Here is a 72,089-nt window from a genome sequence, read left to right as displayed (position 1 = left end):
TAGGGTCATGCTGGGGGTAGTGTTTTAGGGTTTAGGGTAGTGTTGTAGTGTTTGCGTAGTGTAGGGTCATGCTGGGGTGTAGTGTTTTAGGGTTTTGGGTAGTGTTGTAGTGTTTGCGTAGTGTAGGGTCATGCTGGGGGTAGTGTTTTAGGGTTTAGGGTAGTGTTGTAGTGTTTGCGTAGTGTAGGGTCATGCTGGGGTGTAGTGTTTTAGGGTTTTGGGTAGTGTTGTAGTGTTTGCGTAGTGTAGGGTCATGCTGGGGGTAGTGTTTTAGGGTTTAGGGTAGTGTTGTAGTGTTTGCGTAGTGTAGGGTCATGCTGGGGGTAGTGTTTTAGGGTTTAGGGTTGTGTTGTAGTGTTTGCGTAGTGTAGGGTCATGCTGGGGGTAGTGTTTTAGAGTTTAGGGTTGTGTTGTAGTGTTTGCGTAGTGTAGGGTCATGCTGGGGGTAGTGTTTTAGGGTTTAGGGTAGTGTTGTAGTGTTTGCGTAGTGTAGGGTCATGCTGGGGTGTAGTGTTTTAGGGTTTTGGGTAGTGTTGTAGTGTTTGCGTAGTGTAGGGTCATGCTGGGGGTAGTGTTTTAGGGTTTAGGGTAGTGTTGTAGTGTTTGTGTAGGGTAGGGTCATGCTGGGGGTAGTGTTTTAGGGATTAGGGTAGTGTTGTACTGTTTGTGTAGTGTAGGGTCATGCTGGGGGTAGTGTTTTAGGGTTTAGGGTAGTTTAGTTGTTTAGTGTATGCTAAAGGCATATTCGTTCTAAAAGTTTTCGTTATTTTAATTTGCGGCCTAATAGTACATGCGGGATTTTTTTTGCGGACTGATGGTATGCGGGATTTCGTCATATATTCGCTAATCATACTTTCTATGGCAAAATGAACCCCCTCATTTTGTTCCTTTTTAAATTAAATGTTTTAAGAGTTACCACTTTATTCCAATCAAGATGGCTTCAGGTGTGCCATACCTTTGTAATAAGTAGGACTGTTAGCACTCTAGTTGTTCTTTAGAACACTGTGGGACATTCTGTCATTGGGCTATAGTTGGGCTACATCTGGCTGATATTTGGGCTACATTTGTTTTTTTTTGTCTCTGGTGGCCATCTTTGGGCTACATTGGGCTACATTGGGCTACATTGGGCTACATTGGGCTACATTTGGGCTCCAACATATATATAGCCCAATGTAGCCCAATATATATTTTTCAAAGTTAATTTTCGTAAAAACCACTGGAGCCTATATCTTGAGACATAGCAAAGGCACATCGGGCTACCAGTCCCTACAATTTTGCCAAGTTTGGTGTAAATCCATTCAGCCGTTCAGGCTAAAAGTGAGGCCAACCGCCCTATGGAAAATTGCATGGGAAAAACACGTTTTGGGACCCCCCTTTTTTCTCGGCCCCCCCTTGACGAAACCCCCCCAAATTTTCAGGGGCTGCTCAGAAACAAAATGTTCCATTTTCCTGAAAATTTCAGCCAATTCTGTCCTCAAACGCCAAAGTTATTCGACATAGAATTTTCAAAAATCCCATAGGAAAAAAATCCTAACTATATATACCTACTGGCTATCGCCAGTAGGTAATATATATATATATATATATATATATATATATATATATATATATATATATATATATATATATATATATATATATATATATATATATATATATATATATTCACTGAAAAAACCATAGGTTTCACACCAGTTATAGTTAGCTGAACATTTTACTCATACAAAACCATTGAAATACCCACGTTATAGTTAGTTGGACTCACTATAACTCGCGCGCCCGCAATCCACTACTGATTAATGTCACATATTACATCATTCATGACATGGTCAGTGACATCACTGATGACATCTCAAATGACATCACTGATGACATCACTGATGACATCTCAAATGACATCACTGATGTCAAATGAGATGTCATCAGTGATGTCATCAGTGATGTCATTTGAGATGTCATCAGTGATGTCATCAGTGGTGTCACCGACCATGTCATGAATGATGTAATATGTGACATCATCAGCAGTGGATTGCGGGTGCGCGAAACATATTTAGTACAACTAAATATATAGGAGCAATTTCAATGGTTTTTTAAATGCTAATTCCTAACTATATAAGGCCTGAAACCTATGGTTTTTTTAAGTGAATATATATATATATATATAGATATATATACTGAAAAAACCATAGGTTATAGACCATATATAGTTAGGAATTAGCATTTACAAAACCTTGAAAATTCACTGAAAAAACCATAGGTTATAGACCATATATCGTTAGGAATTAGCATTTAAAAAACCTTATTTTACCCACACAAAACCATTGAAATTCCATATATAGTTAGTTGCACTAACTATATATCGCGCACCCGCAATCCACTGCTGATGATGTCACATATTACATCATTCATGACATGGTCAGTGACATCACTGATGACATCACTGATGACATCTCAAATGACATCACTGATGACATCATCCAGTGACTGTGTGTTTCTGTAAAGTTTAAATATGTTTTACATATTGAAGAATGAGTAGATGTAGAAGTGTCTGGATGAAGGATTTAGTAGGTGCGTGACTGACTGTATGAGTGAGTGATTAAATGTGTCTCACTGAGTGCATGGGTTAGTGACTAAACTGTCTTAATTTGTGCATCATTATGTCTGTTGTTCTGTAAACTGCTGCATGTGTTGATCAGTAGCTATATGAGTAACTATATGGGTTATTGATTGATTGCCCAAGTATTTGTATGGGAGACTGAGTGTGTGTGTGGCTGGCTGGGAGGTGTGTGACTCTGTGCAGATCAATGTGTACTTGTATCAATGATTGTATAAGAGAGTAATTATGTGTTAGTATATGTTTCAAAATGTAAGGTGCTCTATGTTTAACTGTATAGATTAGAAAATGGAAGTGTGATTGATTCTTTACAGGACTGACTAGGTGTGTGAGTAACTCCATGGATGAGTGACAGAGTGTGAGAGTCTGTATAGGTGTATGAGTGCATATGATAGTGTTTTAAAGATGAGTGATTGTATGTATGAATGATTGTATGGGTAAATGAGTGAATGTTGTGTGTAAACATAGGAATCACTGAGTGCGTATGTAGTAACTAGTATTGGTGTGTCAATGGTTTCAAAAATTATACTCTGTATTTAACACTGGGTGTAACAGAGGTTATATTAAAGTGTGAGGAGATGCATTGTATTGTCACATGAGTGGAGTGGCATAGAGTGGAGTAGGGTACAGTGGATTAACGTAGAGTGGGATGGCGTATATTGAAGTGGTGTAGCATAGCCTTGAAAACTGTTATAAATTGGTGTAGCATCTCATACAGTAGAGTGGAGTGCTGTGTCGTACAGTGTTGGAAACTGTTGGAAAGTGGAGACAAGTGTTGTATAATAGAGTGTACAGACATAGAGTTGAGTACATATTTGGACAGTGGAGTGTACAGGGATAGAGTGGAATAGAGTCAAGTAAAGTGGCATAGAGTGTAGTAGAGTTACGTTGAATGGAGTTATATAAAGTGGAGGAGAGGACACTGGAGTGGCGTAGAGTGAAGTAGCGTTCAGTGGAGTGGCATAAAGTGGAATAGCGCAGGGTGTAGAGTGGAATAGCAAATAGTGGAGTGGCATACAGTGGAGTGGGTATAATGGAGTAGCCTGAGTGTCACACAGTAAAATGGCATAGAGTGGAATAGCGCATAGAGTAGTAGCGTACAGTGGAGTGACATACAGTGAAGTGGTGTAGACTGGAGTGGTGTATTGTGGGGTGGGATAGAGTGCAATATCATGCAGTGGCGTGTCATACAAAGGCATTGGGTAAAGTGTAATACCATAGATTAGAGTTGCAAAGACTGAAGTTGCATAAAGTATAATAGCATAGAGGGGAGTACCGTGGAGTGAAGTGGAATAGCATAGAGTGGAATAGTGTAGATTGGATTGGTGTATAGCGGAGTGTTGTAGATTGGAGTGGCGGAGAGTGGAGTAGCGTATAGTGGGGTGCATTCAGTGGAATGGCATCGAGTAGAGTTGTGCACAGTGGAGTAGCATAGAGTGGAATACATATAGTTGAGTAGCATACAGTGCAGTGTCATACAGTCAAGTGGCGTAAACTGGAGTGGCATTCACTGGAGTGGGGTAGAGTGCAGAAGCATACAGTGGAGTGGCATACAGTTTGAGTACTACTGCTCTAAGAAATAGCAAAACTTGCAATCTCGCAAGAAAGTCGAAGTAGTGCATAAAGGATATGCTAAAAAGCAAAAATAAATGAAATCAAGGTAAAAATGTTTAGTCATAGCTAATTTCAGTTTTTGTCTGCACAACTTGGTGCTGACCTTCTGTGCCTAGATGTGATAACTGCAAGGTACAGCACAGCAGGGACATGCATTATAATGCACCATGTATGGTTACTGAAGTAGAATATTTTGGTTATTCCTTGCAAATTGGTTTTCTAGGCAGCAATGTGCTTTTACTGCACGTACTGTAGATCATTCAATGTATGAGAAATGGGCCTATATACCATGATCCCAGAGTGCTTTCCTAAACTGCAAAACAAGTAAAATGTCTAGGTGTTTAGAGAGCAGGCCTCACTAAAGTTATTGCTTGAGTAGCTATGGTTTACCTTTCGGCAGCCAGTGCTAATCAAGTGGTAGGTCATCTTCCTGCAGCCTTAACTGCACTCATAACAAAGCAAATAGGTCTGCTTTTAATGCACTAAACCCAGGAAACAACATTTATGCATGCTTGTATTTGAATGTGTTAGTTCAATACATTCAGTTCTATTGGCCTTAGCAGCGCTTATTGCACATGAAAATAGAGCAGGAACAATAAATGAAAACTACATGGAAATTCATGCACACACAAAAAACTATTGAAAGGACACATAAATCAAGTTTGCAGGAAAGACAAAGAGGATAGAGAAAAGAACAATCTGGAATACACATAGGGAAAACACACACAAGCTTTGAGTAAAGCATTACAAAAATCTTACTTTCTATATACAATGCAATAGAGGTGGGCGAGCCAACTAATTTACAGTTCATTAAGAGGTAATAAAGAAATAGGGGAATTGGTGAAACAAAGTATCACACAGTTTGGTTAAAGGGAAAGCCGGGATTGTTTTCAGGGTTTCTGGTTTCACTTTGTACTAATCAGCCACTAAATGGGTATCTATTTGCCTCTCCTTTATACCTCAGATGTTCATGTTTTGATTTTAACTGTGTGCATGATGGTAGAGCGGGTGTGTCAAACAGAGTCCATGTAAAAGCTTGTCTCATTATGGCCTCAAGGTTCCAAAAGGAACTTTAACTTACCCAGAGCCTGGAATCTCGCTCACCCTTCTATACAATGCTGGTATGATATAAAGTATAATGAATTACTGTTCTTTGAGATGTAAGATAGTACCTCATGCATTGCAATGCAATCATTCAATAGGTGTATGAGTGCTGACACCAAAATCTACAGCATAAGGTCAGAGGAAAGTTTTCTTCTGGGCAGAGTGCAAACCCCCTCTGTACATTTCGAGGACCTGTTAACAATAGGTTTTGCAGACAACTACCTATGAACTAAGGGCATAATTTATCAGTATTTTGCTGTAGGGCAGCAAAGCAGGCCTTGTTGCTGCACTGCCCTACGTCAAAAGAAAAGGGCAGGAATGCACAGTATCCGTTGGATATGGCACATTCATGTCCTATTCCTCTGCGCCGGCACACAATGGGCTGCCGTGCGCAATGCAGGAACCTTTGCACCATGCTGCAAGGGTGCATGCGTTGCAGGGGTGATTATTTTTGTGCAGGATTGGAAATCTTCATGCACAAAAACAATCACAAGAGACCTTTCCTCTTTCTATGTGTGCTGCAGAATGCAGCACACATAGAAAGAGGAAAAAAGAGGAGAAATAAAGATATTTCTCCTCGTTGTACCTCCCTTACGCCTCCCCTAGGGAGGCGTACGTTTTTGGAGCTGCCTCAGACTTACGATTTCTCGTAAATCTGAGGCAGTGTTAAAAAGCAATGGATGTTGCACTTTTCTGCGTGAAAGAGGCATATATTTATAATGCCATGAACAGCCACTTAACGTGGCTTTACATGGCCTTATAAATATGCCAGTGGCAGATTGCGCCACTAGACTGTGGAAAAAGTGACGGCTCCGGTGGCTCAATATTGTCGGAAGGGGCTCATAAATGAGGCCCTAACTTATTTGCTCTGTACAGAGATTAGGGGTGTGCAAACTTTCCTTATTTAATTCACTTCAAATAATTCATTGAATTTACTAATTTTGCATCGCTATGCCCAATCTCACCTTTTCTCTTGTAAGTGACTAGCTTTTGAATCTGAATGTTACTTCCTCTTGTGATAACTGTGAAATCACGTTGCTACTGTAACTTGTAAACATTTGTTACACAAGTGCATGCATTCTATAACATTTTCCGAGGTAACTCGACAGTTGATAGTATTGACCATGCAGTGAGATATGAGGCAGTTTTTCATGTGTTTCCTTCTTTCAAGACTACATATTCACAATTGCTTCATACACCGTCTTGCCTCCTCACTAAGGGGCAGATTTGCAAGCCGCTTGTGCCACTTTTGCGGCACTTTTCCTATGTGACGGAAAAGTGGCACAAGAGGCTTGTAAATCTGTCCCTAAATCCCTTATTCAAATTTTCTTTAAAATGCACCATTTTCCACTCGTTTTTTTTTCAACGTTTTCTCATGGGGAGAATTTCCCTGAACCCTCTTGATGTCAGTCTGGCTCGCTTGCTTCACTAGCTTCGTGAAACTCAGCTCCAACTTTTACACCTCACCACTTTGAAATGTCACCAACCGCCACTGTTTTTACAAGGTGAAAACTATTTGCCAAGCAGAAAAAAAGAAAAGAACGTGACTTTTACACTGATCTCCATTCCACTGTTGCCGAACTAAGGGGCTTATTAGGATGGCGGACGGACCTGCATCCGTCCGCCAACCTAGAGGTGGAGGGACCATCCGCAGAGGCAGCGGCGATCCCTCCGTGCGAATTAGGATGTGACCGCCACCCTGGCGGTCACATCCTGTATTTTTAACATTGCGGCAGGTGCTGCTTGAAGCAGCACCCGCCGCAATGTTAAAACTGCAAGCAGTGCATTTGCATGCACAAAGCGGCAGGCACCGCGCGGTGCCTGCCATCTCGTGCATGCAAATGCAGGGGGGTACCATAGGTACCCCCCATGTACACCCCCACCCCCCCTTCACCCTGGGGGCCCGCAACGGGCCCCCCAAAAAAAGACCGTATGCCTTTTCGTGGCGGCATTGCCGCCGCGGAAAGGCAAGTCCCTGGGCAAATCCTAATATGGCTGGCGGTGTCTGATAGACACCGCCACCATATTGGAGCTTTTCCGCCGCGGTCTCGCCGTCCACCGATGACCCCCCAGCCATCCTAATCTGGCGGGGGGTCTTCACACACACCGCAGCGGTGAATCCGCATCCTCCGGGCCGGCGGTGGCTTCCGCCGGCCCGGAGTGTGCAGATTCACCGCAATCATAATCGGGCCCTAAATGTAGGTTTTTGCACAGGAGGAATAAGAACCTTCAAATGTCACATGACATTCCCATTATTATGCCTTGGAAACCTATGCCTGGAGCATCTCTCTGGCTGTATTTCCTGGAACGTTTGAGAATTGAATGCAAAAAACCCATAAAAGAGTTTTCAGGCGACCACAGAGCTATAAATCTTTGACCATAATTGTAAACTTTATTTTTGTTGAAGAATCGGGCCCACACGTGGACCTCAGGTAACTTAGTTTTTCCCGTTTCCTATTTCAGAGGAAGCAAACAAGGTGTAAACATATATGTGTCATGTTTAGTACCAATACAATCTTAACAAAGCAAGGCCCCAGAAAGCCATTCTGCTTCAAGCGTGCAGTTAATGATCTTGGATTTGAAAAGAAGAGGAGTTGAGGAGGCCAGTAATAGGGATATGGGAGAAACACATTTCATAAGCTGCTTTTACCAGACTAGTTTTTTTTATATACATTTCACAAGCTGTTTGGCTCGGTCACCATCTTCCGCATCGTCACAACCCAGATTACATGTGTTACTCAGACAAAAGACGGGAAACGCGGTGAAACCTGGGCCAAATGCTCAGTGGCTCAAACGTGTGAGCGCTGTAATGGTCTCAGCGCAGCGCGCGTGCCAAGGTTACTGAGGCCTGGCAGGCAGGGAGGCCCTCTCCACATCAAGGACTACTGAGCTGGAGGAAGTGACTTTTGTAATGATCTGTATCCGAAGTCCTTCTAAATTGTACCTTCTCGGTTGGGGTCTGGAAGGGAGAGTTGAGGCAGTAAAGAGCTTCTATGAAAAACAAGCGCAATGCGAGCACCAACTGAACATTGTTTCAGCTTGGGAGAAAGATGCCGCTGGTGGATAAAAATAAAACTTAATGATTGTTGCAACTGCACTAACTTGAAACAAAGTATTTGAGTAGAGCGTTAGACCCTCTGTGCAACCTGTAGCTGCGGTGTTAACAAAAAGAGTTATGGACTCTCTAGCAGAAGACTGGCAGAGGAGAGGGTTATTTTATGAGAGAGCAGCAAAGAATACGTTATCTTGTATACAGTTCAGCTGCCCACGTCGAAATGTCAAAAGAGGGCGCCTGATCATTTGGAACGGTAGCTTGTTATGCAGGCAAGGGAAGAAATGAGGGAGATAGCAGGATTTCCTAATGCCCATTTGGTTATGAAAAGCAGCCAGAATAGATTATGAGTCAGTGACTAATTTGTAAAAAATAAAAAAAAATATAACCTAAATAAATGAAATTTTTTTGGCTAGTACATGTAATCAGAATAGTGACTAAATTACAACAAAAAACGAAATAAATAAACGCACACATATATGAATGGTCGCAAGGTTGTTCTTAGGAGCAGGCTGCGCTGATGAATCCCCGACTTGCTGAGCATCAGCGCTGCCTGGTCTTGATTCCACCTTATGCCTCTTTCTTCCATCTCCCAACACGTCCTGTCTCTTAATCTCAGTTTTACGAGTTCTTTTTCATAATTGCTTTCCCGCTTTGTCACTGTTTTCTTTATCTTTATCTTCTTTTGACCTTTTCTGCTCACTTGTTTTGAATCGGAGTCTCATGATGAAAAATAGGCCCTGTGCCCCAAACATGTGTGTCGGTGCCAGTGCTTAATGTGTAAAAGAAGAAGGGCCAAAATTATTGGTTTGAAGTCCGCAGCCGGTGATATGGGAATCGGAGGTGCAAAACACCAAGGCTGTCTAGTCTAAATTTCACCTCATGCCCACCATAGGCACCTTACACTCACCCATTTATCTTTTCTTTTCTTCTTGTATGATTACACAGTGAGACCTGGAATGTGTAGATATATACTTCAACCCTATCTATTTATTTATGATAACCACAATGCATTATTCACCACCTTTACCTGTGGGGGAAAAGATATTACTCCTTAACCCTACATCGAGCGCTGTCAAGTAGTTCAGGTAGCCATTGTCGTTTTCCCTTAGTTAGCATGAGATCGAGCCGGACTCTCCGCTGCTTTGCACATGCTACTATGCAAACATATTTTGCTTTGTGCCACACTGTGTAACTTTCATACAGAAACGTGCTGTTGTTTTTGCGTTGCTCTCTCCTGGGATTTAGACTGAAAACTGCAGACAAGGTCGAACAACAATGGCCCTTGTTTTTCTGTTCTGGTCAGGCCCTAGCACCTAGACAAAACACGCAGATGTATCTGTGTTTTTGGAACATGTACTTTGGTCATATAGGTCATATAGGTATACACGGGTGGGTAACACACAGTTGGAGAGGGATCTTTCCAAAGAAAGGAGCGTGACAGCACCTGAGATATAGATCTTCCATCTATAGTCTAAGGTACAGGGTCTGCTGCTAAACACCCAGAGATCATCTAATATATAATAATCAGGGGAGGGGAGTTAGGTTTCACTGTCTTATATAATGACAGCACCTTTCATGAATTACGGGCTTCTTGCTTAGCTAACCAATTTTGTGTTAGGCGTTTTCTTACTAGTTGTGGCACGTATACTGCATACTAGAGCACATTAGCTAAAATAAACATTTTAAAGTTTTCTTGTGTCACTGTTTAATCTTATTGTGGACTGGTATGAGAGTGAGGGCGAAAGGGTGTGTTCGGTAACTGCGATTCTTGAGAGTGTCGGGAGTGTTGTGTTCTGGGGTGTCTAATCACTTGTTGCACTGTGAGTGAGTAGGAGGGCAAATGAGACACTATAGCTAGTCAGTTCCCATGCTCATGAGTACTCAGGTGGTGGGATGACTCAGTCCCTGCCCACTAAGGTTCCACGATCCCAAGCAGAGTTCTATGACTCCTCAGGATCCCTGCAACAGCGTCTCATCTCCCCACTCCCATCTCCACTGTCTGACTGGTTATACACTCTTCAATAGTCAGAATAGCTACAATAGTTCAAATAACTCACTAGGAATAAATTGAAATAGTTTCCATCTAGTTTTTCCTGTTACTGATACTATCACTGATGCATGTTAAAAGGTTCAATCTAGGGACTGTGTATTAACTCTAACATAGTGTGTATTAGAAATTGGGTCTCTGGTTGGCAGTAGTGTGCACACTGTCCAAGCAGGGACCCTCACTCTAGTCAGGGTAAGTAATTTGCTTCCTCAGGATAACCCGTGCTCACCTCATTGGTAACTTGGCAAGAGCAGCCAGGTTTATCCTCAGAGGAAATGTGTAAAGTATTTCTACACACACAGATACACAGTAATACAGTGAAAAGACAGCAAAAGGGCTCCACACCAGTTTCGGAGAATAGCCAATATTTATCTGATTCAAACAAGATGAAATCCCACATACACAAATCAAAATATGAATTCTCAAAGATTAAATGCAGTTATAGCACTTAGAAACACAATAGGTCCAACTGGGACTATATCGAAGTGCTTGAAAGAGCCGAATCTCAAAGTTCTTGGCTGGCCATGATAGAGTGCAGTTGGTGTATGAGGTCCTACTGACCCCGGTTAACGTACTTTGGAAACAATGACAAAACAATGCTTCAGGGCACCAGAGAGTTGAGGTGGCGCTGGTACCTGTGAGTCGTCTGTTCCTTATTGTTGGAGCAGGTCATTGGCACGTCATTGCTAGGGACACTGCAAGGCACAGGGGAGCTTATGCAGCATTGGTGGCAGTCACGGCCAGCAGTGGGAGCACCTGCAGGGCAGTGACGTGGGGAGGGGGAGAGGTAGGGTGGGGGTTAGTAATGTATGGATTACGGAGCTTCCCAGGTAAGTAAACATTTAAATATATAAAATGAATTTTGTTGAGTGCACTGCATCCCCAAATGCGATGCAGTGCGCGCAACGGAATTCGTTTTATTTATTTAAATGTTTACTTACCGGTAAAACTCCCTAATCCATATATTACTACCCCCCACACTGCTCCTCCCCCTCCCCACGTCACCGCCCTGCAGGTACTCCCACTGCCGGCCGAGGCTGATTGGCGGTGAAGCAGCGGTTCCTTCGGAGGTTTGGGGTCAATGAAGTATCATGTGGCGTCGATTTCACTTGTCTATGTCACCCCACAGGGCCACCGGTGTGGCTGTGGAGTTGGAGTCTAGCGCCATGGACTTTGATGACGTGGTCCTCAGGACTCCCACCGTGGCGGTTCTTCGGAGGTGCTGTGGCAGCGCCAGGGCCTGAGTTGAAAGTCGCGGTCTTTGAGTGGGAACCAATGTTCCAATGCAGGCAGCAGCGAGGTGTCTAAGAGCAGTGCTGGCTCTACAGTCACAATCAAAGTTGATATGCTAGTTTCTTCTTGTTGAACACAGCAAACTCACTTCCAAGGGCCCAGGAACTGGATTTGGCACCACTTGGTACAGTAAGAAGCTCAGAGTAGGAAAACCCAGGAGGCAGCTCTTTTCAAGCCCTTGGAGAACCAAAGAAAACAGGATGCAGAGAGCAAAGTCCAGTCCTCGCACTCCCAAGACAGAAGCAGCAGGCAGAAGGTCAACAAAGCAAAGCAAGCAGTAAAGTGGCTTTCCCACCTGGCAGTACAACAGTTCCTCTTCTTGGCAGAATGTCCTCTGTCCAGAAGCGTTCTGAGTATATGGTGTCAGAGGTCCTTTACTTATACCCATTTATTTATTTAAATTTGTATATCAGCGCACAGCTACCCACAAGGGTTTCCCGGCGCCGTGAAGGAACAGCAGAGGGTGGAGAAACCTATTGGCTGAAAACCCATGTTTTGAGGGATCTACGGAATAAGAGAAGGTTTGGTTGCATGCGGAGGGGCAGTGGCAGAGCGTTCCATAAGGCAGGGCCCAGGTACGCAAATGAGCACCCTCCCATGCGAGAAAGTCTGACTTTAGAGACTTGGAATTTCTCTTGGGTGGAAGACTGGAGAGTGCGAGAGGGAACATAGGGACATGCTAGATGTTGCAAATAGCGGGGAGACTTTGCATGCTTGATATGGAACATGTAGGTTAGGGCCTTGAACTTGACCCATTTCTCCACTGGAAGCCAGTGGAGATCTACCGGCAGCCTGGACATCGATGCAGTTTTGGATGCTCGGCATAGCAATCTAGCAGCAGAGTTTTGTACTCGCTGCACTTTACGTGTTACCTCTTTTTTAACTCCAAAGTAAAGAAAATTCCCGTAATCCAGCCTAGATGTAACAAGGACTTGGATTACGGTGCGCTGGGCGTGAAGTGGGAGCATCACAATCTTCCTCAACCATTTCAGAATGGTGAAGCAGGTAGCAGCAACCTTGGTGGCTTGTTGCCGCATAGAGAGAGAGTCGTCGATAATGAAACCAAGGTTGCGTACTTGGGTAGAGGGTTGTGGGAGCTGAGCAAAGTCAGATTTGTTTCACAGTGGTCGTCTGTACCTGATCTCACAGGTCAGTGTGGGAGGTTTACAGAACATGTCCATTCACTGTGCAGCTTTATGTTTAAGGCACAGGCATTAGGCATGTGTCTGCCCATTGCAATGGATGGCATGCTCTTTCCCTTTTCGCACAACGCCATTGGCTGCACTGTGTGCAAGGGTAAAGGAAGAGAGCAGGCTCTTGCCTTCCTCACCTCCAGCCTGCAGAGTACATTCTTGTAGTCTTACTCTCTGCCCAAGAGAAACAGTCAAGGCCTGCCACCATTTTGTGGATGCTTCAGTGGGTGACTTTTTTTGTTTAATGAGCAAGTGAAAAAACCTCAAAAGTGTTGTCTGTGATCGGTCCCACTAATTAATTCAATGAAAAAGGTAATAGGTGGGTGGTAGAAGTCAGTCACCAGTGTAGCGCTTAATGTGCACAGCACATGTTTTTTTAATTTATGAAAAGTTACGACCCATTTCTGGCAGCCAATGTTGAGGGCCCCAGAGACCTCGATCTTTGCCCAGGATCAGGACCTCCGTTTTATCGCCATTGAGTTTTAAATAGTTGGCGTTCATCCAGGCCATGACTTTACTGAGGCCAGATCTAAGTACAGAAGACTCAGAGGTTTTTCCAGCTGAGAGAGAGAAGAGAATCTGGGTGTCATCAGCGTATGAAAAAAGCGACAACCCAGATTCCTCAACCGTAACTGCCAGCGGTCTAACGTAAATGTTGAACAACAGGGGGCTGAGAATCTAACCCTGGGGGACCCATAGGGTGAGGAGTGAGGCTTGGATTTGGAGGTTGATGAAAAGACCTGAAAGGTGCGGTCAGCGAGAAAAGGCCTAAGCCAGTTCAGGGCCGCCCCAGTAACACCAGAGGATTAGAGGGCCTTTATGAGTATGGTATGAGAGAGCATATCGAAGGCCGCACTCAGGTCAAACAATACCAAGGCCATGGTTTCGCCCGCGTCAATGTTATGTTGAAGCATTTCTGTAACCCCTAGGAGGGTGGACTCAGTGGAGAAACCAGTCCTGAAGCTGGATTGGGAAGGATGCTAGAGCCCATTGGTTTCAATAAACTTAGATAAGTGCCCATTAATATCTCTCTCAAGAATCTTTGAGAGGACTGGAAGGAGTGAAATTGGACGAAAGTTAGAAGGGAGTGCAGGGTCAGTGTTAGTTTTTTCAAATAATGGGACAACCATTGCATGTTTCCAATCTGGGGGAACAGTGGCGTTCGTTAGGGATGTGTTGAGCAGTTGAAGAATGTGATTAAGTGAGGGTGGTTCAATTTGTTGTAAAACCGCAATGGGCAGTAAGTCACAGGGGGATCCCGATTTAATTTGACTGAGATGTTATGTGAGTGTTACCATGTCCAAGGGTGGCTAGGTGTCAGAAGTAATCACTTGCATCTGGGCAGTGTAGTTTTCGGGCACTGAGGCAGGATGATCAACAGTCGCAGTAGGTGAGGGGGAAAAAGAGGGGGAAATGCTAGCCAGAATAAATAGTTTCCACTTTATTTAGGAAAAATTGGGCAAGATCCTCGTATTGTGTTATATTTAGGCTAGGAGGTGGTTGCGTGGCAGCTAAGCCAGATAGATCTTTGACCATGTTGAATAAAATTTTAGGGTAGGTTTTGGCCTGACTGATGGATGTGGAAACATAGTTAGCACCTGCAGCCCTACAATGGGAATGATAAGCCTGTTTAAAAGTGAGATAAGTGGTTTTGGCTTAAGGTGCATAAGTCTTCCGCCACCGACGCTCCGAGTTTTTACATTTGGTTTTCTCCTTCTTTAATTCGTCGGAGAACCAGGGGGTGGGGGGGCGGTGACTATTGAACTTCCTAACTGAGATTGGGAGGCAAGTATCAAGGGCCGACTGAATCCAAGCTTGAAACGCTACCAGGTCCAAGGAGATATTATTATGGAAAGTAGGAGCATTAGTGTACAGCAATAATTAAACTTAGTGATGTCAAGATTTTTCCAGTTCCTGGAAGGTTTAGCAGCGATGTTACTACTATTCGCATGTGCGAGACGGGGGGCTACGAGACTGAAGCCCACTAAGAAGTGATCAGTCCAGCATAGCGGAATGGCTGCTGGGCAGTGTAGGGAAGGAAAATTGGAAACAATGGGGTCAAGGAGGTGGCCTGCTATATGTGTGGGCCCACTATTATAAAGTGAAATATTCATGGCCTCTAGATCAGAGACAAAAGTGCTACCAATGTTACAGTTAGAGTCCTCTAGATGGAGATTAAGGTCACCTATAATTGTAAAATTGGCTGAGTGAAGCTAAAGAGGGGTAACAGATCAGGGAAGTTTATTGCCCATGAGCCAGCAGGGCCTGGGGGGCGGTACACCAACATCCCAGAAAGAGTGAAGTGGGGAGTCAGATTTAGTTTAAAAACTGCAACTTCACAGTCAGGAATCAGTAATTCGTCAAACTTGCACCAAAAGGTGTTTTTAAAGATAATGGCGATCCTTCCTCCCACGCTATCTTCTCTATCCTTCCTAACAGTAGCGTAGTTAGGTGGCAAAGCTTTGGCTACGTCAGGCCCCGAGCAGCCGTTAAGCCATGTCTAGGGAGGGAGTGGCAGATAATATTGCAAAAAGAGAAGTTATTAGGGAGAGCTGGCTTGGGTTTCATAACATATTGCGCGTGCTGGTGGGCTGTAGTACCAGGTTTAATAACATTACCTGGTTCATCTAGTTAAGTTTTAAATGTGAAATTGCAGCCCGGGCTGGCGGAGGAGTTACCATCTGCATCAAGGCAAGCGCATGTAGGTCGGGAATTCATGCGGTGGTTTAATAGCTGGGTGGAAGAAAACGTTATACTAGCGCTATTGCGAAGGGCAGGGGTTTGGGCCCCAGGTCCCGGTCTGGCGCGGACGGGTGCAGACGGGCTTTCCTTTGGCGTGCCTTTGGCGTGCCCGACGAGTGCGTCCGCTGCGCGTTAGGTCCATAGGCTGCTTTTAAAGGCCCCACCTTGGGAAAGGAACGCAAACCCTAGAGCGTCCCTTGCCTGAAGATGGCGGCAGCGTGTGGCACAACCCGGAAGTGGGTTGGATATTAGCGTCCTGAGTTTTCCTGTGACCTCCCTCTACTTAAACAGTCCGCTCTTGACTGCGGTTGACCGGGGGGGCCACAGGTAACAATGCACGTCCCCACACAAGCAAGCGAGGTAAGACAAAAAATTCTTGTAGATGCACTCGAGTTTTTAAAAAAAATTAAAGGAGCCCCTTAGCAACAGATTTAAAACAATGCATAATCACTTCCTAGCCAAAATATTAAAATGTAGATAGAATACAGAATACTAGCAGCAACAACAGGCAGCTCGCAACGCTTTGCTGTTCTGAAATAGTTTCCACCCTGGAAGTAGGCAAACTTCAAAGAAAGTTATTTGTAGTGCAAACGACCCTGCCCTTCCTGGCCCTGGCCTGAGACTTACGACGGTGTGGTAGAGACTGCTATGTGCGGGGACAGACACACCCCTATTCAGGTGCAATTCTCAACTCCTCACGCCACTCCAGCTCAGGAAGACCCATCAGCCCGGTGATGGGCCATCAGGATATGCAGGCCTCACCTCCGCTCTCTTTGCATGTTAATCTCTAGAGGGAATTCAAAAAGCCAAACTGTCATCCAATCCAGACCTGTATTTTAGGGACAGGCAGAAGCACAGTAAGGTTAAGCAAGAAAATAGCAACTTTCTTAAAGTGGCATTTTCAGACCTGCAAGTTAAAAACAAACTTCAATTAAAAAATGTGTTATTACATTTTGAGTCCAGAGACGCCAAACTCCAATTTCTGCCTGCTCCCAATTGGTAAATGCACTTGTAAAATGTTACAAGGTAGCCGCAATGATAACCTATGGGAGAGAGAGGCCTTGCTCTAGTGAAAATGATTTTAGCCATTTTTCACTACCAGTACATGTAAAATTTAAAGCCACAAGTCTCACCTAAATACACTGCATACTTCCCATGGGGCTACCTATGGCCTATCATAGGGGGGCCTTACATGTAATAAAAGGAAAGGTTTGGGCCTGCCAAGTAAGTATACTTGCCAGGTCGACATGGCAGTTAAAAACTGCTCACACAGACATTGCAGTGGCAGGCCTGAGACATGTTTGCAGGGCTACTCCTGTGGGTGGCAACATCCGTGCTGCAATCCCACCAGTAGCTTTTGACTTACAAAGGTGCTTACTAGTAAAGAAATAGGCCAATCATGGAGAACCAAATACCATTATATTTTAAATAGGGACCACTTGCACTTTAGCACTGGTCTGCAGAGGTGAAGTGGCCAGAGTCCTAAAGACACCAAAAGGGAAATCGACCATACAGTCAAAAAACAGGAGGACAGAGGCATAAAGACAAGGGGAACCAGGCCAAAAGATCTCAGGTCTGACAATGTGTCATTGTGTTTATTATTGTTCTTTATACAACTGCGAGAAATATAGACTCTTGTGAAAAGAGATTAATCTACTTTCCCAGGAATACCAGCTATTCTTGTCCGAGACGGTATTCCACTTAGAAAAGTATTTGTGGTAAACAGTCCTGATAATATTTGACTTTATTTTGATTATGTGATGCACATTTCAGTGCTAAACATACCTCAAATATTTAGATTTCTTTTTTGATGTGTTTTTCAATCAGCATAGGAGTTCGGGCTACGAGAAAAAACAACTCCTTCCAGCTTAATACAATATTTGTCTACCTCAGAGGCAGGGATAAAACACATTTTTATGTTATGTCTAAAGATCAGAAATTATGTTCACTCCCTTTAAATCTGAAGAAATATTGCAACATGACTGGGTCTCTCCACAGGCTTACCGTTGGCATGCTTAAGTGAGGACTAAAGACGTTTCTCAGCCATCTGCATACAAATTGAAAGAAAGATTGATTCTGGACAAAGATGATCAGAGAAAAGATAAGGTGATAACCCCGAGATCCCCAGTGAACTTCAAATTGGATATTCTTGAACCCCAATATCAGAGGCTGCAGTTTTATTTGAAGACGTGACAGCCCATTCAAAGAAAGAATCTCACTATATAAAATATACAGGGAATTTGCAAGAAGGTCCTAGAGTCTCATATGCCCCAATGCTGCAGAACCCCAACTCTTTATTTTATCACAGAAAGCTGGCTCCACTCGGCAGCCAACCCTGATCTTTCTATTGACATCCCTCCAGAAAATAAAACTTCAGCATTGGGATGTGAGAAGAGGGGTGGTGATCATATAAAAAAATGTGACGTGTACAATAATTGATACCTACCTCTCTTAGCAATTCAAGATGCTTATTAATAAGTTGGAAATTCTTCCTTCTAAGCGGTGGAAAGGTACTGTAGTGTATAGACCTCCTAGCTCATAGAAGGACTTTAGTTTAAAGTTGATGGACTGCTTAACTCCACATAGCATGGATCTGACCAGTTTTTAATGTGTGGAGATTTCAATTTACATTTCAATGATCTAGAAGATCCATATCTTTGAGACTGTTATAATTTGATTTCCCATTGAATTTCCTTGTAGAGATCAGCTGCAAAAGACACTTGTTCTGGTTTCGAAGTCGCCTGGCTTCCTAAACGATGGGCGCCATATTGGAAAGGGTTTGTTCCCTTTTTTTATTCTTTTCATTTATTTATTCTCTCACTTTGTAATTTGGTTTACTCTGTTCCCAGTATCTTTGCCTCACAGGGAAGCCTATGCAGGGCTAGAGGGGTGGCTGGACCCTGGATTTGCCCCCTTTTACTTTGACAAATTTTGGTTTTTACGATCATTCACCCACCAGCGCTGGCATGTAGAAACTCCACCCTCATATGGAGAGCTATTACAATCTCAGCTCAATGGGTCCACGCAGCTCAGCTGAGCATCTTTGAGACTATTACAGTGTGATTTCCCATTTTAATTTTCTTGCAGCGATCGGGTGTAATAGACAGTCAGTGCTGGTTTCAGAGTTACCTGGCTCAATCGACATTGGCCGTCATATTGAAAAGGGTTTGTTCCCATTTTATTATTTTCATTTATTTAATCTGTTACTTTTTTTCGGTTTACTCTGTTCCTAGTATCTTTCCCTCGCAGGGAAGCCTATGCAGGGTTAGCAGGGTAGCCAGGCCCTTTGACCAATTTGGTTTGTAGGATCATTCATGCTCCAGTGCCACATGCCCACCCTCAAAAGGAGGGCTATTTAATTCTCATCTCAGCGCTGGTGCACTGAAGCCACACCAAAGGCAAGCACGCCTGTGCCTGTCCATGCCCAGATCACACTGAGTGCCAGAATCCCTGCCGGTTTCAACTTAGACCGCGGCAAAAGGATCACATATTCAGTTAACAAACTGCAAACGTTTAATCTAGTTAATCAGAATTGCTTTTGCTTTAAAATACTTAGGGGCACATTAGTATGGCGGGTGGACTTTGTCCGCCCGCCATACCAGTGGGAACTGGGACCGCCCGCTAAGAGAGCGGTGGTCGCATACATCCAATCAGGATGCGCCCCCCACACTGGCAAGCGCATCCCGCATTTTTAACATAGTGGCGGGCGGTGGTGAATGCACCACCCGCCGCAATGCTAAAATGCATGTTGTGCATTTCAATGCAGAACGTGACAGGCACCGCGCGGTGCCTGCCACGTTGTCCATTGAAAGGCAGGGGGGTACCATAAGTACCCCCCATGTGCACCTCCCACCCCCAGAGTCCATGGGGGCCCGCGACAGGCCCCTCAAGCAGACTCTGCATGCCTTTCCGTGGTGAAAGGCATGTTTCTGCCCACATTGTAATATGGCTGGCAGTGTCTTTCAGACACCGCCACCATATTAAACACTTTTCCTCCCGGTCGACTTCTCGACCGGGTGGAAAAGCGGCGGACGGTCTTTCCGTCCGCCGTGGACCGATGCCATGGTAATATGTTGGGGGGGTCTTTAATGGGAGGATGGCAGGCGGATCGCTCCAGCCGGGCCGGCAGTGACTACCGCCGGGCCAGCGGGAGCGATCCACCCGCCATCCTAATGGGGCCCTAAATCTCTTCTTAGGGTTAGATGCCTTGGGCAATCAGTGTAGATTTGCTATCGCAGCACCGTCCCACCCATAAGGTTCCCAAACACCCCACCATAAAAGCGCTCCAAAACATCCACAAACTAGATCTCAATGCGCTCTCATAAACATACTCTCCCTGTGAAACCTGCGTTTGAAGTGGCAGAATTTATTGATGGCCACAAGCTGGACATCATTTTTGTTACTGAAACCTGGGCCAATCATTCCTCCAGTCCTCACCTAATTAGTTCAGTCCCTTCAGGATTCTCCATTTTCAGACTTGATCAACCCTCTAAAATAAGTGGAGGGCTCAGAATCATTTACAGAGGTTGGCTCAGTTCTAAATTTGTGCCCATATGCAACACGGAGTGTGAAGTACTATCCTTCTGCTTTGAATTAACTAAGAAACAATCCTTTAGAGGATTTCTTATATATTGTCCACCTGGCTCCAGGTATTGCTGTTCAAACTCTATCAGCACCCTCCTAGAAAACAAAGTCTGTAACAATGATTATACTGTTCTAGGTGATCTAAATTTCCACCTGGATATTCCTGATGATTAAGATACTATGGCTATTTTAGAAACCATGAGCGCATTTGGTCTTCTTCAGCTGATACATCAAGCCACTCACTCAGCTGGCTATACGTTAGATGCAATTTTTTCAAATAAGACTTTTATATTAATCAAAAAATACTTACCGTTATCCTGGTCTAACTATTCTGCTAATATTTTCTAATTGAATAGCTTTGGTCCTATCCCAGATACAAAGAATTATGGCGGTTCCACCACCTACTGTACATGGAACATACTCAAGAAACAGCTTACTCACTCCCAGCCTACTGTCGCCCAAGACCCTGAGTTAGCTACTCACGAATATTCAAATTGGCTAAACACTGCCTATTCAAAATCAGCCCCCACCAAAACTCCCAAATCAGGAAGAAAAAAAACCTTTGGCTCCCTGGTTTACAGAAGCCCTCCAACTCGAAAAACAATACTACAGAAGGCAGGAGAGGAAATGGAGGTCTAACTATGACTCTCATGAGAAAGAAATATATAACATTTCTCTGTCAAAATATAAAAGACTTCTTACTAAAGAAGAAACTGTGTTTCTTACTCTATAGAATGAATACTCCAAGAACTCCATAAGGGTGATAAACAAAGTGTCCAAACACTAAGTATGGGTGAATTTTGCGGATCTGCGGTACGCGAATTCGCAAAAAATTCCGCCAATTCGCAGATCTTCCCGCAAACTCGTGGATTTTTTTGCGATTTGCACTGGAGTACTTTCTAGTGGCTAATCCAGTAAGCGCTACCTTTTTGGGTAAATGTATAGTACTTTTCCTACACTGTCACTGCGTAAAGGGCCAGATGATTTGTCTCCACTGACCATGTGTGCCTGTAACTTTGCCACCGCGCCAAAAGGCGCCGAGGTCCCTTGAGTGAGCTGTCCATCATAGTTGGTAAAGGGCAGGAAAACATTTGATACCGCTAGTGTGTGGTGCGGGGCCAAACGGGCGGGGCTTCTATGCGTGTCATCATGCCTCTCGTGTATAAAGGGTCAGAGAGCGAGCAGGGCAGCAGGTGAGGAGAAAGCAGCCTCCTGGTCACAGGAACTACACAGGGATTGCGCTCGAGAAACTCAGGGATTCAAAGACCTCCTAAGAGTATTACAGCTAATTTTCGACTGCAGATATGGGGTTAAAGCACACTTGCCCAGCCTCGACCGTGCTCACTAATGTTTTGGGCTGATTAAAACGTTACTGAATTTGAGCTTCAACTCGGGCACCTGCTTTATTTATATCTGTAAGTGCTTCCTGTTGAGGTTTAATTTTTGTGACAGGAGCCTCGTGCCAGAATGAATCCTGCCCTGCATAGTTACCCATGAAGATGCCACCGTTTTGTCATGTGCAATACCTCTACTCAACTGGAGTACTTTCTACTGGCTAATCAGTAAGTGCTACCTCGTTGGGTAAATGTATAGTGCTTTTCCTACACTGCAGCTGCGTAAGGGGCCAGAAGATTTGCCTCCAGTGACCGTGTGTGCCTGTAACTTTGGTCCTTTGAGTGAGCTGGTCATCAAAAAAAAAAAATCCGCCCGCGAGCAAATTTGCAAATTATGCGGCAATTTCGCGGATTGCGAAATTGCTGAAAATTCACAAATTTTGCGAGCGGAACGGATTTTGCGCCCATACTTACCAAACACCCTGAAAATAAAGGAACCAACAGTAGTCAATCATTCTGCTCTGTAATTGCCCAACATTTTTGCAATAAAGTAGATCAAATTTAAGCCTGGGTGTTTGCCCGCTCTGTGCAATCATCGCGAACGGCACCATGCACAGCGCAAGTGGGCATTGCTTCCTTTCTGCTGCTCGAACAGATTTTTTACTCAAGTGGCAGCTTTCTTAATGTGAACGGACGGATTCTCAGTGCGAGCGATCATGAGCATACGTGACCATTCGCAATGAGAAATCCGCCCGACTGCGTTGAGAAATCTTGCCGGGAGGTTGATTTTCCACACACGTGCATGCCAACTTCACATGCGAACGAGGAAAAATCTCGCTGGGTGGTGGATTTTCCTCGCTCGTGCTCACCAACTTGACATTGACGAGTGTGAGCGAGGAAAAAACTCTGCGAGCTCTGCATAATGCAGAGTGTGGAAAAATCCGCAAACTCTGCGAGCGGAGCGGAGTTCACAGCCGAGAGTTAGTCAAATTTTCAATTTTTTCACAACCACTAACTCCTCAGCAGGCAGTAATGTCTCCTTATAAAGTCTTGACCTTGCCTGTAAAACTACTATCCAAAATAACTCTATTCTAGCCAGCTTTCCCGAATATGTCACAGTAACCACTAAACAGGTAGGTGGGCTTATTCATTCCATAAAATCAGGATCTTCTTATGATCGTTGCCCACCATTCATGCTAAAACAGAATTTAGAGCCTATTGTAATTTCAATTCAATTTCATTTATAATTCCATGTTTACGACCAGACTCTTCCCCACTATCTGGAAGAAGGCTTCAATCTTCCCTCTTCTAAAGAAACCAATCTTGGATCCAGAAGAACTGGCCAACTATCGCCCCATCACTAGACTACCATTTCTTGCGAACATCATTGAGAAAATTATGAACACTCAAATGGCACAGTTTATTCAGGAAAACCATCTGCTAGATCCAACCCAATATGGTTTTAGACCTGAACACAGCATTGAGACTGCTCTGGTTAAAGCCACTGTTGAGCTAAAGACCGCCTTAGCAGCCCTTATCCTTCTGGACTTTCTGGATTCAGCGATTAGATAGACCTCTACAGCGGGGAGGTGGTCTGGCAATCATTCATCGCAGTGCAATCAAATGCACTACGTTTGAGCTGCCAGACATCAAAGGAGCTGAGGCTATGGCCTTCTGCCTTGCCATCCATGATTCCTTCTCTTTCTCTGGTGCTTTGATTTATCGTCCACCTGGTCCATCCACCGATTTCTTGGAAAGCATTGGAGATGCGCTGAGCAAACTTACACTTAGGTTCGCTCATTGCACGGTGACGGGAGATCTTAATCTCCATCTAGATTCCCCTAAGGAATCAGGCACCAGTGGTTTTATGGACATTATTAATATACTTGGTCTTACTCTGCTAACGCTGGAACCCACCCATATAGCAGGTCATGACTTTATTTGTTCTAACTCTGTTGGCCTGATGGTTAAACCTCCATACACTTTAACCTGGGCAGACCATAAACTCATTCCATTTCACCTCCTTGTAAAACAGAAGGCTCCGGTGAAATGCATGAAAACAAGCTCTGTCAGCCGTAAACCTGATTGGATAAACGCCTTCACACGGCCTGATCTTTTGGAGAAGTTAAGAGTTAGTAAACCCGTATTAACAGGTCACACCCTAACAGATAATCAGAAATACTGTGAGTGGCTGGCAACATTTGGGTTGTCTTTGGACACAGTGAAGAAGCATAGAAATTCAAGCTGTCTTAAAAATAGAAAGAGCGCCCCATGGTTTTCATTAGCTTTAAAAACTGAGTTAGGTGTAGTGAGATCACTTGAGCGAAGGTGGCGAACAAACTACGAGGCAGCTGCCCGTGATATATATAAATCTGCACGTAGGAATTACCATGCCGCAATTAAGCTGGCAAAAAAAACATTCTATTTAGAGGTCATTTCTTCTTCTGACAAGGGACAGAAAGAGATCTTTAAGATAGTTAATAGCTTTACCAACCCCACAGCACTCTCTCAGAAAATTCCACCCTCCCTCCCGCTTTGCAATGCAATAGCTAATTATTTTGAGAAGAAAATCTCTGACATTGTTAAGGATTTCCCTTCTATGCTACCTACTCCGACAAATGTGGAAACAATGAGGACAGGCTCCGTGACAACTAACATCTCTCGCTTTGACTCATTTACGCCCATCTCCCTGGAGGACTCACATCAGGCCATTTTAGCAATAAAATCTGGATATCCATTTGATCCCTGCCCGCCTATGGTCCTGCGGACTTTGGTTGAGGAGATAAACCCAATCGTTAACAGCATCATTAATTCTTCATTGGCCACGGCAGTAATCCCAGGTGACTGGAAGCGTGCAGCGGTTATGCCACTTCAGAAAAAAGCCCCGCCAGATCCAACCACTCTGTCCAACCTGCGTCCCATTGCCCTACTCCCTGCAGTGTTTAAGCTGACAGAGAAATTTGTTAATAATCAATTTACGAGTTTTCTGTAGGAGAATAACATCCTGCACTCCAATCAATAAGGGTTTCGATCCAAACATTTGACTGAATCTGCCCTTTTGTTTACGGCAGAGACTTTACGAATGGCACTGGATCAAGGGAAGAAGGCCGTCTTGATTTTACTCGATCTATCGGCGGCCTTCGATACGGTCTCACACTCTATCTTGATTGACCGTTCGGATAACGCAGGCATAGGAGGAGTGGTGCTGGCATGGCTTAGAAGTTTCCTCTCCCAGAGACGTCAGGTAATAGTACTAGGCGAATTCAAATCTGAAGAAAAAGCCATCAGCTCAGGGGTCCCACAGGGCTCTAGTTTGAGCCTTGTACTTTTTAATCTTTATATGGTACCCCTGATTGAGCTAATCACCTCTTACCAGATTGAAGTCATATCGTACGCTGACGATACGCAGCTGATCCTGGTGTTGGATAGGGAGCTGCCTGGGGCTGAGGAAAACCTGATGAACTGTCTCACGGCTACATTTGAGTGGATGAATAACAATCACCTCAAATGTAACTCAGGGAAGACAGAAATATTACCCTTTGGATCCCAAAATCTGTTTTCCCCTAAACAATGGTGGCCTGAGGATGCGGAAGCCCCCCCTAACACTATTTCCTCTGCGCGAAATCTGGGCATCAAATTTGATGACCAACTTTCATTTAAGCAGCAAGCGGTAGGCGTGGCTAGCTCATGCTTCCAGATCATCAAATCATTGAGGAAGTTTTTTGATCTTCTTCCTCTGGCAGCCAGGAAGACAGTGGCAGTAGCATTGATAACATCTAGACTGGACTACTGCAACAGCCTTTATGCAGGTACCAACAAAGCAGTGCTCCACAGGCTGCAGATGGTCCAGCATGCTGCTGCCCGTCTGGTACTTCGCTGGCCGAGAAGGTCATCTGCCTCGGCTGCGCTTAAGATCCTACACTGGCTACCCATCCATAAGCGTGTCCTATTTAAGGTCCTTGTTATCACCTTTAGAGCCTTTCAGTCACAAGGACCGAGATATTTGTTAAATGGCTTTAAACGCTATCTGCCAGCACGCTGCTTGAGGTCTGCCAATCAAAATCTTCTGGTAACTCCCAGATTTAGATTGGCCACCAAAGGGGGGAAATCTCTTTCTGTACTAGGCTCAAGAGCCTGGAATAAATTGCCTGCTCAGCTCCGGCGCATAGTTAAGGAGAGTGAATTTAGGAAATCTTTGAAGACATGGATCTTCTCACTCTCCGATGTGGCCTGCAGGGCACTAGTGTAAAGCTTGTAATGCGTTTGAAGTTGCCTTTTGTCAACCAACCTTTTCCAGCGGGGTTGGGTGTTGAGCGCCAAGATGCTCCTTGGAGCGGTAGTAGCGCTATATAAGTGTGAGTTTACATTACATTACATTACATGACTTTTTGGCGGATTTCGATTCGGTGGATTACATCATCTTGGCCCACTGTCTCTAGTCACTAGGCACAAAAAGTACAGCTCTGGCACTCTTGAAATATTTTTTGAGGGGAAGGGAAAACAAACGGATGATGACAGCTTCATTTCTAATACTTTCTCCCTTCCATTTGGGGTCCCACAAGGGTCCTCACTTATTCCAAAACGTTTTAATCTTTCTGTTACTGAACGCGCCTTGCCGATTCGATTGTTCGGTGTTTCTCTCTCTTCCTAAGCAGACGACCCACAAATTGTGTTGTCAGCTTCTTACAATGTAAATTCCACAAGCTCTCAGCTCCATAAGTGTATGAGACCAACTGGTGTTTAGATGGGCAATCATTGCCTAAAACTAAACTCGGACAAAACCAAAGTCATCCTCTTTGGGAACAGTCCTCAGTTTTAGACCCCCACCGGCTGACCCTCAGAAATGGGCCCTCTCCCACCCCCAACTGCGAGGGCTAAAAGCTTAGGGGTGATAATCAATAATAAACTGAAAATTAGTGAACAAATCAACTCTGTTATCTACTCCTCCTTCAACACTCTGAGAATACTTAAAAAAATTCCTCCATCTATTCCCTCCAACACTAGGAAAACAGTAATTTCATTGTTAGTTTTATTTAAGGTAGATTATTGTAGCTGTTTCCACATCAATATTCAAGAATAATATCTGAAAAAACTGAAAATCTTTTAAAATGTTGCTGCCAGATTACTCTTAGGCCTCCCTAAATATCACTCTGTCACTCAGGCAATCAAGGAACTCCACTGGCTGACGATGAGGAACCACACAAAAAATTAAGACATTGTGCTTAGAATATAAGGCCTTGTACAACACTGGCCCTGAATATTTAAAACAGGCTTTCTCTTGGTATTAACTAGCAGAATCCTTCATTCAAGAGGAATCACAAAAGCTATTTCCTGCAGATTAGGGAGGGATCAACTTTGCTTTAGGAGTAACTATGCACTGGAATCTGTTACCGATAAGCATTAGGTCTGCTCTTTCACTGCTGGCATTCAGAAAACTCCTTAAAACCTGGCTTTTCAATAACTAGCATACTCACAGTCTCTGTTCATGTTCATGGCGAGTTAGCGTCAAGACACCCCAGGGTTAGAAAGCACTTTAATAACATAACATAATAAATGTATTAACATAAGTCCTATAGTTGAAAGAAGTTTTTGAGGTAACTGAATTTACCCAATGAGTGACAGGCCTTACTCGCAAAGTCAGACATATACTTGACCTAATTTGTAGCAATTATATTTCCATCCAGGTCGTCTCTTCTGTCCTTTTAACTTGGACCAATAATTCTCTTACATATGTCAGGATTCAGTTAGAACATAAATCTACTTCTCTTTCTAGTAAGCCCAGTCTCAAGTAGCGCTTTTGGGCAAAGACGACTGATGCTACCTTTAGAGAGTTACTCAAGTTACCCTCAATAAGGGGCCTTGTGGGTGGAAATGCGGCTGCGGCTACATAGCACACTGCTATTGAAGAGTCATTGGACATCACTGATCCCTTAAAAAAGGTTACCACATTCCGGAAGTGCCCCAGGCCAAATGGTACACAGCAGTGCTTAGAAAATAAAAACAAGAAAGTAAAAAATAGAACTGGCATTGAGATAGTCCAAACAACCACAGTACAAATTTTACTTTTGAAGTGCATTAAAGGAGTGACACAAAAATTTACGAGCTGCCCAGAGAAAGTTTCTAGCAGATACAATTGAAAATAGCTCTTCTTTGTCAAAGGAACATTTTAACATTTTAAAAGAATTCATGCAGCCAAAAGCCTGTGTTATGGCTTTTCTAGCTTCCAGTGAACTTCCTGAGACCGTGTCCTCTTTTTTTCAGAATGAGAGTCTCATAATTTATGAGAACTTTCAAACCCAAGGAGAAGCACCGCTTCTTACACCTCTTTCTGAGCAGTCAATCTAAGTAAACCCACAGAGCCATAAGACCTTCGCCGAGATCACCACTGAGGAAGGGGACAGTATGATTTCATCTATCCACTCGGGTCTACATATGATATATGCCCTTGGCATGTGCTCTCTTCACTTTCTGCCTCGTGTTCCTCTCATCTAGCAGATGTGTTTAATCTTTCTCTCTGAGGACTGTTAAAATCCCAAAACTGTGGAAACAGTCTAATGTGCTTAAGAAGCCATCTGCTGATACTGCTGATCAGTGAAACTACCATCCTATTTCACTTCTGCCTTCCTAGCCAAATTACTGGAAAAGATTATTAACAAACAGCTACCCCAGTATTTGGTAGGTAAATTTATATTGGATTTTTCTCAATCCAGCTTCAAGGCAGCACATAGGATGGAGACTGCTCTTTTGTGCTGTAACTAGTATGATCAGAACTAGCCTGGATGAGGGCAGACACATGGCACTCATTCTGCTAGATCTCTCAGCTACCTTCCTTGTAAAAAGACTGTAGGGAAAAGGAATATCGAGTATTAGCTTGGCATACACATTTATTGACTCACAGAACTCAGGCCATCAATTTGCCAACATTTAGATTAGAGTGCATCAGTACAGATTGTATAGGTGCCACCAGGTTCTTCCCTGAGCCCCACTCTGTTCACTGCTGGCGAAAACAGTTTCTGACCATGGCTTTGAAAAATTGTCATATGTAGATGATACCCAGTTTATCGGCCAGATTCATGAAACGAAAATCGGCTCGCAAAGGGCCAGATTCTGAGAATCTGGCCCTTTGCGAGCGCAATTATTGCATTTGGGATTCATCATCCCAAATGCAATAATCGCTATTATAGAATTCGCTATTGTGCGAGAAATTGCATTTAAAGAATCTCTATTTGAGATTCCTTAAGTGCAATTCATCAACCCATTTTAAATTGCGAATTCGCAACATTTGGCCGCTATTTACCACGAAGTCTGACTTCGTGGTAAATAGCGAAAAAATAGATTAAAGCACTTTAGTTCATTTTTTACTTTTGCATGTTACACACACACATGTCCTTTGGACATGTGTGTGCACAACACATGTGTAAATGTTCATTTCAGGGGTGCTACAGGGTATCCTTTGGACACCCCTGGCACCCTTGAAATCGCATCCTAACAGCTAGATTCATGAAAGGGCCGTTTTGCGAGTCTTTAATAGCGATTCATAATGAATCACTATTAAGGACTTGCAAAACGGGATTCATGTAGGAATTGCTAAATAAATTGCGATTCCTACACATTCCTTATTTGTGATTAGCAAATTGCTAATCGCAAATAAGGAATAACTCCCCATTCATTCCTATGGGCCCATAGGAATGAATGGGGAGTTATTCCTTATTTGCGATTAGCAATTTGCTAATCGCAAATAAGGATGCGATTTCAAGGGTGCCAGGGGTGTCCAAAGGACACCCTGTAGCACCCCTGAAATGAACATTTACACATGTGTTGCGCACACACATGTCCAAAAGACATGTGTGTGTGTAACATGCAAAAGAAAAAAATGCACTAAAGTGCTTTAATCTATTTTTTCGCTATTTACCACGAAGTCAGACTTCGTGGTAAATAGCGGCCAAATATTGCGAATTCACAATTTAAAATGGGTTGATGAATTGCATTTAAGGAATCTCAAATAGAGATTCCTTAAATGCAATTCCTCGCACAATAGCGAATTCTATAATAGCGATTATTGCATTTGGGATGATGAATCCCAAATGCAATAATTGCGCTCGCAAAGGGCCAGATTCTCCGAATCTGGCCCTTTGTGAGCCGATTTTCGTTTCATGAATCTGGCCGTAACTCCCCATTCATTCCTATGGGCCTTTAGGCCCATAGGAATGAATGGGGAGTTATTCCTTATTTGCGATTAGCAATTTGCTAATCGCAAATAAGGAATGTGTAGGAATCGCAATTTATTTAGCAATTCCTACATGAATCCCGTTTTGCAAGTCCTTAATAGCGATTCCTTATGAATCGCTATTAAAGACTCGCAAAACGGCCCTTTCATGAATCTAGCTGCAAATCCTTTGCAGAAAATCAGGACTCTACCCAAATCGAATTCCATGTTTGCCTTAGATTGGCCACTCTATGAATGAAACATAACTGTCTACAACTCAATGGAGACAATACAAAGATTGTCCTGTTTGGAAAGGCAAAAGAGATTTGGTCTGACAGATAGTGGCGTTGTGAATCAGGCATTCTACCCAGTGAAGGTGGCAAGAAACTTGGATATCATCTAGATAGAATGAAAAGTATGACAAATGAAGTTGCTGTGGTTTGTTGATCCTGTTGTAGTATCCTTTGCATGCTCAAGAAGATCTTTCGATGTATCCACAGTGCTCGAAGATTCTTGTGCAGGTTTTCATTACGCAATTGCACTATGGTAATGCACTAAACATAGCCATAACGACTTTCTGCTGTAGAAATCATTCAGAATATGGCAGCAAGATTAAATACCATCTTCCCCATTTCAAGAATATTTTTGGAACCTGATCTCTCTGTACTGGCTACACATCTGCAAGTGAACTATTTTTAAGCTATAGACCCATGTTCACTGAGTATTGTACAAGGGCGGCCCCAGATATCTCCACTCACAGGGCAAATTTTACCAACCTCGGAGTTCTACATATCTGGACCTGTCACCAGATTTATGGTATCAAACGTTCTGGCTGGTCTTGCTCTGATTTGGCTCTTTGGCACCAGAATAAACTTCTGTTTTCCTTTTGTTCCTATAAGAAAATATCAACATTAAAAAAAATGCTGAAGACATTGCTCTTCTAAGTATGAAAGGGTTGTCTGTCCTTTCCGTTTACCCTTTTCCACTGGAATAAGTATGCCCTTTTGGCACCGTGATACTTCTTTGGGATTGAGGGTTCATGCTTTATACTTTCTCCTAACGTAACATAGCATTTCATTGGACTTCACTGATTTACATAATTTGGTCCAACTGGGTTTCCATACCACATTATACATCAAAACTGAAATTTTTGATTTGTGGTTTGCTTTAAGCCATTTCACAGGTCCTGATTATTTTTAATGTCTGTTTTGAAAATCTGGTATACCATTTACAGTTCCCCACTTCCATTTCTGTATGTATGGTGATGAAACCTAGATACGCCTGTGCTTGGATATTGATCGGTCAACAGGTGCTAACATCTACTGTAAATTACTTCCAGAGTTCCAGGTCAGGGTGGTCAGCCACTGTCTCAACTTAAGTTCAGAAAAAGAAGAAGTCCTATTCGTCAGTGGCATTATAGCTCAATTGGAAGGTGTCTACGTTCTGGCTTCCTGAACTAAGAGACTTTCCAAAACCACTGCCAGTATCACAAGTCTTGGGATTCAATTCAGGCACAGAACTCTCACTTGGATTTTGAATGTCTGCAATTTTTTTTTGCATGTTGATGTCTGCGTTTAGTACTATGCAAGATCTTTCCTGGCTTACTCCTACATGCATGTTAAGAGCTTTCACTGCCCTACTTGTTCCAAAGTAGGCTATAGCAGCTAATTTTGACTTGGACTTCCTAAAGACTTGTTATTGTGCTGGATTCTTACAAAATATGACAACCCAAACACTATCTATAGCACACAAATGTTACCCAGTGCACCAATTTAGCATTTTGTAAGATACTGAATAACATTCATTTTATTACCTACCCAGGCCCCACTTTTACAATTCTATGCAGGACCAACTCATATTAAAACTATCCTTTTAGACATTGCAACAAGTTGTAAGTAAGTTTTTTGTTTTGGCATTGTAAACTTACAACAAACTTGTTGTTAAGCAATAGATCCTTGAGGATGCCAAAACTAGCTAATGACCTGGCTATTCTCAAATTGGTATTGTTATGTTATGCAGAATTCTAGAGTGCACTATCACCCTCGACAGTATTCTACTGCTCAGTAGGTGTGAGCGTAGCCAAACCTAGGGCCTAATAGGCTCTCTCGAAAACCGAAGTCTTCAGCTTCTTACAGAGTTCAATAAGTGAGGAGAGACTCTTATGTGTGGTGGCAGGTCATTACATACTTTGGGAGCGATGCAGGAGAACGCTTGACCACCGGATCTGGTTTCTTTGCATGTGTGGGATGTGTGCATGTAGGAGTCCAGATGAGCAGAGGTGTCTAGAAGCTTAGTGGAAGTTGATCAAATTGTTTAGGTATGCTGGGTCAGTATTATGTAGTGCCTTTAAAGTGTGGATGAGGAGTTTGAATTGTGCTAATTTTTGTATGGGGAGCCAGTAGAGCTCCCACAGGAGTGGTGTTAAGTGAGTGTGGCATGGAAGGTTAAGAGTGATTCTGGATGCTGCATTCTGAATGGTCTGCAGCCTTCTAGTGATTTTTTTGTTGCTCCCTGCATGAAGGTTTTTCAGTAGTTCACCTTGCCTATGACCAGGGCGTGCGTGACTTTTCTCCTTATGCTGATTGAGAGCTATTTGAATACCCTCCTCAGCATCATCAGGGTATGGAAACAAGAGGCAGTGATGGTGTTGACTTGGCGATCACGTTGAGTTTGCTGTTGATGATGATCCTGAGGTTCTTGGGATGGGTGGTGGGTGTCAGTTCTGGTTGGCCACCATCGAGAGTCTCAGGATGAAGTGCCCTTTTACTGAAGATCATGACTTTTGGTCATTGGTGTTCAGCTTTTGACAGTTGGTCTTCATCCAGTGGGTGCTTTCAGTCATGCAGGCATTGAAGTTGATCCGGGCACTGGGTATCTTGTCCGTGAGGGAAGGATTGAGTTGTGTGTCATCGGCGTAGGAGAGGACGTTGATGTTGTGGGAGTGAATGATGCCGGCTAGAACTGGTTATTCCTACTCAAAATCTTATTGCAGTTGTCAAGGTAAAGTAAAGGTGCATCCTGAAGACTGGTAATTATCACTGAGGCGCTCTTATTTCAACATGTACATATGCATCTTTACAATTATTCCCAACTGCGATCTTCAGGTTCAGGGCAGACAGTGCTAAAAGGTGTCATGACTATTCTGTTCAATGTGTCTCTTATACTATGTAACTTTTGTAGATTGTTTATAGGCCCCAAGTGGGTTTCTTGGTTCATGCCCCCACTTCCGACACTAATAGTAAGAAATCTTGGGGTGAATTTGACTCCAACCTTTCCTATGAGCCCCAGATCAAGGCACTGTCCACCACCTGCTTCTTCACTCTTAAGCCTTTAGGAAGGATGCTGCATCTTATCCAAGTGGAGTTTTGCAGGACGTTAGTTCATGCCTTGATCACCTCCAGGTTGGATTACTCCAACTGCTTGTATCTGGGGCTTCCTGTGTTTCTGATTCAGCGTCTTTAAATAGTTCAGAATACAGACACCCGGCCAAACCTCAAGATCCCCCCAGTTTATGATGTCAGGTCATTTATGTAATCTTCACTGGCTTCCAATGAATAAAACCTCTTGAAGCCTTACGTCCTGGAGGGAGAGATAGTTAAGATCCAACAATCTCAGATTTCTCCAACTACCCCGCATTTACAGGGAGAGAAGAGAAGGTAGAACTTTTGTTTTCCTGGCCTTGAAGTTGTGGAATACTTTTCCTCTCGACCTTCGTGGAGAGGCAGCGTGGATGCACTGTCATGGTCTTTATTAGCCTTGCAGGCAATAGAGGCATGCCCGAGCAGCTGTTTTCAAAGTCCAATGCGTCCCAAAATTTTATGACCAGGAATTAAGGTGGGGGAATAAGAATTCAAACTGGGGTCCAGATCCCCCTCAAGCCTCCACAGGCTCCTCTGCAGGAGGCAGGACGCTGGTAACCAAATAGTAGTTAAATCAACAGTGTGAAAATGAAATGATAAAAGCAGATTAAAAGGGTACAAAACCCTCTAGAATATGACGCCTAATCCTAACGGAGCCAGGCAACTCCTAAACCGGCACAGATGTGCCTACAAGGGAAGTAAAATCAGGTAGACTCAACCCTTCATGGAGAGGCAACATGGACAAGCTGTCATGGTCTTTAAGTCAAGTCAAGTCAAAGGATCTTTATTCGGATATATAAAAACATCCATAAAAGTACAAAATTATCACACAATCCACATAATAAATGATTAAAAACAGTATAAAACAATTAAAAAATATACAGTCAATTTGTGAAATGGATACATGGCAATAGAATTTGATAGGGACCATTAATCATAACGTTGCAAATACATCACTCTATAACTAGGCTGGCACTCAATAATTGTAGACAATGGTGTAAATTGATAGGCTATGTATAAAATATAAACAGTATATACGCTGATTGGCTATGTGCAAAATATCGCCAATGTGCTGTGCGGGCAACTATAAAGTGCAAGGTGCAAAAGATGTTAGACACGAGTGCAAACCACAATATTATACAAATAATTAAGTTTTCAAGGCATGTTCATAGTTGTTCGAGAACGTGTCGCTGATATGAGGAAGCAACTTACTCTAACAATTACTTCATCACAATTCAAGAGCAATATTTCCTTAAATGCTAGATTAAAATCCATCATGGCATGCTCTTTAAAATATGGAATTAAATAAAGTTTTATATATCTAGCATAATAACCACAAAAGAACAAAAAATGTAACAAGGTTTGCTTACACCCTCGGTTACAGGAACATTGCAAGGTTTCTAAGTTTTTATTAAAGCCCAGTGGAAATGATAAGGAGAATCTGATACTACCATCCCTAAGACGAAAGAGCAAACGTCTGTTCCACCTCCCCAGGTTTTTTGCAAGGTATCTCTGCGGCGTGTTATTAAGCCTGCTACCCTGTACCAGGAGGGGAATGTATCTTATGATGCTAGGTTTATGTTTCTCAGATGTTTCTCGCTCTTTCTGGTATAGGTTATACAATGCCCCTCTTACTAGTTTATGATGCACTTGTTCAGTGGCTTGACAGGAAGAAAATAAGTGCTCCATGCCCACACTTGATAAACTGCTTTTTACCGCCCCTAGCCAGGGTATGTCGTGTGCCCTGTCACACCGTATGCAATCCAGAATTATTTCTTGGGTCAAAAAAGCGGCAGGGTTCCGCCATATTTTTAACCAGAATAATGCTGGTCTTGACCTGATGAAATCCTCCACGTAAAAAAGATTCAGCTCCCTATGACAAATGTAAGTGGGTGCTGAGATAGAAGCCCCCAGAATCTTCCTGCAAAATCTATTCACTTCAATCTGAATATTGGCGCTATTAGAGTACCCCCAAACCTCTGCACCATAAGTTGCCGTTGGTAGGCATTGGGTTCTATAGATTTGCAGTAGCGGGCTTACTACCTCAGCACGTTTAGGTTGCTGAAGGTTGATTATGGAGTTATCGCCGCATCCCCGCTCCTCTAGCGTCCTCCCTCGACTCATTTCAGCCTGCCCCAGTGCCATGAGTGGGGAGGGCGAACCGCCATCTTGGGGTGGGGTGTTCCACGAGCCTGGCCGGAGTTAGCGGTCCAGTGCTTGGGTGTGGCAGGCCATAAGAAGCGATGTGCTTCCGGGAGCGCAGCGGGCGCGACGATGGCGCGCCGAAGGTGCGCCTAAGGTAAGCCCGTCTGCGCCCGTCCGCGCACCGGCAGCGCTCAGGGCCAGGAACTCTGCCAAACCTGTCTCTCACGTGACTGTTTCTCCCATCACGTATAACCCTGACGATCTGAGGGCCCTCAACTGCCACCCCTCATGCAATGGCGCCCCATGGAATGTCTTAGATTCCTTTTCACGGATTTGCCCTGGGTGTTATTTTCGATTCAACTGCCCTGATCCCCCCTCAACTTCCCAGGCCAACAAAGATGGTGGGTCAATTATTCAAGCTGCTCTTATCAATGCCCGCTCCTTATCGAAGCATTCAGAAGAAGTGCACAAACTTATTATTGATAAAAGGCTTGATATCCTTTTCATCACGGAGACGTGGCTGAATGAGAGCTGCGCCCCAGTGGTTGAACTGGCTGTTCCCAGAGGATTCAAGGTCACTAGACTGGACCGCATCATAGGCAGGGGAGGAGGTCTAGCTGTGATATATAGGGAGAAGTGGTCTTTGATGAAAGAATGTACGGGTGGGATTGAGGATGGGGAAGCTTTGGAATTCTCTCTGGCCCTGTCCCCTCAATTTACCCTGAGGGGTCTGTGGATTTATCGCCCACCTGGTCCTTTGGGCGCTTTTATTAAATCTTTGGAAGAGGTTGTTATCCAGAGAGCGCTTAGATTCCCGAGTTTTTTAATGTTGGGAGATTTTAATTTACACATGGACACGGGCCTAGCTCCCGGAGTGAAGGACCTGGAGGAGATCTGCGACCTTGGCCAGCTGGTGCAACAGGTGTGCTCTGCCACTCATGTAGGGGGTCACTGTTTAGATCTGGTGTATTCCAACTTCAGTATCTTAACCGACCCACCCCTCCCTGTCACTTGGTCGGACCACTTTCCAGTTCACTTTTCATGGGACATTAACAACACTCGTGTGCCGATTAACCCTCAGCTTGAGGAATACCCAAGAAGAATTAATATCCCTGATTTGGCGGAGGCCCTCATGCACACTGCCCCAGTGAATGCACAAAACCTGAATGATGCTGTTGATAATTTTTCATCCTGGATAGACTCCACTATTAGATCACTACCAGAGTGTAAAGGGAAAAAGCACCGTAGGGCCACCCCCTCATCCCCCTGGTATACCGACCAATTAAAGATTTTAAAATTAGGATGTAAAGAGCGAGAGCGAGTATGGAGAAGGAATTATTGCCCCATTGCAAAAACCGAACTCCGAATAGCACAACTAAATTACTATGCAGCAATTAGGATGGCCAAAGGGGACTTTTACGCGGCCAGAATTCTTAAAGCCAAGAATAATAGCCGAGAAATTTTCTCCATTGTTAAGAGCTTCACAGCCCCAGTGGCAGAGAAGATGTCAGCCCCGATCTCAACAGATTGGTGTGAGCAACTATCCACCTATTTTATTGACAAAATAAAAAAAATCCAAGATAGTCTCAAACCCTCTGACCAGCCCCCTCCTCTGCAAGTCGATCAACTCTTACAGGATCGACTACCCTCGCCTTCACTATTCCAAGGAATAGAGGTTAAAGCCCAGATGTCCAAGTTCATAAATGTAGAGGAGGTGGATGTGATGGCTATACTAAAAGCACTGAAGTCAGGGCCCCCAGCAAATCCGTGCCCAGCAAGGGTCCTGAGTGTAGTGGCCGAGGTAGTTGCCCCTATGGTTACTGCTTTGGTCAACGAGTCATTACGTACAGGAATGGTTCCCTCCCAGTGGAAACAAGCCAAACTCCTCCCTCTGATCAGAAAACCTACAGCAGATCCGCTGATTACATCCAACTACCGGCCCATATCCCTTCTCCCGGCCCTTGCCAAAGTATGCGAGAAGGCCGCATTTCGGCAACTGGAGAGGTTCGTGGAATCCTCTGGGGCATTTCCTCCGGCCCAGTCGGGCTTCCGTACCTCTTTTAGCACCGAGACTGCGCTTGTGGAGGTGGCAGAGGCCATTAGGGAGTGCCTGGACGGGGGCGGCAGAGCGGGTCTAATTTTATTGGACCTCTCTGCCGCGTTCGATACGGTGCCCCACCTCCAGCTTCTGTCTAGATTGGAGGATATTGGCATCACGGGCTCAGTCGGCCCTTAGGTGGATTAGTTCTTTCCTTTCAGACAGGTCTCAACAAATCTGGCTACCCCCCTTCTACTCTTCTAACCTCAGGGTAGGGACTGGAGTACCACAAGGGTCGACCTTGAGTCCCCTTTTATTCAATGTTTACTTGACCCCTTTGATTTTGTTGGCAGAGAACTTGGGTGCGAAGATAATGTCATACGCCGACGACACCCAACTTCTCTTTACCTGGAACAAGGATAATATCTGTACATCAGGAGTCCGTCAATGCCTGTCCTCTGTATTTGCTTGGCTAGCAAGAGCCTGCCTCAAGTGCAATGAGGACAAATCGGAAATCTTGCTTTATGGCCACTTTCCAACTGACTTTAGGGAGTCCATTTGGCCCAGCGGATCACCTTGCTCTAAGGGAGATGGTGGGATTGCAAAGAACCTAGGAGTCTGGTTTGGTGCCGATCTATGTTTCCGTGACCAGATTTCCAGACTGGCAGGGACTTGTTTTGGCTCCCTGACCATCCTTCGAAGATTCTTTCCCCTTCTCCCCCAATCGGCCACAGAAACGGTAGCCAGAGCACTCGTGCTCTCCCGCCTGGACTATGCGAATGCCCTTTACATTGGGGCGCCTGACTTTCTGGTTAGAAAGCTACAGGTTGTCCAGAATGCGACGGTGAGACTCCTTTATAACATTCCTAGGAGGCTTAGCGTTCGTAAGCAACTGAGGGAGCTACACTGGCTTCCAGTGGCCCAAAGAGTGCGTTTTAAGGCTCTGGTACTCGTTTATAAAGCCCTGCATGGACCTTGTCCGCCCTACCTCGCAAAAAGATTTGCCTTTTACCAACCGACCCGTCAGCTGCGATCTGCCTCCCGAAGGCAGGTGGTTGTCCCCAGATTTAAGAGAGTTCGCCTGGGGGGGCAATCTCTGACGGTACGGGAGGCTCGGATGTAGAACACTCTTCCTGATGCTCTAAGATATTCCCCCAACCTGACCAATTTAAAAAAAAAATTAAAAACCCGCCTTTTCACACATTCTGAACAGCTTCTTGTTGCTCACTCTGACACCGTTTCCTCACCGCGCCAGGACAGTCCCGACTAACAGAGCGCGATACAAATCAACATATAACATAACATAACCACATGGGGCTGCCAGGAACATGTGTTGGAAAACATCAGGCCTAGATAAGGGAAAGTGCTAGTGCTTTTTAGGGCATCGTTCCCGGAAACGATGCGCTGGATTTTATATCTTTTAGGCCCGCACGACATTATGTACGATTTATTAAAATTGGTGCATAGCCCAAGGTCCGCCATATAAGAGACAAAGCCCGTTATTAAAGTGCGCAGTGCTTTCGGGGTGCGGCCCATAAGGACCGCATCATCTGCGTATAAGAGGCAGGGGAGTAAAGTTCCATTAATACTAGGTACATCACTAGTTAGCTTGGACAAAGAGTTGCTTAATTCATTTATATACAGAATAAAAAGCAGGGGGCCAAGATACAGCCTTGTCTGACCCCCCTGCCAATTAAAATGTCCACTGAGACCTCCCCTTCACTATTTACTCTGACGCTGGCTTTTAAGTCGCTGTGCAAGTGGGCCAAAAAATATACAAGTGCTTTGTCCAACCCATAATTTAAAAGAACCACCCATAGTTTGGAGCGGTTAACAAAATCAAATGCTGAACTTAAATCCATAAATCCTAGATACAGGGGGGCTTTTTTAGCTATAGTGTATCTGCCCATTATTAGGCTTAAGTTCAGACATTGCTCCACAGTCCCCATGTTGCTTCTAAAGCCTAACTGACATGGGTGTAAAATCCTGTTCTCCTCACCCCAGGCCCTGATCTTATTAAAAATGACTCTGCCTAAAATCTTCAAGGTGTTATCAATTAAAGATATAGGACGATAGCAACTGGGGTTGAGTCTGTCACCCTTCTTAAAAATGGGGATGATGATGCTATTGGACCAGGTTTCAGGGGCAGGGGAGTCAGTCAGGTTATTAAAAACGTTACACAACAGGGGTGACCAAAATTCGGGCTCTGATTTGATTTGGTCGATGGATAGCCCATCAGGACCAGGGGCCTTGTTGCCTGCGCTTTGATTTATGGCGTCTTCCACTTCCATTGTCGAGAAATTAAGAGCCATGACAGGGTAAGTGTCGACTGATGCACAGGGTGCTGCATAAATGTGTGAGAAATGATCTTCCCACATTTTACTTGATATATTGCAGTTAATGGGGGTAATATTTGATCGTAAGGACCTCAGAGATATGACCTCGCCCTAAAACTCGGCAGCATCTTTTAGGGCGGCTGTGCGAGCGAGAGAATCCCACTTATCCTTCAAAATTTCTTCGCCCCGGGTTTTTGTGGCATGCTTATAGCGTGCTCTTAATAATCTCGAGGTTTTGCTAAAAGAGCCTCCCTTAGTTCCCGATTTGCTTTAGAACAGGAGCTGTCAAACCACATGGGTTCTCTGTTGGGGCGTTTGACTGGTTTGGAGATCTCCTCTTTAAAAGTCGCGCACAGTCGTACAAAAGCCGCTATAATTTCAGGGCCCTGGAGGTCGATAGATAAACAAGTATCTATCAATTGGGGATGCTTGTTCAAAATGCATGATAAAAGCCCCTTATTATCAATCCCCTTCCAGATTACTCTGAGTTTATCAGTTGATGCCGTCAGGTTAGTTGCCCCTATTTCCTGTCGCTTATCCAGTCTTTTAATAGAGTTAAAAATGGTCAAAATTGGGTTGTGATCGCTATATATAGTGCTGGGGATGTCAGCCTTTATTAAACAGTCCACAAGTAGAGAGGAAATGAATACATAGTCAATGGTGGAAGAACAGCCACGCCCTATGTATGTGGCCAAAGGGCCTTCGCCCGTAGTACGGCTGGCTATCTCCATAACATTGACTAAGTCACTGGTAGCTATGTGATTAAGCAATTCCTCCCCTCTTTTACAAGGTGGCACCCGACTAGAAGGGGCAACTAAGTTGGAGTTACCCTTGTGAATGTGGGCATTAAAATCGCCTTCCAGGATGATCCCGTCAAATTTACCATAGGTATGTCCATCCACAATTTTATCGATAAAATCGAACAGCCTTATAAAATTATTATTGGGTTGGGATGAGAAATCATTATTATAGAAGTTGATTAAACATAACTTAATTCTGCCTGAATAGATGATAGCCTGGAAATTTTCATCATTTGTCTCCACAGTTTTGATATTTCCACCTGCGGTGATCTTTACCCATAATGATAAACCTCCACTGGGTCGTCCCACCGCCGGGCATGGTACAATATGATTATGACAAATATACCCTTCAAAGAGAAGACCACGAGTGCACCATGTTTCCTGAAACATTAAAATATCGAAGATTTAATCCAATCAGACCAGTCGGTAGATTCCGTTTTTATTTTTAAACCAGCAATATTCCAACTTAATTCAGTTAAACCATCGTTTAGCGTGACAGCAAAGGGGACAAGATCAGTTGTATTTAAGTTCCCTAGTGGTGTAACCTCCAAATGAGACCTGGGCGTGGTGGTAATGGTGCTTAGGTTGTTGTTATGCTGGGAAACTCTATCATTGGTCATAGGCCTTTCTGTAGCATATGGGTCGTCCGTTAGTGGTCAACCTTGGCTCTCTAGTTCGGATAGGGCACTAAATCTGTTAAATAAAGGGTAGATTGGTGTAACTGGGTTGGAAGGTCTCAATGGGGGTCTGTATCTCAAGGGTAAAGGGGTCACAGCAGTAGATGGGCCGAAGTAGGTGTTGTTACAATTTAGCAAGCGGTTTACTGTTGCGGGGTGCCTGGAATTCAAGACAATACAGTCTCCATTAATGTTCTTAGACGAGGGACCCACCCAATCTACCCGTCTTACTGTCAGAATTTCGCTAGAAATCTGCAACCCCACACCTTTGTGCCTAGACAGCCAGTCAATGGACTTATTTTTTAACTGGACCCATGACTCTCTTTGGTCCTCCTTCAAGGGGGGGACTCCTGCTAAAACTAAAACGTAAGGACAGGCTTCAGGGGGCAAGTGGAGGACCGGCCCTGTTTGTTTTTTGGGCCGTGAGACATTAGTTAGCCCAATTTTGGAGACCACCTTTCCTGGTTTCCCAACTTTCTCAGAGACGGGCCCCGTTACAACTCCGGGCGCCCCTCCGGCAGAACAGGGCTGCCTGTCTGGTACTCGTGGCCCAGGTTGGGATTGTTTAACCAAAGTGGTGCCCTGTGATGACAAAGGCTGATTGCTCCCTATGGGGCTGTCCCTAATCACACTCCTAGTATCAGATGTAACACGGGTAGTGCTTTCCCCCATAATGCCCCTGTTGGCTGTCTCCATGTCTTTCAGGAATCGAGCTCCCCTTAGTTTTTTAATGCTAATAGAACCTTTCCTTTTGGCGTCTTCCCTTTTCACCAGGCTCTCTAATCTATCTATCCTTTTAAAAATCATATTAAACTGTTTATCCATTTGACTTTTCATTTGGTTAAAAATTGAGTCTACAATAGTTTCAATAAAATTCCCATTTGGTTTGTCCTGTGAAACATTTCCCATAATTTGCTCAGTCCGTGTGTAAACAGAGTTATGTTCGCAACATACAGGAACAGTGGCGATGTTGGTGACAACCAAGGGTGCGGACTCTGTGTCAGGGCCCCCACTGGGTGTTGTTTTCCCACGGGACCACATACTCTGTGGGGTAGGTTGCCCTTTGTTACGTGCAGGTTGTTTCCTCTTGTTTAATGTTGGTTTAACGGGCCCTCTCTTCCTTTTCTCCCCTACTATCTTATCGCTCGGAGCCATGGAGAGAACGGCAGTGAGGTCCGTGGAATCTTGTTGTGAGTCAGTGATGGTAATAATATTACTGTTTACTGTTAAGGCAAGAGGTATGGGTGCCGGCAGGGCAGTCTTAGTGATTGTGACTACTGGGGAAAGTGGCAAGATGTTAGACATACAAGCTAGCTGGGTTTCAGGCGCATCCAAATGTGAGCTTGACAATCCCATGGACATACTTCGTTCAATATTTGCAATTTCTATGCTGACTAAATTTAAAGCATCTTCCAGCATGCTTTCGATTGAAGCAGGTATCACCAAGGGAGTTTTGATGGCCTGGCTCGAGATGGTGTTATTCCGTTTCCCCATGTTAATATGAGGATAGCTCACCTTTGTCACTGCTTAGTGGCGTGGCCCGCCCGACCACTGTCGACCCCGGACGGCCACAGACGGCCCGTCCTCTGCCCGGGCTCAACCCGGCGCCGCCCGCGCGCGTCCCACGGGACGGGAGGCGTTCCGCTCTTTGTTGGCGCCTCCGGGCGCTGCCTGTGATGTCCCAGGTGCGCCTCTGCCACTGGGGCACCTGGGAGATGTAGTTTATCGCTGGCCGTTCCCCTCACGGCGGACTGGAGCAAGGGTGGTGTGCAGGTACGTGGCTATGCCGTTGCCGTCACGGCGATGACTCTGCCTGCTGCCTGGGTTCTGATAAAACAAAGGGCTGTTTTCAAAGTCCAATGCGTCCCAAAATTTTATGACCAGGAATTAAGGTGGGGGAATAAGAATTCAAACTGGGGTCCAGATCCCCCTCAAGCCTCCACAGGCTCTTCTGCAGGAGGCAGGACACTGGTAACCAAATAGTAGTTAAATCAACAGTGTGAAAATGAAATGATAAAAGCAGATTAAAAGGGTACAAAACCCTCTAGAATATTACCCCTAATCCTAACGGAGCCAGGCAACTCCTAAAATGGCACAGATGTGCCTACAAGGGAAGTAAAATCAGGTAGACTCAACCCTTCATGGAGAGGCAACATGGACAAGCTGTCATGGTCTTTAAATAGCTAACCAAGCGAGGAGGGCGTGCTGAGGGGGGCGTAGCCAAAGTCCTATGCTTACCAGCCTTTTACGGCCAGGAATTACGATGCAGAAATAAAAACTCAAACCATGGTTTGTTAAAATCTGGATTGTGGCGTAAACATTATCGGCGCCATCTTGTCCTTTTCAAATCCATACGTGCGCGTAAGCAGCAGCCATTTTGATTGCCATGGTCTCTCTGCCCACTGCCAATAGCCTGCGCGTCTCTCTCCCCCTCACTCCCCGGCCTCGCAAGCACCCCCCGTGCCCCGACAGCCCCCGGTCTCTCCTGCTTGGGCCATAAACGCACCTCCAGCGCGACCCTGTCCCCGGGCCACATCCCGTGCTGAACCCCCTCACTCTTTCATCTCATTCATAGAACAGGCCCTTTTGATAACCTCTTCCTCCCTGCCCAATTGTCCGGCCTGATCCCAGGCCATCACCTAGCCCAACAGATACGGTTTATTGCCCCCTCCAGTAAGAATTCGCCTCACATCAAAGGAGCGGGGATTAATCAATGCCTCCACACCCTTAGATCCGACCGATCGCCCGCATTCCTGTTCCCAGCGGAATGTCCAGCTGCGCGATAGCCATCATGCTGAGATTTGGGTGGGGACCCCTACTGTAGATATGTGTGAGAACGGGCCTGAACCGGGGATTCCAGAGATGCCTTTTTTGTACTTCAAAGCAATACCACTGATGTCATAAATGTAATAAAGCCATAAAATTGTGTATAAGAGGCCAGGCCTCAGAGATGCGGTTAGAGCACCTCGAGAAGATACCCTGTTGTCTGATTTGACGTGTTCTGCTCCGTCGGAATAAACTCCTGTTTCCTGCCTTCTGTCTCCAGTGCCTGCCTCTTTGTTTGGTAATATTGAATGGTATGAGAGGCGGCTAACGCCGGGCAAATACTGAAGGGTTCTTCGTCGAATTCGGCCCTACCTTTCTACAATTGGCGCCCACGTGGGGCCCATCAGCGACACGTGGATCCAGTGGGAGAGGTCCCGACGACAGTGTGAACAACTGCAACGATCGGGAAGAGCTCCTGCCCGATAGACCATCGTCTGGCAGCCGATCATCCGAACTTCACCGGTTCTGAGCGGACCTCTCTCGAGTGATCTACGGTCCTGACTGGGAACCATCAGGAGTGCCACGGCAATTACGGAGAATAGAGGACGATCGGGCGCTGGAACCGGAAGACGAGAAACCGTCCATGCGGTCCGGGTAAGGTCGTGTAACACGACGAATTGCGAATTGATTGTTTGATTGTTTGAAAATACTAGTATTACTCATTTGATTGTTTCTGAGAGATTCTCTGTCTGCAAACAGGGAAGAATAGGAGTATTCTCTCTTTGCAGATAGTGAAGGGTAGGTAACGCAGGCCTTTGCCCCCATTGTAACCCGTCGTGCCTGCTTCCCTCTCCATTTGATTGATTGTTCTCCAAGCATTTACTGTTTTGGAATTGGCTCTCTTTGGATCATTCTCTATTTGCAAACAAGCACAGAGTCGCAATACTCTGTTTAGTCTTTGCAGATAGTGAAGGATAGGTAACGCAGGCTTTTGCCCCCATTGTAATCCGTCGTGCCTATTTTTATCCCTCATTTGATTGATTGTTTATCCGAACATTGATCGTTCGGAATTGGTTCTCTTTGGGTTATTCTCTATTCACAAATAAGCACAGGGTCGCAATACTCTGTTTAGTCTTTGCGGATAGTGAAGGATAGGTAGTGCAGACTTTTGTCCCCTTTGTAACCCGTCATGCCTGTCTTCGCCCCGTTCGTTGGTAGTTGGTTCAGCCCGGACCGCTTATTAGAGGTGAACCATCCGGCTCCACTGGAGGGCACCCCTAATAAGGACATGTTTACTAAATATGGACTAGGTGCCGTGGCTTATAGTAAGCTGTGGCATAAATACACGAGAAAGGATCGAGAAAATCAGTGGCCACTGATAGGATCCTTTGATAACGATAAAATAAACGCACGGGGAACAGCCCTTTATAACAATAAGACAACACCCACTATGCTCGATAGCTTCGGCATGTGGCGCAAAGAAACAGAACAGCGGAAAAAGAGAAATGAGGTCAGGTTAGAAAAGGAATTACGCAAAGCAGCTCACCTATCCGCTAACAAATTAAAGGAAGAAATAAAAGAAAGAGAGGAAACCAAGCTAAAACAAGATTCCGAATCATCGGGCCAGTATCCCGTCAGGACACCCTCTTCACTTTACCCCGAGCTACCTTCGAAACAGCGAACGAACGATGATTTACTACTAGGTCCCCTGATCATCTACATGCCCCCTCCATATGCCCCTTCCCAACCCTTAGCACAACACCCGCAACCCCCGACGACAGGCGAGAGTAGTGCCGGAGCCTCGGTCCTCACGGCCTCTGCGCCGACCGAACCCCTTGCACTCAGCGCAGCACAAGCAGCAACTTCAGGTGATCCCGAAGTGGGGAGGAAAGACCCCGCGAGATCGAATAGATTAAGTAAGGACGAACGAGCTGGGATTGATAAGATTGTAAAGACACTGGTGGTGCGAAAGGAAAGTGAGGATTATATAACAGATATGTACAATACATATGCCAATAGCCACAGACGACACTTTGTCGTACGCCTTTGTTACCACACCCTTAATGCCTACGAGGACCAATACCAAGGAAAAAGCCCTGAAAACCTAACGACTCTGTATAGGAAAATTGATGTCGGAGATGGAGGCGAGTGTGATGTGGCGAACCTCTTCACGCGTACGCTTGAAGTTTTCCGCCACGTCACGGAACTGAAACCAGAGACTAACACCACGACTCCTGCAGCGACTGAAGCCAGAGTAGAAAAAATTGACACTATGATGCCCATAAAGGAGGCCGCTCCCTATTGGGTCCCCCCACGAGGACAGGGAACACACGACGATATTAACCACCAAGATGCGAGAGGGAGGGTAGTTTACAACTGGGTTTACCAACCATGGGATCGGCAAGACATCCTGACTTTCCGAAAGTCCTTGCCTGATCTGCGAAAGAACCCCACAGCCTTCTATACAGAATTAGCGACCGCTTTGGGTTCAACGATTATGACCCTAGCGGATATCGATTTGTTTTTCGGGTTATGTCTGCCAGCGGATGTGTGGAAGCAAATCCGGAAAGTCGACCACCTTGAGCTGTTCGGACATACCTGGATACAACTCGGTGATGTAGACAAACAGCGAGAGCCGGGACAGAAACCTATGAAAGCCATTCTAGACCTACCAGATAAGCTCGTGCAGAAATTAAAAACCTTAGTCCCAGAAAGGAAGGTGGACTGGTCGGTAGTAACGGCCTGTCGCCAGAAACCCCAGGAAGACGTATCAGAATACTTCTCCCGGTTTGAAACGGCGTTCTCCGATTACAGCGGCCAGGACATGACCACTGCAACCGGACATCACTTGTTTGTCCAGAACTATGTGAAAGGCCTGACACCAGAAGTCTTGCAGAAACTACAGACTAGCGAGAGTAGTTGGGCAGCCTCCAAGCCCGCAGCTATCCTTCAGATGGCTCAATACTATGAGCGACAAAAGAACGAGAACGATCAAGCGACTGAGAAAAAGAAAAAGGACTTGAAAGAGAGGGTAATGATTGCTCAGTTGCAAGGGGTGACTATAGGAAGGGAACAATATAGAGGGAACTACCAGTCGAATGCTCCTAGAAATCCACCCCCTAGAGACCGCACACCCGCACCCGGCGCTCCACGAACAGACCTCGATGAGAACCAGTGTGCGTTTTGCAAAGGATTTGGCCATTGGAAATCTCAATGTCCAGCGCTGCGAGAAGCACTCAGAAATAAAGCCACGAGAGACGTAGCGGGCGGGCCGAGAAATAGAGGACAGGGACGAGGGCACTCAAACGACACCAACAATGACAGACCTGGCAGACCGAACATGTTTGACCGTCCCCGACAGAATCAGTGCCAACAGTCTGCCAACAGAATCAGTGCCAACAGTCTGCGACAATGCCCACGACTTTGCATAGGACTGCCAAGGGCAAGGAAGGGATCCAGTCGCGCTCTATGTTGACCAGCCAGGTCCTTATGTCACCGCTAAGGTCCTAGGTACGAAGTCTCCATTTCTGGTAGATACTGGTGCAACACGTAGCGCGTTGTCTAAACGATTGATTCCCAGGGCACCCTTGTCTGGCTCACATGTGACATCAATAGGTTTTGATGGAACGCCCTCCACTAATCCCTTGTCCACACCGATCTCTTTTAACTTGGACAATAACACTATTAACACAATGTTTTTGCTCTCCTTAAACACCCCCGGCGCTATTATGGGACTTGACTTGTTGAAACATTTTCGAGCTACTATTAGGTGTTCACAAGGCGGAGTTCGAGTCATCCTGTACGACAACCCAACGCTGCTCAGATCTTGTCACACACAACGCATGTTTTCCATCACTGACGCTGACTTGTCCTTACTCGACACCCTACCTCTGTATCTATGGGCAAAGACTGACTCGGACGTAGGACGCATGATGATAGACCCTGTACACATAACCGTTCGACAGGACGCAGTGCTCCCAAAACTCCCACAGTATCGGATATCGCCCGAAGGCGAGAAGGCATTGGTAAAAATCATCCAGTCCCTGGTAGACGCAGGAGTGGTAGAAGAAGTAGTTAGCAATGTTTGCAACAGCCCTATCCTACCCATTGTAAAGAGGCAGGGTGAGGGAGATGAAAAAGAGTACCGCTTCATCATCGACCTACGAGAAGTCAACAAAGTAGTCGTACCTCAGTACCCTGTAGTCTCAGACATCACCACCATTCTGACTCTGATTCCTTCCACTGCCATCACCTTCACGGTAATCGATCTCAAGAACGCATTTTTCTCCATCCCCATCCACTCAGGCAGCCGCTACCTTTTCGGCTTCACTTTAAAATCCCGCTCATATAGATTTTGCAGAGCACACCAGGGCTACACTGAAAGTCCAAGCATCTACAGTCAGGCCCTCAAGAGACAGCTGGATACAGTCCAGTTGCCGGATGGAGTGGTATTGATACAGTACGTCGATGATATCCTTTTGGCGGCCGACACCACTCCACTCGCAGTCACAGCCACCATCCAACTCCTGCACTCCCTCGCGGAAAACGGCCACAAGGTCTCCAAGAAGAAGTTGCAATTCTGCCAACCTCAAGTCACTTACCTAGGCCACCTCTTGTCCAAAGATGGGAGAAAACTCACACCCGATCGAATTCAGGCTATTCTAGAGACCCCTATCCCTAAAACCCCGAAGCAAGTCCGCTCTTTGGTAGGCCTCACCTCCTTCTGTCGACAATGGTTGCCAAATGTCAGCCTCATTGTGAAACCACTACTTTCCCTACTGGCTAAAGATGTCCCTTTCCCGCTCCCTTGGACCCCTGAATGCCAATCCTCCTTCAAGGAACTACGAGACGCCCTTTGTTCAGCACCAGTCCTAGGAACCCCTGATTATACAAAACCCTTCTCTCTCTACACTCACGAAAGGGAGGGATGCGCTTTGTCTGTCCTGACTCAGTCCATTGGCCCCAAACAACGACCATGTGCCTATTTCTCTGCCACTCTTGACCCTGTAGCAAGAGCTTTGCCTGCCTGCCTTCGAGCAGTAGCCGCTGCTGCTGTCTCTATCCGACAAAGTGAGGGAATCGTACTCTCGAATTCCCTCACGGTACTAGTGCCTCATGCTGTAGACACCCTCCTGAACCAGACCAAGACACAACACCTGACCAGCGCACGACTGACTGGATACAAACTGACACTGCTCGCACCTCACATCACGTTGAAACGGTGCACCACACTGAACCCAGCCACCTTGCTGCCTCTGCCTGAAAACGATCCCGATGTGCCCCCAATACATGACTATGTGACCCTCACGGACGAACAGACTAGGAGTAGAGTTGACCTCCGAGACACTGCCTTCCCAGACCCTGACGGAGAGCTATGGGTAGACGGCTCTTGCATTAAACTCCCCGACGGCACCACCTCAGCTGCCTATGCAGTTACCACAGCCTGAACTGTAGTTGAAACCGCCCGCATCACGCAACGATCCGCCCAGGCGGCAGAACTGATTGCCCTCACACGAGCATGTATCCTAGCAAAGGGGACGACAGCAAACATTTACACGGACAGCCAGTATGCCTTCGGGGTGGTTCATCATTTTGGGCTCTTATGGAAGGAGAGGGGATTCCTGACATCTCATGGCACACCCATCCTGCACGGAGATCTAGTCTCCGCTCTGACTGAAGCGGTTCTCCTCCCCAAACAACTTGCTTTAATCAAATGCCAAGCACACAAAAAGGTGACAGACATCATTGGACAGGGAAATGCACTGGCCGACATCACTGCCCGAACCACAGCTGAGAACATGACGACGACTCGCATGTACGTGACTAGGTCACAAGCAGAAAAATGGACGGAGGCTAGGGAAACTATTAGAGACATCCAAATGGCCAGCTCACCACAAGAATTGACTGAATGGGCACGGGTGGGATTAAAGGACGATGAAGGCTGCTGGCGGAAAAAAAACACACGAACAAATGGTTGCTACCCAACTCGTACCTGATCCCCATACTGACGATGGCTCATTCCCCTGCACACATAGGATCTGCCCCTATGACCGAACTCGTCTCCCGAGTTTGGCATAACGATAGAATTGCAGACTCAGCCAAACGATTAGTCCTGCAATGTCTAGTCTGCCTGCAACACAACCCTGGGAAGGGAACTGTTGTACCCCGGGGAGGGTTTGGGGTCCCCAACCGTCCATTTGAAGTCCTACAGATGGACTATATCCAGTTAGAGAGATGTCAAGGACTGAAGTATGTACTTGTTGTTGTATGCGGTTTTAGCAAATGGGTGGAAGCCTACCCGACGCGTGACAACACTGCCATTGCCACTGCAAAAGTACTACTGAAAGAGTTCTTCCCTCGCTACGGCCTTTGTCGTATTTTATGGAGTGACAATGGCCCCCATTTCATAGCCGAGGTTATCCAGCTTATCCTGAAGGGGCTGGGGGTACGACAGAAGTTCCACGCAGTTTTTCACCCCCAATCAGCTGGACTGGTCGAGCGACACAACGCCACATTGAAACTAAAACTGGCAAAAATAGTGGCTACCACAGGACTAAAATGGCCAGACGCTCTTCCCCTGGCATTGCTGTCAATGCGTTCCACCCCCACCAAACACCACTTGACCCCTTACGAGGTTGTTTTTGGCCGACCCATGAGTATCTGGTCTGCACCCAAACCGACATCTATTCACGACGTCCCGGACGTCCTAATGTCTGACTATCTGTATAACCTAACTAAAACACTGTCTGTTATTCATCACCAGGTGCTGCAGGCCATCCCCGATGCTTCCAGGGGCCCCGGACATACCATCCAGCCTGGAGATTTCGTCCTGATTCTGAACTTCCAGCGGGAGAAGAGTCTGGAACCCCGCTGGACGGGCCCCTGGCAAGTCCTGATCACCACCCGAACAGCTCTTCCAGTGGAGGGGAAGCGAAATTGGCTGCATGCACATCATTGCAAGAAAATCTCTCCAACCCTGACGTCGACCGAAGACGTGACCACCCAAGAAGAGCTCCTGAACAAAGACCAACCATCCCTGAGCTGCTACCCTGAGACAGAGACACTCGAATTGGCGGAATTCCCTGATCCCACTGTGCCATCCAGAGAAGGGTATAACCTGCAACAAAAGAAGGGAGCTTCGGCTAAGCAGAGCACTGACTAAGTTACAATTCTCAGACTGGTGGCCTAACACTACTAAAGGCTGCCAGGAGAAAAGGCCAACGAAGTTTGTGATTCTGCCCACTACCGAGCACCTTGAAGATGATGGAAGCGCCCGATACGAAGATGATGGAAGCAACCGGACATCCGAAGGCCCACTACAGAAAACCAAAAACTGACAGGTTGCACAGCTCAAAGACTATTGCTCTTTTTATCGCTCTTCTCTTTTGTCTCCTCCTCATGACTACCTTCTGGATCGTGGAAGAGAACGCACCGGCTCATAAGACATTTCTAACGACTGCACAGCCTACCACCATGAAAGAACACTACCTGGTCTCTCTTTCACCTCAAATCCAAGAAAGGCGTAAGGAGTTCTGGAACAACTCCTTCGTACAGTTGCTGCACCAACACAACCTTGCTGACAATGCCACGAATTGCTGGATCTGTGGGTTGATACCACATGCCACCGGACATTCCATCCCCTTCATCCCTTCACCTTTCTCTGTTCATGGTTCCTGCCTTGCTTGGCTGATCCTCTTGCAAGAGAGCTACAAAGACAATGCCACTTCCAGCAGAACTATGTCACACTTTTATCATGGGGTCTGGCTGAACAAAACCGGAAGAACTGCTGTTCCCTTCTGCCCTCTATCCTCCAATGCTTCTGTTCACATGGACATCCCCGCCAAAGAAAGGGTGGAGATGCAAGTATTCAACAATCCAGCCAGACCCACCTTCTCCTACCTCCGGAAACGAACGGCTGCCACCCTGACTGTGGCCCTATCTGTCATCAATGTCTCGGGCCTTGTATGCATCACAGGCCATGGGACACAACTGGTGGGCCACAGCTCTTGCCGCATCACTAGAACTTTGGACTCAACCGACCCGCCCTCTTTCGTCACCTCTCCAAACATGTACTTCGTCTGCGGTACAAAAGCCTACACCTGGCTCCCAAAGGGCTGGGGAGGTACCTGCTACATTGCCTTCATCCTTCCTCCGACCTATGTGGCTCCGGCAAACCACCACCGACAAAAACGAGCAAAGGACATTGAGCAGGCCGACTCCACTGGAGCACAATTCTTGGATGCAATAAAGGGACTTGTTCCACTTTGGGGTCCGATGGCGAACAGCCGCGCCATTCGGCATTTGTCCCAGGCAGTCGAAACAACGATGAACATTACAGCTGGTATCCTCACAAACAATACAGCCGAGCTTCAAGCGGTCCGTCTGGTGGCTCTTCAAAACCGCCTTGTTCTAGATTTGGTTCTGGCGGACCGTGGAGGAGCATGCCGTATCATCGGGTCCAGCTGTTGTACCTACATACCAGACAATTCGCCATCAGTCTACAGAGCCATTGAACACCTCCACAGACTCTCCTCGGAAGTTCATCAGGAACAAGACGGATGGTCACTTGGGAGTTGGTTCTGGAGTGCTGTAAAAGACTGGGGATGGAGGTTGTTCATGATCGTACTGATACCAATCGTCGTAATATGTAGACTCTGCCTGGGTATTCAATGCTTGCCACCTCTGTGCTCACTGTTTGCTAACTGTATTTGCCCGAAGACTCCGAACTTCGAAGCTGAACGCATGAAAGCTTTGTATGACATCGAAATACATAATATAATGGGGATAGACATAAATTGACAAGCTGGCTAGATATGTTGAAAAGGGAGGACTGTTAAAATCTGGATTGTGGCGTAAACATTATCGGCGCCATCTTGTCCTTTTCAAATCCATACGTGCGCGTAAGCAGCAGCCATTTTGATTGCCATGGTCTCTCTGCCCACTGCCAATAGCCTGCGCGTCTCTCTCCCCCTCACTCCCCGGCCTCGCAAGCACCCCCCGCGCCCCGACAGCCCCCGGTCTCTCCTGCTTGGGCCATAAACGCACCTCCAGCGCGACCCTGTCCCCGGGCCACATCCCGTGCTGAACCCTCTCACTCTTTCATCTCATTCATAGAACAGGCCCTTTTGATAACCTCTTCCTCCCCGCCCGATTGTCCGGCCTGATCCCAGGCCATCACCTAGCCCAACAGATACGGTTTATTGCCCCCTCCAGTAAGACCTCGCCTCACATCAAAGGAGCAGGGATTAATCAATGCCTCCACACCCTTAGATCCGACCGATCGCCCGCATTCCTGTTCCCAGCGGAATGTCCAGCTGCGCGATAGCCATCATGCTGAGATTTGGGTGGGGACCCCTACTGTAGATATGTGTGAGAACGGGCCTGAACCGGGGATTCCAGAGATGCCTTTTTCGTACTTCAAAGCAATACCACTGATGTCATAAATGTAATAAAGCCATAAACTTGTGTATAAGAGGCCTCAGAGATGCGGTTAGAGCACCTCGAGAAGATACCCTGTTGTCTGATTTGACGTGTTCTGCTCCGTCGGAATAAACTCCTGTTTCCTGCCTTCTGTCTCCAGCGCCTGCCTCTTTGTTTGGTAATATTGAATGGTATGAGAGGCGGCTAACGCCGGGCAAAATAACAAAATCTCAATTCAATGGCGGATATAGACTGTTTGAAGAAATCCAGTGGTTGAAAGGGTCCACTCTATGTACATTGGAAGGAATAGGGTTCACAATAGTGCTCACAATCCCAGACCTGAAATATGTAATACAAACATTGATGAACTGTAACAGATAAAGTTAATTTACATCATAAATACATGTAATTAAAGTGGGTCCACTTAAAATGTTTTTTTTATCCGAGTATAAAATAGAAATCTTTTGAAGAGACAGCAAAGGTTTCATAAAGTTTACTAATACTACTTATGCACCGCACGTGCACATACAAAGAGAACACAAGTACTCGATATACGCATTACTGAGTGGAAGAGAAATTTGAAATTGAAGCGAGTTTAGTGTTTTCCTCTTCTGATTTATACAAACATCTAAAGAGCATTAGCAATAACATTTGAATGGACAATAACTGAAGATGGCTCCCCTGTGTCCTTAAAATATGCAGAGGAGATTTATCCTTAACTGCGAGGAAACCCAGACCATGCATACATAAGACATTCTAGATAGCTCACAGAGGAACGAGAGCAACAACGTGCTTTTCAGTTTGACAATTAGTATTTAACTTCTTACATGTGCAAGGGTTCTGAAGAGTCTGATTAGGAAAGCATGCTGCTAAAACCAAGGGATATAAGTTTGAAAATTGCAGGTGGCTTGTGGGTTATTATATTCGTTAAGGTGCCTCTACTTGTTCTCCAACAGGGCAACACGTTTGTTGTGGTGCTGTTCTGATTATTATCGTGAGATGCTAACAATTGTGTGGACAGTAAGTACTTTTACATACTTCATAACTATTTAACAAGCACTGGCATTGCCACTTCACTAACAGTACTGCACTAAACCTTTACAGCATATGCAGGAGACCTGCACACTTTCCTTACATGTAGAAAATGTACGTGGCAGGAGGCAGTTGCAGTGAAATGTTTTCTCACATACACATAGAAAAGGTACAAGTTAGTAATAGCAGTGCAAGCTTCTCCACACACCAAGACGAGGTTGCAGCAGAAGCAGTGCTAGCTTCCTTCACATAGGGAGAGAAAGAACAGCACAAGTACTTGCAGTGCCTGTTTCGTAACACACAGAATAGGCGCAGCCAGGGCCAGCCTTTAGCAGGTTTGAACTGAGCCCAAGCCTTAGGTGCAGATCTTCAGGGTAGAGGGGGAACTGCCTACAGAATACTTCTTCCAACGTGGCTCCCAAGAAAAGTGCAAGTAAACACAGTTTCTGGAACGTGATGGTGTCTGTGTATGCATTTTGACTGCTTTTCTTCCCATGGGTCTCCTTTCTCTAGTTCACCCCCTTGCCCTCTAACCTCCCATTCTTGTCAATACACTGTCAAAGAGGATGAATGGGTGGTGGTGCCAAATTTGGTTTTGCCCAAGACGCTCTCTGACCAAATCTGAGCTCTGTGCACAGCAACAGCAGCAGCAGTAAGCGTTCCCTCAACAGGACAGAAACGAGTCCCATATACCCAACAACCATGTTCAATAAAGAATTCTAGATTTTTTCAAAACAAACTGGACCCACCTCCCTACCCTTTTTACTGGGCTTCATATTCCTAAGCGCAGGGCCAGACTGGCTACGGGGCGTTTTGTCATGCTGCCGAGCTGGGTGCTGATTTCGTTGATGGGGACCTGTGTGTGCTGAACGGAATTCATTTTGCTTTGTTTCATTCGAAGCACACGCAGGTCTCCATCAACTAAATTAGCCCCCACCACAGTGACATCAGCCCCCAGCTCAGCAGCATGCCAAAACACCCGGTAGCTAGTCCGGCCCTGCCTAAGCGAGATCCTGCAGTCATATTTCAGTGTGTTCCTTACTGACATGTGGAGCAAGGTATACTCGAAGAACTGGAATCTTAGGGGCAGATTTATGAAGGCCTTGCGCCGCCGGTGCGTCACTTTTTCCCATGTTAAAAATGACACACCGGCGGCGCAAGGCCTTCATAAATCTGCCCCTTAGTGCAGCCAAGTGGTCTAGGAAACATGGGCGCCATGCAAAAACCACCAGTAAATGCACAGTGAGATGATGACTTAGACTTCTGTCGTTGGGGAAACCCAGGACAATGTGGTAGCAAGTTAGAGATAGCTCACAGTCAGACCAAGTCATAATTAAGGGTGGGCGGGACTTGTGGAGTTGCACTCCACAGAATTCCATGGAGTTGCAGAAAAACTCTACAAGATTCTGCGTAATTCCACCAACGGGCAGAAAATATGCCACTCGCGCCGCTCGCACTGTAATTTAGCACCCGTAGCGTGAGCAACACTGAATATTAGCATAAATGGCACCATGCACTGCACAAGAGGGCGGGGTCATTGAATTTGATTTTGCTCCGGCTCGAGTAGAAAATCTACTCAGGCGGCAGCAAATCTACACGAACGGTACCCCTCTGACCGTGAACACTCGTGAACGTTGGCAACTGTGTGCATTGGAAAATCGCACTAAAGGACTCCAGATCACGCTCACACTCACCAGGTTGCATATTCTGGAGCCTCGCAGGAGAAAGATTCGACCACGAGTGATTGGTGGAATTTGGCCAGAACTCAACTTTAAAGAGTAGCGCGGAGTGGCCAAAATAGAGAAGTGCTCTATACATTGTCTGATAAAGAAAACTAATATAAGCTTTCAGGATATTCACTGTGAAAATGCATGTTAAAAGCAAATACCATTAGTTACTGCCCTTTTACAGGTTAATGTAAAAGAATGTGATGGTGATTAAAGCATGGGGTGCAAAAAGTTACTTCAAGGAGAATAAAGATTTGATTTAATATATTCCATCAGATTCAACAGTTAATTATTAGTCCCGCTCTGGGCCCTGATGGCAGCTGCTCTGCGGGCCTGCTTAAGTCACCAAAAGTGGACTGAAAAACACTTACGCGCCCCGTCAAAGATTTCCATAGTTTGGGGGTAGAAAAATAGAGACAATAAATTGCTTATAATTTGTGAGATGTCAGTTGCATTGGGGTAGAGAGTTTGGGGTCAGAGGTGAGAAACAAGGCTTGTTTGCCAGCTGTGAGGGAGGTCAAGGGAAACTTGTTAATAAAAGGGAATCTGTCAGGGGTAATAGCTGTCAAAGTGAAGTGAGATTTTGAGTAAGGTGGCATAACGTCACTAGAATCCCCAACCACCTACGCTCTGAGTTAAAATGTTATCCACCTGTCTGGTTTGCATAGTGATAGAGCGCGCGAGGTCACCCAGCCAATGATTTCGCCGTTTCCGGCTTCAGGGCCCATATACTTTCAATTCACACTATTCATTGACCAGGCGACTTCACGGGCTGCTACCAATTGTGTGTGTTCCCTACTTGTTATGACTCAGTGTACCCAACTTACCATCCACCGACACGGGTACCTATGACTTCAATGGATCAGGGGCCTAGCTGTAAAAGGAAAGGCAGCAAATGCAAATTTCAAATAACATTCAATATTGTTTAAATGACCACTGACAACTGGAAGTTTTAAAATGTTTATCTAAAGTTCGTTATCATCAAGCATTAGATACACAAAAATGAAGCAATCAATAACCAAGATGATGTAAATGATATAGCTATAGAGAAATAACGACAGAGTAACCATTCAAATGTAATATGGAATGTAAATGGGAAAAATACTAAAATCTCAGAAATGTTTAAGCCTGGGCAGACTATGCATGAGTTACTATAGGAGGGCCTATAAAGAGTAACACGCTAAACTTAAAGTAAAGGGACCTTTAAACAGTCTAGGTAAGGAGGTTCTAGACCATATCAGAAAATGACAAACAGCAATGCAAAATATAATCTCTAAAAGATTGAGAGACATGGGAACATATCATGAAAAATATGCAAATGACTTTCGTTCAATAGTTTGCGGTAAAAGCATGGAAAATCAACATATGCAAAGGTGTCACTTTATTATAGCAAAAGGTAGAAATATAGAAAGGTGCAAGTTTAAAGAACTTAGAGCAGTATTTACCTAGACTGGTGTGGAAACCAAACCCTGGCCACGGGTCAGTTAAGGAAAGGAAACCCTCAAGGAAGGATACCCCTCAAAGGACAGCAGGTGCAGAATGGACACCCCGAACAGGACAGGATACCCTCAGATTAGGAATCAGGACAGGACCTCAGGACAGGACAGCAAACCCTCAGGACAGGACCGCTCAGGACAGGACCGCACCCGCAGTTTGGAAGCAACGCCTGCGCTCCACCCTCTCTGCAGCTATCGATCAAGACCCCGATTGGGTCAACGAACTCCCAGCAAAGTGCTTTGCCAGCACTTTAAGGTTCAGTAAAACCTTAGTCTATGGTCAATTTCGGACAGAGTGCTCCGCAGCGCTCTGTATCTTCAGTCACCTATTGAGTACGATGGGTCAGTGACAGGTCAGCTAAACCAGACAAGTCGGACAATTCCCTAGGTAAACCCAGGGTAGATATACTCTTTTGGGACGGTGTACCACCCCCCAATGTTGCAAAGTGTCAGAATCCCTCAATTTGGATTGGTCCTAAAGTAGGATTTGGGTAACACACCAATCAGAACACGCTAATTTGAGCCTATATTAGCATACTTGGGTACCGCCTAGAGAGATTGGGGTTCTCATGAGAACTGTGCAGAAATACGAGTGAAAATTAACATTGTAACACATGAGGAGCAACATTCGCCGGTCTCGTAGCGCAGAGGTGGCTTTCCCAGGCGCATCTTGACTGTGGCTGCCAGCTGGCTGAGTTCCACTGTCCAAAGTGGCCACCTTTCAATGCTCCCTGGTCATGCGCAGAAGAGACCGTCAATATGGCTCCCAATCAGTTTGGACCCCCATTCCCCGCGGTACATGAAAAGTAAGCGAGAACAAATTAATACACAGAAATAACGTTATGAAATCACATTCACAGGGTTGTACTTTCAACTTATCATCATAACATATACTTATGCAGTCTAAATGTTAGCTACATGTAAACAGGCACAAGAGCAGTGGCACGAGCAGTACCACATGATGGGCACAGCTATGTATTACGCATGCGCAAAATTTTCCCTCCAACTCTGCAGACGCGTCAGGACACGTGAGTGTGGCTGACGCATGCGCAGTAACTAAATACAAGCGGCAGCCATTTTAAGTGACTCGAGTAAATTATTTTAGTAAAACATATAGGCAAGCGTCTTAATCTTTATTTAAACTAAATATAAACGTTAGTAAGACTTACACTTATTACTTTGTTACACATAAACGAGGTTCTTGACTTCAGCAAGTCGCAAAATGTGCGAAGCTTTGCTTCATCAATCCCCTCTTTGATGATATTTACTATCATCACAAATAAATGGAACCAGATGCCAACTTTCTTTCACACTTTATACAATTCTATCTCTTCCAGCAATCGTTCCAATTTCTCTCTTTCAGTTTTGGTAGGGTGAGAAGTCTTCACCTTTTTGTATATCTGATCATTCACTTCTTCCAATTCAATCTCATCCACACTTCGTTTCACCCCTCTGGCATTCACTTCATGCTTTCCGGTGCGCTTGCGGCATTTGCAGCAGACAAATATGAAAAATAGGATGAGACCTATAATTCCAATTGGCATCAGTACTTTGAGCAATAAGCCTTTACCTATACTAGCGAACCAATGACCTATATTTGAGAGACCATCTACCAGTCTCTTCCAGGCACTATCAACCTCGAGTGGTCTGAGTTCCTTTGCCAAATTAGTAATATTTTTCACATATCTTTTGATCTGTACACTTTTATCCGGAATATAAGTGCAACAATGTTGCGCCTTCAACATCCGGCAGACTCCGCCCTCTTTCGCTAATAAGGTGTCAAGAGCAAGTCGATTCTGCAAAACCATTGATCTGATCGCAACCATTTCGGTGTTGACCAGCAGAAATCCATGAGCTGTCTCAGTAGACAATACATCCACTATAGTAGACAATTTACAAATTCTGTGAGTGTTCAGAACCACTCCCACTCCAGGTATCAGTGCACTGAAAATACTACCCATTATTTCACCTATGCTTTCTCTTTTACTACGCACTAAGCCATTAGTATTTTCATTGCTTCCAGCGCCTCCATTCACATGGTATATTTTCGGGAAGACAATGCCAAAATAGCAACTTCCATACCAGTGATCCGGCAATTTGAAATAAGCCTTGTCCCCACAAATATAATAAATTCCAGGAAACACAGGCTCTGACCCATTTTTGAAACCCCAACCTCCAATTACCTTGTAATTATGTTCGCATTCACTGGAACCAATGAAAACGTTATTATAATAGCTAGTCTTCTCGCGGTGAAGACATAGCTTGCCTTTCTTTTCAAAATCCAGCAACAGAGCAGGACCCGCCCCACCAGTTGAGGTGCCTTCCATGTTCTCTGCTCACTTTGGCTTTTTCTGACTTTCGTCATTAGCCTTCTTTTGTATTTTAATTCTCCTTTTCTCTGCCATGTTTAGGAACATCTTTTCCTGCTCATGCAAAGAACAAGTCAAGTTATCTCTGTGTGCGTCCGCTATGTCAATGTTACCTATAGTCAGGAAATAATCTCCCATGTATCGTATTGCGTCACTTTTGGTATGTACAGGATTCAAGTTCCCACGTATAGGAAGCTCAGAAAAGATCACGTCATTGTTAGAGTAATAGTACTGTAACGGTCCTCTTTTGTAAAATAAACTAGCTAAAATGCTACAGGAAATTCCGTATGTCAGCGGCAAGTGATGGTATGTCACGCCTTCAGCTACAGAAGTAGGTAGCTTCATGCAGACATAGCAATCTTCAATTTTCATAGTCTCTACATAGTGTATTAACAAGTTTGCGAAAACATTTAAGCGTGTCCTGTTTTTGATTCTATGATAATGTAGTTCCTCATCTGATGCTTCTAAGTCTTGTTTTGTTTGTCTCAGTGCTCTTTCATGTCTAGCTACACTCTGTGTTGTCAACTCTTCACTGTCAGTATTTACAATTTCAGTAGGGACAATGTTAGTATCTTTACTCACAGCAAAGGGTATAAAGATTGTTAGTCCTATCCATAGTAATATCAGGACAACTACACTACAGACACATACCTTGCAGCAAGTTTTGCAACAGCTGCGACTAGGTCTACCACTCACGTTTGAATCAGTCATTTTGGCTCAGAAGAAGTTTCTCGACCCCTCTTTGTGTCTTTACACGAGTATCTTACTTTGTGCAAATTCACGGTGGCTCTTCTTCCTCTTCGTCAGAATACTCAGGGACGGGCTCTCCGTCGCTTACGTCAGTGATGTCGAGATCTTCACGCTCTTCTAACACAAGTGTCCATTCAGGTGACTTGTACTTTTTGTTTTGTCTCTTTATTCGATCACTCCTTCTTTTGGAAGAGTCTTCTGGTTGTTCTGCTATACGAGCACTTCTCCTTTCTTCTGCACGTTTTTCTTCTACTGTTTTGATTCTCAATTTCAATTTCTTTATGTATTTAGGCTCAAGATGCTTTCTTTTCTTAAGTCTCTTGGCTGGTACTTGGACTTCGTTTCCTTCTCTTGCCCTTTTATTCTCCTTAGCTTGTGGCAATTCTGCTTCAGTTTCCTCTTCTTCTATCTGACTAATTCCAGGGCTAGTATCTGTTTCTTCTGCCTGGGTACTAATCTGGCCTTGTTCAGGTATACTGTGTGTTTGCTCTTCAAGTGTCTCTGATTCTATTTCCTGAACACTTTCTCCTAATCCTATCTGATCCTGCTCAAGCTCTTCGATCTCTTGATTTTCTTCTGCTCGAACTATTACACTATGTCTAGTCTGTCCCTTCCCGATATCAGGTGTCAGTGGAGGAGTATCAATCACTTGTTCTGTATTCCTCTCTTGTTCAAGATCCTTCACTTGTTCAGTATCGGGCACTTGTTCAGTCTTATTCACTTGTTCTGTATCAATCACGTGCTCTGTCCCTGTCTGACCTTCTCCTTCCTCAGTTTTGATGTGAATCTCAAGATTCTGAGGCTCTTCGCCTATGCCTTGCTTTTCCTGACTAGTCCACTCTCTACCTTCCCAAAGTCTTTCATTTGTTCGAATAGGGTCTTCAGTGAGGTCAATCAATGGAATCCACTCTTCTGGCCATATGCTTGGCAGCTCGTCTTCAGCTACTTCTGGCTCAGCTTCTTGGACCCCTTCAGCAGGCTGGACTCCTGGTAGTTCGTTGTCAACTATTCTTGGGCCAACGTCTGCTGATTCTGCAGCTTGACTGGTACTGGGCTGTACGCTGTCAGCTACTTCTGGTCTGGCTCCTGCAGAGTCCTCTGCTGGACGTCCTTCAGCTTCAGGCACTTCGTCTGGTGGTACCTTCTGGGTGTGGCTGGCGTGTATCCAACGCGGAACCCCAGCACACTTGACTGCTGTGGTAGTAACCAGAATCACCTGACGTTTTTCTCCCCACCTTGGCTCCAGGCAGGTCTTCCGAGTGTGCTTCTTTATCTTCACCCAGTCCCCCGGGACCAGTTTGTGGAGAGGAGTCGTTGGATTGAGGATGGCGTCTTCTCCGATCTGGCGAGAGATAGAACGCACTTGGTCACCCAATCTCTTGCAGTATTCAAGTACCAAATCATCAGTAATACTCAACAGTTTGCTTCCTGGTACCCATGCTTGTCTCATTATTCTTCCCATAATTATTTCATGGGGACTTAGGCCTGTTTTGCGATCAGGAATACTTCTGAGTCCCATTAGGACCAAGGGCAGGGCCTTCACCCAGTTCAATTTAGTTGCATCACACAGTTTTGCTAGTCTGTTTTTGATAGTTCCATTTATTTGTTCCACCACTCCAGAAGCCTCTGGACGGTAGGCACAGTGTAGCTTTTGTGCAATTCCAAAGGCCTTACAGAGTTCATCGATGACGTCATTATGAAAATGTGAGCCTTGATCTGATTCAATAGTGACTGGCACCCCGAATCTAGGTATCAGTTCTTTTAATAAACACTTAGCTACCGTTTTTGCGTCATTTTTGGGAGTAGGGAAAGCTTCCACCCATTTTGAAAATAAACAGACCATGACAAGGACATATCGTTTCCCTTCACAATGGGGCATGGTGATGAAATCAACCTGTATCCTTACAAAGGGACCCCCGGACCTCCCAATTTTTCCCAGTTCCACTACAGTCTTCTTCCCTGGGTTCATCTTTTGACATGACAGGCACCTCTGGCAGAGGGACTCTGCTACTTTCCTGAACTTCTTACTGTACCAAGTCTGTTGGAACACTAGAATCATGGCGTCCCTACCAATGTGTGATCCTTCATGTATCAACCTCGCCATTGCGCTAAGTAGGTGTCTAGGTAACACAGGCATACCAGTTGGACCTATAATGACACCATCCACACGTCTTGGTCTACATCCATCTTCCTTCCACTTCTCTCTTTCTTGCCAAGGTGCCGCCTGCTGCCACTCTTTCACCTCATCCCATGTAGGCACTTCCTCAAACACCTGAAGTTGGCAGCTGGTTCCTGGCCCCCCTCGTTTTGGATTCACGATATACCGATCTCTTGCGCACCATTGGCCACTCGATCAGCATAATCGTTCCCCAGTGATACCTTGTCCATGCTCTTCTTATGAGCAGCACATTTTACCACTGCCAGTTCCTTTGGTAACTGGATTGCCTCTAAAAGGTCTTGAATAACTTTTCCATTTCGAATAGGAGTACCCGATGAAGTCAGGAACTCCCTCTGCAGCCACAACTGGCCAAAGTCATGCACAACCCCATAACAGTACTGACTGTCAGTATACACTGTTATGCGTATGTTTTTCCCAATTTGGCAAGCTTTTATCATAGCAATCAATTCGGCTACTTGTGCAGACTTGATGTGATATAGATAACCTGCTTCCTCAATTTTCTCGAAGGACACTACTGCATAGGCAGCACTCAAGCCTCCTTGTTCATGCCTTAGACATGAACCATCTACAAATAATTCTTTGTCATGCTCAGGCAAGGGCGTTTCTTTTATGTCTGGGCGTGGCTTGGTGTTGAATTCAGTTAAGTCTATGCAATCGTGTTCATCATCCACCCCCCCTTCCATATCCTTTGGGTCAGGGAGTAAAGTGGCTGGGTTCAGAATACTGCACCTAAAAATGTTTACATTTGCAGCACCCACAAGAATCCTCTCATATTTAGTCAGCCGACTAGGGGTGAGATACTGTGTTTTTGTTCTGGTCAACAAAATTACCACTCCATGCGGAACATACACAGTTACCGGATGTCCCATGACAATTGACTCACTCTGTTCCAAACTAGCACAGGTAGCAGCTACTGCTTTCAGACAACCTGGTAATCCAGCAGCCACTGGATCTAAGGTGGCAGAGAAATATGCCACAGGCCTTCTCGTTGTGCCATGTTCTTGAGTTAGGACTGACAATGCGCAATTATCGCGAGTGTCACAGAATAGGGCAAACTCTTTGGAATAGTCTGGCATTCCTAGTGCAGGAGCAGTACACAGACAATCTCGTAGTTTGGTGAAGGCTGTTAAGCTTTCATCATCCCATTCTACAATCTCGGGTGTTCCTCTCTTAGTCATTTTTATCAAGGGCCTGGCTAGGACTGCAAATCCCAGAATCCACTGCCTGCAGTATCCTATCACACCCAGGAACATTCTGATCTCTTTTTGAGTACGGGGTAACTGCATCTTTTGAATTATCCTCACTCTTTCCGATGTCACTTTTCTGACACCTTTTTCTATCTGGTGCCCCAGATATTTCACTGATTTTGCACAAAACTGTAACTTGTCAGGGGACACTTTATGTCCCTTTTCACACAGATGATTCAGTAGGGCAATGGTGTCAATCACACAATCCTTATGACTTTTAGACGCCACCAAGAGGTCGTCTATATATTGCACTAAGACAGAGTTCCCAGGTAAGACCAAAGTTTCCAAACATTTTTTCAAGATCTGATTAAAGATAGAGGGGCTCTCTGTATACCCTTGAGGGACCCGGTTCCAGCAATACACGTGACCTTCGAAGGCAAATGAGAAAAGAAATTTGCTATCTGGATGCAAAGGAATGGAAAAGAATGCATGACACAAGTCTATCACTGTGAACCACTCAGCATCCCAGGGAATCTGATACAGAATCACTGCTGGGTTCGGGACAATAGGGCAACAGGGAACTACTATTTTGTTAACTTTTCGCAAATCCTGCACTACTCTGTACTTGCCACTAGGTTTCTTAATGCCCATAATCGAAGAGTTACATGGGCTACTCATCACCTCCTGTATGATGTTTCCTTCTAACAATTTCTTGATTTCCACAGCAACACCAGCTTTCACTTCTGCATTCATCCTGTAGGGTTTAGTATTGGGGTATACCGCATTGTCCTTTATTGCTATCTGTATGGGGTCCACATTTTTCATCAACCCTACATCTTTCCCAGTAAAGTCCCACACCTCCGGCTTCACTGCTTCCTGGAGTTCTTTGGGTAAATCCTGCATGGTCATTCGTTTAATTTCCGAGTCAGGGCGGACTAACATTAATTTATAAATGCCGTCTTCATCTGGGGTCTGAATTTCAACACCCTTTGGTGTGCAAAAGATGGTACAGTTCATTTTGCACAGCAAATCACGTCCCAGTAAGTTTACTGGACTGGTGTCGCAAACTACAAATCTATGCATTTCCTTAAAGTTTCCGATTGAGATCTCCATGGGCTTGGTAACAGGAGTACTAATCAATTGATTAGATACACCCACTACTTGGATGGCTTCTCCCGAGAGGGGTAGGTTTGGAACGTCCACTGTTCTCACAGTAGAACGGGTAGCGCCAGTGTCCAACAGAAAGGTGACATCGTTTCCGTCAACCTTTCCTTCAATGTATGGTCCGGACTGGTCTACCGGCAAGGAGGCACCAAGTACGCACTCCTCGTCCTCCCCTCTCAGGCCCCGTCAGTACTGGTCATCACAAAGGAAGGTATCATTTAGAAGATACTGCGAAGTTGCTGCATTTCTGTTCTCATTGCTTTCCCAGACTTCTATCTCATCTCCCTCTGCCTGTTTTCCCCTGTATACTTGCTTTGGTGCTCGGGGCACTTGAACTGTTTTTACCTGTGGTTGAGTCTTTCTCGGTCTCTCTTTCTGCGTCTGTGGAGTTAAATCAGGAGTTTTGGAGTTATCTTCGGGCAAGTAAGGACACTCGTTACGCCAATGTCCAATTTCGCCGCACTGATGGCAGGGAAATTTCTTCATAGCCTCCTCCCTGCTCATTTTGGGCCGGGGCTTGCCTCCTCCCCCTCCCCCAGGGCCTTCATTCTTAGCATTTTTGACCATGTTACTCAACTGCTTTTCCTGCTGCTCTGCGAGCTTCACCTGAGCCCACATCACTTTTTCCTTTAGAGCCTTTTTCTTTTCTGCCATCTCGTCCTCGCAGTACTTTGCGTACCGCAGGACCTCATCTACCTTTTTGGAGTGCCAACAGATTTTGTTATCTTTTATCCACTGACAAATCTCAGGTCTTAAACCATTTACAAACCTGTAAATGAAGTGCGTCATGTCCTTCATCTCGATGTTATCTATACCACTGTATGTTTTAAACACCTGTAACAGCCTTTCATAATAGGAATGCACTGTCTCCTCTCTTTCCTGCGTTGTTCTGTCTATCCTGGTCCAATCAGTTTCCTTTGCTGGGACCTTTAGTTTCAGATGCTGAATTACTTGCTCATATTTTCTCATCACTTCTTTCGATGGTTCCCCAGTTTTTTCATCTCTCGGGTATTCCTCACTAGGCCAGGCTATAGCTATTTTACACTCGGTCCATAGATCGACTGGGACCACAATGTCGAAAAACCCATCCAGGTCTTTCCACAGGCATTTCTGTACCTTTACAAACCTTTCCACTTGCCGGTACCATTCAACTGGCTTCTCCCGCAATTTTGGGAAATCGTTAGTAAAGGACACAATATCCTGTCTGGACCACGGAACGTGCACATACCTCCCACCGGGTACTTCGCGCATGGGGCATAAAGTTTCGGGCTTGTCTACTTCTCTCAGAGGGAACTCAGGAGTAGCTTGTCTGGAGCGGGCCTCCTCTTTCTTATGTGCCCACCTCGTTTTCCACCTTTCCACGTCTCCCCATTTTTGCAAAACTGCAAGCAACTCTTTAATCTGCAATTTTCTTCCTGACACATTCAGACTTTCTAAATCTTTGTCGGAAAACTCAGCTCGGTATGGTTTCTGCAAGGGCTTCGATCTTGATATATCTATCCCCATACTAGCTGCAGTGTCGGTCAGTTTTTCATGGAGCACCCTAGTACTCCAGGTAAGACTTTTACACATAAACAGCAACTCTTCTTCAGAATAGGTATTCAATCTGTCTAACCCCACATTTCCTGCCATTAATTCCTCTATTTCTACTCTCAGTTTGTAGAGGTCTAAAGGTTTCGTTTGCGGAGCCTGTTTTTCTAATTCACGACTCCAATTTTCAATTTCTTCCGGCGTTACCAAAGAGACACTCATAGTCCCTGTTGCTGATTCTAATTTAATTTCTTTCGCATCAAAAGGATTATGCCTCTTCTGCACTCCCTTTCCGGTCTGTTTGTTTGGCAGATCCAAGAACACCACTTCGGACTCACACTCACTGGACTGATCGTCTATCAGTAGGGGCTCTTGCCTCGGCGGGGCCATTATCGGGTTCATAACCGGAGGGTTCAGACTTCCTTGACTATTCCCGTACAACGGAACCACTGGTCCGATTGTTACCGGAATAGTCAAAGCTTCAGGACTGGTATTTAACTGGGAAATTTTCTGAATTATTTCTGACCTCTGTTTAGCTATGGCCTCTTGCTCCCTTTCATCTAACACTCTTCCTAATGTTCGGTCAGGTATCATCTGTGGGGTCAGTTGAGGCGTAAAACTCGGGGCAGTAGGATGCGTCTCACTTGGTCCCCCACCATAATTTGGTTTCGGGAACAAAGTTCCCGTGCCAAATGACCTACGCTCTTCCCCATATGGAGGCTGCAAAAAGGGTACCCCTGATCCTACTGGTTTTTCTTCGTTCTCATAAAGAGGTCTGGGGTAAAAGGTTCTTTCACGGGAATATTTTTCCTCTGAGCTCTCGGGCATTCTAGGATATATATTGCGTACCTCCGGGGGCTCGGGTTTCTCAAAATAGGGCAATACCTGGCCCCCCCCCCCCCTACATAGGGATCTGTCCTCCTCCTTAATAGATGGACGCTGGTGGTTCTCTCCTGTACTGGAAGTTCGGGCTCCCTCATTATAAGGGGGCGGACTTCTCGTAAAGATGTCATCTAACAATTCATCATCTGACTCTCCAAGAGCTCCCCAATGCTTACACTTTTCTGTCCTTTTTTCTCCCCCCGACGGGGTACATGCTGGCATCATAGGAAACAGACCCTCAACAATCATGCTCTGCCTCCACTGTTTCATCCTCTTATCCCTGGTCTCTTGTTTCAGCCTGGGGTACCATTTGGTCAGACCTTTGTCCATTCGGGGTTTCTCTCTTTCAAAAGCCTCAATCTCCCATTCCTCTAATGCCTCATACTGCGTTAGTCTCGGTCTGGGATGCAATTCATTCATGCGGGTTCTCAAATTGAATAAAATTCTACCATTAAAAGTACCGTCTAACGGGAAAGCCAATACTCCGTCATCTTTTGTGTACTTCACCCAATTCTCCAACCCCACACAGGTGTTATACCCTCGGGCAAACATCATGAATGAGGCAGGAGTATTCGGTGGCGGGACAACAACGCCTTCCCTAGATTTAATCGGTTTGTCCGTTTTGAAATAATTCTTTACCCTACTTACAAGGGACATCTTTCTCTTTCCTCCGTACATAATATCGTATCTATTGGCTTTCCACTGATCCCTTTCGAACCCTTGGTTTCTTGGATCGGGTCTAGTCTCTGGACAATACGAGTGCCACATACGATTTCTACTCTCAACTTTGTTTACAAAGCTGCCTCCAATCAGAACGCGCCTTGCAATTCTGTGCGACCAATGAGGTGCACGCGTTTAAATAGTTTCGACCAATGGGTGCGCGACCCCTTCGTGAGACAGTTCCCACTCCTCGGCGCTTCACCCCTCCTTTACAATTCCAGCCCCGCTACCCGCCCGCTGCTTCTACCAATCCCAGCGCGGCACGGAGTGACGTCAGAGGCGCTTCGCGACTGACTCCCTCCCTTCACAAGGTAACGGAAACTTTCTTTCTTTCTTTCTAAAGTGCTCAGTGCTTGGTTATTTAACAACGAATACACATTCGCCACAGTGCTCAAGTGTCTAGACAGAAAGCTTTGTTTTTCTGCAAGTAAACTACTTCCATTTACTTTTCACGCGCTGCGGGCAGATCTCTTCCGCCTACCCTTCACTCTAGCATCGGTGAACCTGTTATTCCCCTAAACTCAGCCACTTCTTTCCGGGATATATTCCGAGTTTAAGGTTTCTCAGCGGACCCCTCTGCTTTCACCCTAGCTCCAAGGAACCTGCTACTTTTCCGATGTGACCCTTACTAGGTTACGCCACTATGGGAATTTTGCCAATGAACCTCGTTACTGACATTTATTCACACATGTATTCAGAAAACCCTAGTTAGTGCTTCCCGGTTATCCTAACCTGCACCTAACTTTCCTTTAAGCCTGTGACCTCAGGACAATGGATTCTATTCACCACTTGCCCTTTCAATTCCCCGGGGAGTTCGGACAACAAGAAACGATACGGTTTACAAATGCATGGATTAGTACATATAACAATATAAGAACAAGAATAATAACAATACAACAATTCATGAATTCCAAAGCAGCGTATTCACAAGAGAATGATCAGTTCCCTCCGAACAGCCACTCTTCTAGCAGCATCAATATACTAGCAGCTTCCGACTTAACTAGCCTAACTAGTCCTACCTAACCTTTAGCTAGTCCCTAACCATTCCTCTGCTTACCAGAAAACTGATAGAGCGCGCGAGGTCACCCAGCCAATGATTTCGCCGTTTCCGGCTTCAGGGCCCATATACTTTCAATTCACACTATTCATTGACCAGGCGACTTCACGGGCTGCTACCAATTGTGTGTGTTCCCTACTTGTTATGACTCAGTGTACCCGACTTACCATCCACCGACACGGGTACCTATGACTTCAATGGATCAGGGGCCTAGCTGTAAAAGGAAAGGCAGCAAATGCAAATTTCAAATAACATTCAATATTGTTTAAATGACCACTGACAACTGGAAGTTTTAAAATGTTTATCTAAAGTTCGTTATCATCAAGCATTAGATACACAAAAATGAAGCAATCAATAACCAAGATGATGTAAATGATATAGCTATAGAGAAATAACGACAGAGTAACCATTCAAATGTAATATGGAATGTAAATGGGAAAAATACTAAAATCTCAGAAATGTTTAAGCCTGGGCAGACTATGCATGGGTTACTATAGGAGGGCCTATAAAGAGTAACACGCTAAACTTAAAGTAAAGGGACCTTTAAACAGTCTAGGTAAGGAGGTTCTAGACCATATCAGAAAATGACAAACAGCAATGCAAAATATAATCTCTAAAAGATTGAGAGACATGGGAACATATCATGAAAAATATGCAAATGACTTTCGTTCAATAGTTTGCGGTAAAAGCATGGAAAATCAACATATGCAAAGGTGTCACTTTATTATAGCAAAAGGTAGAAATATAGAAAAGTGCAAGTTTAAAGAACTTAGAGCAGTATTTACCTAGACTGGTGTGGAAACCAAACCCTGGCCACGGGTCAGTTAAGGACAGGAAACCCTCAAGGAAGGATACCCCTCAAAGGACAGCAGGTGCAGAATGGACACCCCGAACAGGACAGGATACCCTCAGATTAGGAATCAGGACAGGACCTCAGGACAGGACAGCAAACCCTCAGGGCAGGACCGCTCAGGACAGGACCGCACCCGCAGTTTGGAAGCAACGCCTGCGCTCCACCCTCTCTGCAGCTATCGATCAAGACCCCGATTGGGTCAACGAACTCCCAGCAAAGTGCTTTGCCAGCACTTTAAGGTTCAGTAAAACCTTAGTCTATGGTCAATTTCGGACAGAGTGCTCCGCAGCGCTCTGTATCTTCAGTCACCTATTGAGTACGATGGGTCAGTGACAGGTCAGCTAAACCAGACAAGTCGGACAATTCCCTAGGTAAACCCAGGGTAGATATACTCTTTTGGGACGGTGTGCCACCCCCCAATGTTGCAAAGTGTCAGAATCCCTCAATTTGGATTGGTCCTAAAGTAGGATTTGGGTAACACACCAATCAGAACACGCTAATTTGAGCCTATATTAGCATACTTGGGTACCGCCTAGAGAGATTGGGGTTCTCATGAGAACTGTGCAGAAATACGAGTGAAAATTAACATTGTAACACATGAGGAGCAACATTCGCCGTTCTCGTAGCGCAGAGGTGGCTTTCCCAGGCGCATCTTGACTGTGGCTGCCAGCTGGCTGAGTTCCACTGTCCAAAGTGGCCACCTTTCAATGCTCCCTGGTCATGCGCAGAAGAGACCGTCAATATGGCTCCCAATCAGTTTGGACCCCCATTCCCCGCGGTACATGAAAAGTAAGCGAGAACAAATTAATACACAGAAATAACGTTATGAAATCACATTCACAGGGTTGTACTTTCAACTTATCATCATAACATATACTTATGCAGTCTAAATGTTAGCTACATGTAAACAGGCACAAGAGCAGTGGCACGAGCAGTACCACATGATGGGCACAGCTATGTATTACGCATGCGCAAAATTTTCCCTCCAACTCTGCAGACGCGTCAGGACACGTGAGTGTGGCTGACGCATGCGCAGTAACTAAATACAAGCGGCAGCCATTTTAAGTGACTCGAGTAAATTATTTTAGTAAAACATATAGGCAAGCGTCTTAATCTTTATTTAAACTAAATATAAACGTTAGTAAGACTTACACTTATTACTTTGTTAAACATAAACGAGGTTCTTGACTTCAGCAAGTCGCAAAATGTGCGAAGCTTTGCTTCATCAATAGGAAGTGGCCTAAAATCTTTGACGGCTGTGTGCAGATGTCAAGACATCCCATGAGAGGACAGAGATGTGAAATGTTCCGCAAGTCGTGGCTTTTCAGCTCACTTTACTTTCGGTTCTGGTAGTTGTTGTTGTATAAGTATTCTTTTACTCGTTGTAAGTATAGCAATAGAAATAACATAATGAAAACTGATGTTGACATGAAACTCAGGGTGAGGGGAACAACTCACAACCAACATGACTCAAACTGAGGTTAGTGGTGTCTGACTTTTTTACTGCAGCAAAGTTTTGCACAGCTCCTAATGGTCTAAGTTTTATTTTACCATTGATTAATTTTCACACATTGTGGAATTACTGTCGCCAACTTTTGAGATAATTTCCCCAGCAATCAAACAAAGCCTCAATAAAAAAATGTGTACAGACTTTTCCTCTTCAAGTTTAACTGTTGCAGAGTATTTCCTTATGTAATTGCAAAAATATGGAGGAATGTTATGTGCAGGTTCACCTCTTGCGAAATAAATTGTTTCAAATGTTTTGGTTTTCCCACAAATGCGTAGAAAGTATAAAAAGTTTTCCATAAAATTTCAG

The sequence above is a fragment of the Lissotriton helveticus genome, chromosome 7 (assembly GCF_964261635.1).
Source record: "Lissotriton helveticus chromosome 7, aLisHel1.1, whole genome shotgun sequence".
Classification (NCBI taxonomy): Eukaryota; Metazoa; Chordata; class Amphibia; order Caudata; family Salamandridae; genus Lissotriton; species Lissotriton helveticus.
The sequence above is the reverse complement of the archived record's forward strand: the minus strand, read 5'-3'. Positions refer to the sequence as shown.